At 37.3% G+C, this 71669-nt stretch overlaps 6 protein-coding genes, 1 long non-coding RNA gene and 2 pseudogenes across 12 annotated transcripts in view; 5 read left to right on the plus strand and 4 right to left on the minus strand.

The window, feature by feature from the left end:
* Positions 1-12638: 12638 nt before the first annotated feature.
* On the plus strand, positions 12639-16901 carry LOC121748771 (probable inactive receptor kinase At5g10020). The gene is made up of 4 exons (XM_042143281.1): positions 12639-14199; positions 14489-15397; positions 15473-16018; positions 16092-16901. The coding sequence occupies exons 1-4, from the start codon at positions 13290-13292 to the stop codon at positions 16664-16666; spliced, it is 2940 nt and encodes a 979-aa protein (XP_041999215.1). The 5' UTR covers positions 12639-13289; the 3' UTR covers positions 16667-16901.
* A 5700-nt stretch (positions 16902-22601) lies between these two features.
* LOC121748023 (NDR1/HIN1-like protein 13) lies at positions 22602-23777 on the plus strand. Its single transcript, XM_042142234.1, has one exon. It carries the CDS (start codon positions 22820-22822, stop codon positions 23633-23635), a length of 816 nt encoding a protein of 271 aa, XP_041998168.1. The 5' UTR covers positions 22602-22819; the 3' UTR covers positions 23636-23777.
* A 355-nt stretch (positions 23778-24132) lies between these two features.
* Positions 24133-30106, minus strand: LOC121748022 (nitrate regulatory gene2 protein-like). 3 transcript variants are annotated; one of them, XM_042142233.1, is made up of 6 exons: positions 29918-30106; positions 27177-28369; positions 26726-26797; positions 25977-26191; positions 25266-25480; positions 24133-25057 (listed from the first exon to the last, which is right to left on the minus strand). In XM_042142233.1, the coding sequence occupies exons 2-6, from the start codon at positions 28363-28365 to the stop codon at positions 24421-24423; spliced, it is 2328 nt and encodes a 775-aa protein (XP_041998167.1). In that variant the 5' UTR covers positions 28366-28369; positions 29918-30106; the 3' UTR covers positions 24133-24420. The 3 variants fall into 3 exon arrangements, with proteins under 3 accessions (XP_041998167.1, XP_041998166.1, XP_041998165.1); XM_042142232.1 differs by having other exon boundaries at positions 27177-28379; XM_042142231.1 differs by having other exon boundaries at positions 27177-28427.
* A 9297-nt stretch (positions 30107-39403) lies between these two features.
* On the plus strand, positions 39404-42838 carry LOC121749313 (annotated as a pseudogene).
* A 5813-nt stretch (positions 42839-48651) lies between these two features.
* Positions 48652-51736, plus strand: LOC121749855. 2 transcript variants are annotated; one of them, XR_006039669.1, is made up of 2 exons: positions 48652-49108; positions 50063-51736. It is a non-coding gene; the product is annotated as an uncharacterized LOC121749855 (long non-coding RNA). The 2 variants fall into 2 exon arrangements; XR_006039668.1 differs by having other exon boundaries at positions 50079-51736.
* An 8554-nt stretch (positions 51737-60290) lies between these two features.
* Positions 60291-62673, plus strand: LOC121747378 (non-specific lipid transfer protein GPI-anchored 12-like). Of its 2 annotated transcripts, none has more exons than XM_042141411.1 (3): positions 60291-60837; positions 62245-62306; positions 62369-62571. In XM_042141411.1, the coding sequence occupies exons 1-3, from the start codon at positions 60462-60464 to the stop codon at positions 62396-62398; spliced, it is 468 nt and encodes a 155-aa protein (XP_041997345.1). In that variant the 5' UTR covers positions 60291-60461; the 3' UTR covers positions 62399-62571. The 2 variants fall into 2 exon arrangements, with proteins under 2 accessions (XP_041997345.1, XP_041997344.1); XM_042141410.1 differs by having other exon boundaries at positions 60297-60837; positions 62245-62292; positions 62418-62673.
* Positions 62621-66000, minus strand: LOC121747376 (annotated as a pseudogene).
* Positions 66001-66166: 166 nt separating this feature from the next.
* Positions 66167-68531, minus strand: LOC121747377 (F-box/WD-40 repeat-containing protein At5g21040-like). Of its 2 annotated transcripts, none has more exons than XM_042141409.1 (2): positions 68343-68531; positions 66167-68129 (listed from the first exon to the last, which is right to left on the minus strand). In XM_042141409.1, exon 2 carries the CDS (start codon positions 67956-67958, stop codon positions 66303-66305), a length of 1656 nt encoding a protein of 551 aa, XP_041997343.1. In that variant the 5' UTR covers positions 67959-68129; positions 68343-68531; the 3' UTR covers positions 66167-66302. The 2 variants fall into 2 exon arrangements, with proteins under 2 accessions (XP_041997343.1, XP_041997342.1); XM_042141408.1 differs by having other exon boundaries at positions 66167-68177.
* A 636-nt stretch (positions 68532-69167) lies between these two features.
* LOC121749554 (pentatricopeptide repeat-containing protein At2g22410, mitochondrial-like) overlaps positions 69168-71669 on the minus strand; it is a 2713-nt gene continuing 211 nt past the window's right edge. The window contains exon 1 of the mRNA XM_042144121.1: positions 69168-71669. This exon is cut by the window's right edge and continues 211 nt beyond it. Coding sequence (XP_042000055.1) covers positions 69481-71514 — 2034 coding nt within the window. The 5' untranslated portion in view covers positions 71515-71669 and the 3' untranslated portion in view covers positions 69168-69480.

Below are 71669 nucleotides of genomic sequence, written 5' to 3' on the forward strand. Positions count from 1 at the left end.
TATTTTCTTCAAATTAAAACTCAAGTATGATAGTTAAGATTAGTTAGACATGTAAACTAATTAAATTAAATTAATTAATGATAATGGAATAATAATGCAAAGGGTAGGTGATATGGTGTCGTCAAGCTAAGCTAGTGATGTCGAGAGGGGCCCACTTCAACTTAATTATTAAGTAAATTAGGATAATGTTATGTTGATTTGGAGGCTTCTTATTTCAAGAATTCTTGTAGTTTTCATCTCTTTATCTTTTATTGCAGCCGCCCACACACAATGCCACCACTATTTCATCAATCCCATGTACAATCGAAAAGTCATGTATGTATATATATGAATATATAAGCATGGGGGGATGCACATAAAGGTAGCATAGTTTTTGTCGAGAAGCAAATGCTGTTCATTTAGTCATTTTCTAATTCATTTGGATTGTTTTTTACTCACTTCCATCAATTATTTATGAACAAATGACTTTCTCGCTCTACTTTATTTGCAGTTTCGCGCATTTCATGGAAGAGAATATCAATATCTAAACAATTAAATAGATTATTTATCATCGAATTGTATTTTACAATTTTGCACTTAAATCATGACCCTATTTCAAATTTTTGGATTTATTCCTACCAATAATGAAGTGAAGTAAAGAGTTTACAAAAAAATGGGACTCCGGTATGGGTCGCGGTTGTATGTCAATAAATATGATTTAGGACAATCTAATATAGTGATATGTCATCTTTAAGTATAATGTCGTTATTATTAATTGCAAATTTTTTTGGGTCCATTCATTCCTATTGATAAACAAGTTTTTGTCACACATGAAAGCACAATTCAAAACGCACTATTATAATGTGTTTTGAACAATAGCCGTAGTTATTCGGTTTTTTTTTTTTGAATTCATCTACTATTCGTACAATTATATAGTTCAGATAATTAGGACTCCAATTGAGAATCGAATTTGGTAAGCACAATCATTAAGAGCCCGAATTAAAATATAAAAGATTTAGCATAAAATTAAAGAAATTATTATAGTGAACTCTATTAATTTGATATAAAGTGATTTGCATAAATAGTAAAGTATATTTATCATAGACTTTAGAAGATAGAGTATATAGTTACTCAACTCGTATATCTTAAAATATAAACAAGTGATTTAAACTATCCCCCATCTATATAACTTCAATTGTTCATGGCTTCCAATAATGGCAGTTGACTTAGGGATTAAAATAGTTCTTTTAGGTCATAGTTCATTCAATCTAAGTAAACTCAAACTGAAAATGATAGCTAGATAACAAATATTTGACCTACAAATACTGGGCAACTCTTTGAACAAACCCTTATACAACTAATAAACTATAATTTAAAAAAAAAAACACCTACACCTACAATAATCCATCTAAAATTAAACTAAAAATAAAGTCACCTCCTATCCCCTTGGAACCTTACACGACATGCACAAAAACAAAATAAAAAAGGAAGTTATTTCCATAATTTAAAATAAAATATCATATTTTTTGAATACATGTGTGAATTTACACAAAACGTATAGTCATACTGTAAAAAGCAACATTGTTTTGTAATATCTACTAGAGCCGGGGAAAAAAGCCCGACCCGACCCGACCCGACCCGTCTGACTAGAAGGGGGCATTATAATCTTGAAATTGTAAGTGTGTAGCTACATCATGAGGCAACATTTTCTGGCAAAAGAACATGCATGGCTTCTACTTCACCACGTACAAGTTCATGCATCTACACAATTGATCTCCCACAAAACGATAAAAACACTAATTTTTTATTTATATTCATAAATCCTCTTAATCCCATTTAATTAACCATGGCATTATTTAATTAATCATACTTTCATGACAACATGACACTATCATTAATATTGCAAAACCTCAGATTAGCAGACATATGCTTGGTGTTATGTTGAAAGAGAGAACTGTCTAATTAATACGGATAGACTACTTTAAAATACATATAAAACTTAATCAACTTATTAAATTAATCAACTTTATCGGCACTCCTCACACACTTTTGGTAAATAGTTACTTTTATAATCTTGTGACCTGGCTAATGTGATTGTTAATCCTTGTCGTGGCGGTTATTGATTGGCTGGTGTTTGTTTAATTAAGGTTTTTTGTAATCATAGTTAGGGCACAATCAAAATTTCATGTGACTATTAGATTTATTCAATGGTTATTTGTTTATATAAAAAAATATAGCTAGCTAGTGTACCTTGTTCTGCTAATTTCTGTTGGGAGCAATTATTATGAAATTAAGAATACAATTATTGAGTAAGGAAATAGAAAGGGGACATGAGATCCACAAGAGTAGATACATATACGACTACAAATTTTAAAAAGTAAATTCTCATGATCCAATACTTTAGTGGACATGTAATTTAATTTCTAAGTACTAAATGTGCGAGCACGTAGCTAGGTGAGTTGTCCATTTGCTATTTTCTACTAATTAGGATGGAAAAACAAATTAAAAAAATATACTACTATTTGTTACTCATAAGTCATTATATTCGAATATTAATATAAATGAATTATAAAGATAACGATAGTTTTTTCTTTACTGGATATTATTTCGTAAAATGATACATATATTTTTTTGTTATTTCTTGCAGGCTGCAAGTCTCATTTTTTCTTGTTGTGAAATAGATTCATTAGAACTCCTAAAATAAAATTTTTATATTCATTTGAATATGTTATATATACAAGTCACATGGACAGTATAATTGTTGGAAATGAATATATTCGATGAATGCTACTCATAACTAATTAAATTAAATAAATTGAGTAAAATTCAAGTGAAATGAACGGATTCTAACATTTAATTTTGCTAAAAAGTGCAATAGTTGTACAACTTTTACACTTATTCCTTCCCGTTTTCTTGTAATTAATATTTTTAACTTTGTACCCTTTTGAGTTTCGAAAGGGCTATACATGGCAAGCACTTTTAACATTATTTAAGAAAACATAAATAATCACATTAATTATAATTATCAAGCATTTGTGACACGTGTCTTGCTGTCGAATGGTACAAGTCAACCCTTGTGTATATTAATGAGAAAGAGGCATGTTAAGTAATATTGTAATAGTGGCTACCAATTTCTTCCACTTAGAAATAATATTTTATTGCCTGGTTTTATTTAATTGCTCATTCTCTCCCTTCTGTCACCCTAGCTGTTGTTGTTTTATTTGAAACAAGGTACATCCAATGGGAAAAAATCCCCACACATTCACCAAAAAATTTAAAAGATTTATAATTTAGATTAATCGATCCACATTGTTTTAATAAATGTCACTCATTTTGGTTCACGTACTTCAGGAAATGAACAATAATAATGCCAAAAAAGCGAAACTAACCGAACTCAAACTCATTTTGAGTATGAGTCTCTTTAAGAAGTAATTTCACTGAAATTATTAATTCAATATAATTTAAATTCAAAAAATAACTTATATTCACTAAACATACTATAATAAAATTTAAACATAAATTGAAACACGTTTCAAACAAAATGAGTGAATAAACGAAGGTATTAAGAAAGCAAATGATCATATGGCTAAGTTTGTGAAACTCAAAAGGTGGCTCAAGAACACAAAACAACGAGTGAAGAAAATAAAATAATGACTATGAACTTGAGCTCTACAGACTTATTCTCATAGTCGTGCTTATTTTCAAGCTGATAGAAGACACATTTTGCATAATAGAGCTCAACAACAAGAACAATCAAATGACGATACAATTAGAACATATTCTTCGTACTTCAACAATATTGGATGATCTTGTTATGATTTACCGGATTATTAGATTACGTTTATTTTTTCATTTTGTTATCCATTAATTCTCGTACCATTCTAAATGTCCTTACTTTTTTTTTGAACAAAAGGAATATGTAATTGTTGAAAATATAATAACAAAAAGTATAAAAGTCACAACAAATTTCAATTAAAATACTCTATCAGTGAAAATTTAAATGAGTATTATCCCCTTCAAACAATGATATTTATGATGTGAGCAATCAACATTTTTTTAATGGGCCTGCCATCTCTCTCGGCCTAATCCTAAACCTGGGATAATAAAGTCCTAAGATTTCAACACAGGTAGTAAGAAATTTTAAGAATGAATTAAATACATTAATTAAAAACAGTGCCACCTTCATTTATCAGTATATATTTGCGGCCCAAACCATGTTTATAGGCTTGGGCCATGCAATGCAGTAATTAATTAAAAGATGGAGTATTCAATTTATTTAGAAATATTTCATTTTTTTGCTTCTCAACTGCTAATGATAACATTTTAAGTTATTGATACAACGTAGTTAGTTGCTCGAGAAATATGCACTTTTGAGGAGAATGGGTGTTTTTTATATCATTAAGTCTAAGAGGCAGCTTGGTGCAATTAATTTAAGTGGATTAGTAATTTGCCTTAAGGCTAAGGTGGCTTTATAATTCCTTCCTATTACTCCATAATTCAATTTTAGTGGTTATGGTTTTATCTTACTCAAATCCAAAAAATTTGGACGATGGAAATGGCGTAACAAGTTCTTGATATGATTGGTCAGAGAGGGAAATTTAGTCTGATCATTTGCGTTGCGCTAAGGGTATCTCCAACCATTTACATTTAACTTAAAATCCATTTTTAAGTTGTCATATTACAAATAATTTACTCTAACAATTCCAAACTTAAAATTTTACATTACTTTTGAGTGTACGTCTCACAAAATTTTTTGCAGTAGACCTATATAGATGTTGTTCAGTAGAAAAATGCAAAAATTAATTTTGGATTTGGAGTATGATTAATATTCTACACTAAAAATAAGATTTAGTGTATGATTGGAAATGGTCTATAGCTTCATAAACAAGCATGCCTAATGTAAATTTTATATTCTCTTCGTCCATTATCAATAATCTTCCATTATAAGTTGTTCACTGAATAATTTTACAGAACCAATAACTTGCATATATGCTCTTTTCATAATATAATACTATGTCTATAAAGTCGAGCACTTTCCTCACGAACTGTAGATATGAATTAAAGTCTAGGGATCGCAGAATATACTCCCTCCGTCCCATAAAAGATGTCACACTTGTGGGACGGTACGGGATTTTAGGAGGTTTTGTTTTGTGTGTTAAATGAAGAGAGAAAATATAATTTTTATATTAATGTGAGAGAAATTTTTTTTCAAAAATAGAAATGTGACATCTTTTGTGCGACAAACTAAAAAGGAAAGTGTGACATTTATTATGGGACGGAGGAATTATGAGAAAACAAGAGAACAGTGAATTTTTATAGCAGAAAAATATAGAAAACGAAATTTCACCAACCAATGATTTAGTGTATGGAAAATATTGAAGAACATTTATGCAATATTTATCTCTTATTCTCTGTCACATCTGATTCTATGTCTCACCTGTACAAGATGGAGTATTTGAATATGGACAATGAAAAAAACATACAAAACCGAATGTGGACTCTCGATGCTAAGATGCTAGAATATGAAGAATCATAAAATTAAACAATCATTAAGCTAATGGTGATTACAAGAAAATGGAAAACCAAAAGTTAAAAATTTAAAATAAAAAATGAATTACATCATAATATTTTGGTACCCAAAATCGCATCGACAAATTCTGTATTCGGCAACTATATAAGAACTTACTAGTCATTATGTGTCTCTTATTGTCTATTGATAATAGGTATGCATGGTTTGATTTAATAACATCTTTCCAACTCTTTCAATTTAAATCAACAATATATTACTGTTTTTATATTAAAACATTGTTATATATATGGAAAACTACATTGCATGAAAGAATAAATCAACATCCATGGCAAAACAAACGTATAATAAAATCAACATCCTTAGCAAAAGAATAAATCATTTGTCATGAAAAAAAGTAGATAAATTACATTGGTGACCAGAGCTCTATACTCACAAATCAAAACGAGCCTACATTCTACATTGCAAAAGTCTTGAGAGGAACAAATTAAAGCTGGGCGTTGTAATGCATAAACTATCAATACGTGAATAAAGCATATCAACTTCTTTAGTAGTACTGTATTAGTTTTAGTATTGTATAATACGGTGCACCCTTCCTCTCCCCATTCTAGCAAGATGGAACTATCTTCCAAAACTTTGATGATAATAAGGTGAATAACTAAAAAAATAAATAATATTGATTGTGAGGACAAATTTTTTTGTCCAAGATTTCTCATCACCATATTCCTTCATCAACAGATATTAATCTCATAATTAGATGCATAACCATAATTCGCACTCTAAAACAGATAATTGCCATAAATTGCACAAGGAGGAGCCGAAAAGGAGCTAAAAAGATCTGTTTCAAGATCAAGGCAACAAGCTCCCCAAGAGGATCCATTACTTTCCATCCAGTGCAGATTTCCATTTAGAAATAAGCCTCTTGAATCACGTGTCACCGACGATCTATCACAAGCAATACTTCTCCACGATTTAGTCCCTATAGTGTATACTTGGCACAGTGTTTTACAGAAAATCCTAACCACCTTATAATGGCCACTTATTTTGCTCACTCCAAATCCATACTTCCTGAATCGTAGCAGTGGCCATGTAGGTAGAGGATCAACCATTGTGATGATATGCTCACGAGTGACTGGATTGCATAAGTAAATGTAAGAGCAAACCATTAGCTGAACCAAGCAATGGCCCATGAAAAGGGTGGTCTAAGTTAATTACATCCCAGCAATACTCATCACTGAGATCATTTACAAATTCAATTAATTTACATGGCCTCAAATCCGGTCGGGCCAGAAATATAGCGAGACAAGGGACCGATTTAGAAAGATGAGACTTGACAAACTCATGAGTCCTGAGCAGATCGAGCCATGACTTACAAACCAACTTGCGGCAAGTGGCGGTTCGGGCCGGCAGTCTGGAAAGGATGTCTAATGTGATTTCTGATGGCATGCATTCGAAGAAAACTTGGTCCATTTGGGATAATCAATAGTTTTTGCAGTCTTCTTGATCTTATATCTAACAACAAAATACTTTCAGTCTTCAACTATTTTATATCTAAACAACCAAAATTCATAGTCTACTATTTTTCTCTCTCTCTCTTCTACTGTTCTATAGTAAACCCTATAATTTGTTGTGCGTGAGTTGGTCTCAGGTTCAGGTTCGAGTCCTCCGTGACACAGCCTTTAAATTTAAATATCATTTACCCATCCAAAAAAAATTAGTAAGTAGTACTAGTACTAAAATTTGTCTCCGCCATGGATAAAGGCAATATTTTTATAAGAAATTAAACGAAATAAAATAAGAGTAAGTGCAGAAATCTATCCAACACTAAACCCTAATCAATTCGGAGCTACTGCTAATGGAAAGATCCGAAAAGCAAAACACATACGCATATGCAAAAGCAAAACACATTTAGGGCATCCGCAGTGGTGCGGATATCCCTGGGGACATCCCCGCGGACATCCCAAAAACACCTCGTGCCACGACTTCCCACTGCACTGCCACGTCATAAGGATTTCCCATTGCACAGTGGCGGACATCCCGACGGACTTCCCACAATAATAAAAATTCACAAATTCATCAAATTAAACAATTTACGGAATTAAAATTTCGACACAAAAACGGAGAAATTGCAACCACTTTATTTAAAAAAAACATACATAATCATTAAAAGTATTTATCTTCGAAAGAAAAGTATTTAGAGAGATATACTGTTGGTTATTTTAGTGTAATTGGATTAACTTGATTGATCAATATTATCATAATGAGACACCATATAAGTTTGGAAGTGCAGAGTGCACACTTGTTTGAATTCATTGTGATTAGACGTGGGTTCGGGGGCAGCGCCTCCGAGTTGCAGGGTCCAAGGGGCAGAGCCCCTGGCTGGGGTTGAGCTATATAGAAAATTCATCCGAAAATATAATTTCTGATAGTCGAAGGACTAATTTCCAATTTTTGAAACTCTTTAAAAAGCTGTTAAATTCAGTTAAGAAATGGAAGAGGCGCAATGCTTCGTGAAGAGACGCGATGTTTCGTTTCATGCCGTATTTATAGAATTTTCGAAAAAAAAAATCAAATAATCGGGTCGTCCGTGGGGGTCAACGCAATGGCGGACGTCCGCAAGGACGTCGCGACAGACGTCCCGGGAACGCCGTGGAACTCCTGTGTCCGCAGCGGACGTCCGTATCCGCGTCACCCTTACACAATGGCTGACGTCCCGCGCGGACGTCCGGCACGCCGGTCGGACGTCCGCCAGGACGGGCGCCGTTGCGGATGCTCTTAGAGCATCTCCAATAACCGGCGTCACCACCGCGACGCCGATTTTTTGCCGACGCCGGTTTGACGCCGAACCATTGGAACCGGCGTCGGCGAAATCGGCGTCAAAATCGGCGTCGCCATGCCGATTCCCGCGCTGACGCCGGTTCCGACGCCGATCCTCACGGGCGCCATTGTGCGTCCCGGATCGGCGCCAAACCGGCGTCGGATTTAAATTTTTTTTTAATTCGAATTTTAAAAATTCGAATTTAAAAAAAAATTTTAAAAATACTATTTATTTATAAAAATTGTTTTTAATATTTAAAAACAATTTTTACAAATAAATTTATACAAGAAATTCGTAATAGCCCATATATATTTAATGGGCTTGCGAATTATGAAACCATTCTAGGTTGTCTCTCTTTTATAGAGATATCCTTGAATGTTTTATGTTCCACATTCGATGTGGGACAAAAACCACTCTAGGTAGTCTCTCTTTTATGGAGACATCCTTGAATGTTTTATGTTCCACATTCGATGTGGGACAAAAACCACTCTAGGTAGTCTCTCTTTTATAGAGACATCCTTGAATGTTTTATGTTTCACATTCGATGTGGGACAAAAATCATTCTAGGTTGTCTCTCTTTTATAGAGACATCCTTGAATGTTTTATGTTTCACATTCGATGTGGGACAAAAATCATTCTAGGCTGTCTCTCTTTAATAGAGACATCCTTGAATGTTTTATATTTCACATTTGATGTGGGACAAAAATCATTCTAGGTTGTCTCTCTTTTATAGAGATATCTTTGAATGTTTTATGTTTCACATTCGATGTGGGACAAAAATCATTCTAGGTTGTCTCTCTTTTATAGAGACATCCTTGAATGTTTTATGTTTCCATATAGAAATATTGTACTTTTTTAATTGTACTTTTTAATTTTTGTATTTTTTTTAAATTATTGTACTTTTTTTTAAATTAATGTACTTTCTAAATTTTAATAGTATTATTCGAATTTCCCGTATTTGTCTCGTAAATTAAATTCCGTATGTTGATACGAGTGTAAATTAAATTATATAATTGTTATTAGTGATGTGGATAGGTAGTGTGAAGGCTATGTGAGAGCTATTTGATGTCCAGTTGATGTGGCAAGCTGATGTGGCAGGAGAATTGTAGTGCTGATGATGTGGCAGTGTGAAGGCTATTTGATGGCTATTTGACGTCCAGTGCTATTGGAGATGCCCTTAGCTCTGCATTCACAAATAATGCGGTACAAAATTGAAAAAAGGTAAAACAAATTGACTTGATGGAAATAATTTACCTTGTCGGGGATTGTGGAAGAGACTGACGGGTCTAGAAGGCGGCGGCGCTGCAACTGGCGGAGATGGGTTGAATAAATGACAAGAGTAAAGTTAAATGTATCAATTTTCACTGAATTATAGTATTAAAAATTAATTAGTTATATCAGAATTAGTATATAGCAACACACAAGAAGTGATGAAAAATTTATAACAAATTTTTATATAATTTCATGCTTGATTCGAAATTATTAAATTAGGGTTAGGGTAAGTTTGAATATGAAAAATATGTAATTTATTTAATTTAAAATTTTAATATTTTCATATACTGTTATGGAAATATAATTTATTTTAAGTTAATTTATATTTATAAATTGATTCACAATGTAAAATATCGAAAAACAGTCATGTTTCTATACTCAACATAAATATGGAAATAAATAAACCATAATTATGGAGTAACAAATCCAATCCAAACGTGAAAATAAATAAATGATTGTTATGGAATAACAAATCCCGTATAATCATTGAAGCAAATATTACGATAGCTATGGAATTAAATCTTAATCCTAATTGAATCCATTCATGTCGGTAATTCGGCATCAGTGTGATTTCAGGAAATAATTATTTTTATTGAAGTTTAGGGCTTGATTATTTAAACTGAAGTCCATGCCCATTTACTTGGGCCTTTTTAATTTAGGTCTTCTTATTAGAAAATTTAGGCCTATATCAAAGTGTTGCATTCATAGTAGTATTATTTTACCAGTCTGAAGGTTGATTTAAATGAATAAGGGAAATGATTTTTTGATATTATGGTATTATCTTAAGTAGTAGTTTTACATTATATTTTATTTTTAATTTTGAATATTGTATATGTACATTGTTGCCCCTATATTATACTCCCAAGCGAGTCATATTTTTTTGGAATGTCCCATTATAAGTGAGTCATTTCTTTTTTTAGCAAAAAATTATCCATTTTACTTTATTCCCCACCTACTGTATTCTCTTTTTACTTCCTATTTTTCTCTCTTATGTTTTACTATCTACTTTAACTCTTTAAATATCAATTCCTTAAATTCCGTGCCCAAAAAGTGTTTCGCTTATCTTGGAATGGATGGAGTACTAATATAGGATCGAGTATTAATTAAGATCTTGATAAAATTGACTTGATTATGTAAAATATGTATATGGAAGTATTTGGGATCCACAAATTTTAGATTTGACAATACTTTTAAGTTGTAGTAATAATTTTTTTCGTATATCACTTAATCTTTTAGATTTGACAAATCTTAATCTTTTTGTATTAATAATTTATTCAAATTATTAATTAAATGCCCATTTCCAATACTTTAGAATTTGTTGATAATGTATTTTCTTGTGTCTCCTCAAATCAATTCCTAACTCTGCAGTCTGCCCCTAGTTGGAGCCTGGGGTAAAGTTTTCACTGGTAAAGAAGAAAAGAGTATAAAAATGAAAAATGAAAAATGAATAGTCTTATAAAACGATATTTTTTTAGACATACAAAATGACGTTGTGTAAGTGGTTTGATGTTTTGTTAAAATCATAATTTTTCAACTATCACATCAGACATTATTTCTCCCAAAACCGTTATGGGACAATTCAAAAAATTGTCAAAGTTATGCTGACTCTGAAATTTGTGGAATTGAGCATATTCAATCAAATTTCGTGATTTTTTCGATAATTTACTTTTTTTTAAAAGAATTAATTAGATTCAAAATGTATATTTGGGAAAAAAAGTAGAAAGAAGAATAAGAAAAAAAAAAGAAAACAAAAGAAAATAAAAAGTGAGAAATTGACTAAAATCAAAATCTAAACGAAACATACAGTGGATTTAGAGTCAATAGTTTGCTTTTAAAATTGAAAAAGTGAAAAGAACAAAAATATTTTCCAATAGTGAAAATGATTCTATACATGATTCCGCCGGCATAAACTTGAGTATATAAAAAAGTGGAATACACACAAAGATATAAACACCATGAAATCCCAATTTGTGTATAGCATAATCTAGACTTTTATGAGGGAACATCATTTTTGGTCCACGAACTTTGCCAAAGTATCATTTTAAGTCCGCGAACTTTGAAAATATCATTTTAGGTCCGTGAACTTTAAGTTAGTATCATTTGAGGTACTTTTTACTATTTCCAAATTTTTTTGGACGAAAATACCCTCGATACTTAAAGTGTATATATTTTTAATAAATTTATCATATACTCATAATTTTTTATAAATATCTTTACAATATATTTTTGACAAATTTTCTAAATATAATTTGACCTTAAATATTATCACTTAATTTTGTGACATGCAAGTAAAATTGCTTCTTCAATTTTTTATATTAATTTTTTTTAAATTGAATAAAGAACTTTTCTTTAATAATAAAAAATTGAATAAAGATCTTTTCTTGCATGTCACAAAATTAAATGATAATATTGAAGGTCAAATTATATATAGAAAATTTGTCAAAAATATATTATAAAGATATTTATAAAAAGATCTTTATTCAATTTTTATTATTAAAGAAAGTTCTTTATTCAATTTTTAAAAAAAATTAATATAAAAAATTGAAGAAGCAATTTTACTTGCATGTCACAAAATTAAGTGATAATATTTAAGGTCAAATTATATTTAGAAAATTTGTCAAAAATATATTGTAAAGATATTTATAAAAAATATGAATATATGATAAATTTATTAAAAATATATACATTTAAGGTATTGAGTGTATTTTCATCCAAAAAAACTTGGAAATAGTAAAAAGTATCTCAAATGATACTAACTCAAAGTTCACGGACCTAGAATGATATTTTCAAAGTTCACGGACCTAAAATGATACTTTGACAAAGTTCGTGGACCAAAAATGATGTTCCCTCGACTTTTATTAAGATCCCATCCCATCCCATCCCATCCCATCCCATCACTAAGACACTAACTAATGGGGCAGTTTAAAAAGTGAATTCCCAGTCTGCAAGAATTCTTAATTAGTTTAGTGGGGCAAATAGATTTTGTCTTATTGTAATGGAGATTGGTTAAAAATCACATTTTTACACTAGTGCGACAACACCCATTTGTATCTGACCCATCCATTTTTTGTTTTCTTGAATTGAATCTATCTACCATACCCCAACAACTATGCCAGAACAAACACACAGCGATGAGAGTGGGAGAGAGACAGAGACAAGTGTCGTGCAGCACTCAGTGAGAGTTTACTTAGCAAATTCCCACTTCTCTCCCCTCGCTTTCTCTCTCTAAATGTTGGTGCTATTGACCACTGCCCTTGAGAAGCTGGCCATTGCTGTACTCTTGTCACTTTCATTCTCTTAAATGCTCCACGCTACCCTCTTTCTGCAGTTATTCTCTATTATTGTGAAAGAAAAGGGCTTTCATTTCATTTCTTCCTCCCATTAATAAATTAAATCGAGGGTTTATTTTAATTCATCATGCTGCAATTAGTCTTGAATGATGGTAGTATCAGTCTCACTTCTCTTCTTGAGATGTAGGCCCCTTTCACTCTCATGACAATAAACACCTCTTTTAGTTGGAATTGTTGTCATGTGCTGGAGTGATTGCATTTTCTGCTATAATGTGCTTTTGCTTTTAGATTTCATTATCTGTTGCTCAGATTCTTGAATTTCTTTTGCCATTTTTTTGTGAAAGTTGTGATCTTGTGCATTCCCTTCTCTCAATTTTGTGTATTCATAGCTTCAACACCAATAATGCAGTTGATCTGGTTTGTTTTAGTATTCCTAGTAGAAGTAGCAATAGGAGAATCAGAGGTTGATGCGCTTTTAGAACTCAAAAAGGGAATTCAGACAGACACCTTAACAAAAGATTTTGTTTCATGGGATTCCAACTCATTAGAATCAGATGGTTGCCCCAAGAACTGGTTTGGCATCACCTGTAGCACTGGCCATGTCACTTCAATATCACTCAACCATTTAGGCCTAGCCGGAGAATTCAGTTTCCTTACAGTTTCCCGTCTCCGGATGCTCCAAAATCTATCGCTATCCAACAATCACTTCACCGGAACTCTCACAAGTGATGTCGGTCTGCTTGAATCCCTACAGAATTTGGATCTTTCCAGCAATCTGTTTACTGGCTCACTCCCTCATCAGTTGACAAGTTTAGAAAACCTGGCACTTGTTAACATCTCATTGAACAAAATGGAAGGGGAAATCTCCTCTGGTTTTGCTAATTTGAAGAAACTCAAGTACTTAGATCTCCATTCTAATGCCTTTGCGGGTGAAGTGATGAGCCTTTTGGGCCAGTTAGGAGGTAGTGTGGTGTACGTTGATCTCAGCTGCAATAGTTTCTCGGGGCCGTTGGATTTGGGAACTGCTGATCCCGATTTCATGTCATCGGTTAGCCACCTCAATGTTAGTTGTAATAACTTGACAGGGGAGCTGTTCTTCCCTCATGATGGGATACCATACTTGGACAGCCTAGAGTTTCTTGATGCCAGTGATAATCGTATAACTGGAAAAATACCTTCTTTCAGTCTTGTAGTCTCTCTCCGAGTTCTCAGACTTGGCGGCAACCAGTTGTCGGGATCATTGCCTGGGGGCCTCTTGCAAGGGAGCTCAATGGTCTTGTCTGAGTTGGACCTTAGCCATAACCAGCTTGAAGGTATGTAGATTTTTGGAATCATTCTTTCTGTTGAAGATGAACTTTTACCTTAATCTGATGAGGTCAAGAAATTAGATAGCTTTGTTTTCCTTTACTTTTTTCATAAAGTTGAGTTGGATTTTTGTCATGAAAGTCACATTTAGAAAAGTGTTTCCAAAGAAAAGATGCTTTTAGGAAAGTGCAGGAGCTTTTAGGGGCTTGTATTACTAATCAGCATGACTAAAGTTCTGTGCTTTAGTTCTCAATAATTTGATTCAAATCTAAACTGTTTAAATATGCTTTTCTGCAGGTCCTATTGAAAGTATAACCTCTCTGAATCTGAGATATCTAAACCTATCCTCTAATAGCCTTTCTGGGCCCTTGCCTTTGAGGATTGCACATTGTGCTGTCATAGATCTCAGTAACAATATGTTCTCAGGGAACTTCTCGAGAGCTCAGAGTTGGGGAAACTATGTCGAAGTTCTAGATTTAAGCTCCAATCACCTGACCGGATCCTTTCCAAATCAAACGTCTCAGTTCTTGAGGCTCACTTCATTCAGAATTTCCAACAACTCGTTGGAAGGCCTTCTTCCACCTGTGCTTGCCACATATCCTGAGCTACGAGTGGTTGATGTTAGCTTCAACACGCTGAGTGGTTCGCTTCCTAGCCTGTTTATCTCGACCAAACTGATTGACATCAACCTGTCCTGGAACAATTTTTCTGGGGCGGTACCTACGGATGGACTGACCCCACAGAATTACAGCCTGCTATCTCTCGATCTATCGCACAATTCCTTTACAGGACAACTGCCACCTGAGTTGGGCAGGTTCAGTACCATGGTGTATCTTGACCTGTCTAACAACCTTCTTGAAGGCGCCATCCCTGATGACCTCCCAAACACAATGACAGTATTCAACGTTTCTTACAATAATCTTTCTGGAGTTGTTCCTCAAAGCTTGCAGAGATTCCCATCTTCATCATTCCATCCTGGAAACATGTTGCTTGTTGTCCCAAATGAGGCTGCTTCGTCACCAAAAGGTGGCGACAGCCTAAGTATGAGGGGCCATGGTTCTCGCATGAGTTCTGCGATCAGAGCTGCCCTTATTGCAGGCCTTGTAGGTGGTGCGTTGGTGGTAGCCATACTAACTGTGATGATTTATTGGAGAGTCCACCGTGAAAGAAATAAGTCGGCCTCAACAGAAACTGGTGGGAAGAAAGGTATTCTCTAACCGTGATTCGTCATCATTCTCTTGAAACTGTATGTGGTTTATAACTTGTAAGTATTTTTTACAGTGTTATCCTCAACTTCAGTAGAATCGGGTACGCAGCAACAAGCCAACTTATCCGCTCTGCACCAAGGATTGAAGAATCTTGATAATCCAGAATCAACAAGGAAAACTGAATTGGTGGCTTCTCCTGCAACAATGGCATCATCTGGTGACTCGTCGCCTGGAAAACTCCAGCAACTATCTGAGCATCCAAGTGCACTGAGGGTCTGTTCACCGGAGAAACTGGCAGGAGACCTCCATCTTTTTGACAGCTCCTTAAAGTTCAGCTCCGAGGAGCTATCATCCGCGCCTGCAGAGCCTGTGGGAATGAGCTGCCACGGGACACTCTACAAGGCCGTGCTTTCTTCAGGCCATGTCCTGGCAGTGAAACTGCTAAAAGAAGGAATAGCGAAAAAAAGAAAAGAGTTTGCTCGAGAAGCGAAGAAGCTTGGCAGTATACGGCATCCAAATTTGGTTTCTCTGCAGGGTTTCTACTGGGGTCCAAAGGAGCATGAGAAGCTGATCATATCCAACTACGTCGATGCTCCTTGTTTGGCACTCTATCTTCACGGTAAAAAAAAATCTCCCTTTCATGAAAATGCAGCTAAACTCTTGAATCTATAATGCGTTGTTTAACATTTCAGGAACAGCTCCCCAAACACTCCCTCCTCTGTCTCTAGACGAAAGGCTGAAGATCTCGATCAATGTGGCATGCTGCCTCACTCACCTCCACACAGAGAGTGCCATACCTCATGGCAACCTGAAATCCACCAACATCCTGATCGAACTTCCCAATAAAAACGCGGTCTTGACTGACTACAGCCTGCACCGGCTGCTGACAGCAGCAGGCACAGCTGAGCAGGTGCTGAATGCAGGCGCTCTAGGATACCTGCCACCTGAATTCACTAGCACGAGCAAACCTTGCCCCTCGATGAAGAGTGATGTATATGCTTTTGGTGTTATTCTGCTGGAACTCTTGACCGGGAGAAGTGTCCCTGGAAACCCTGAAGTGGTTGATCTGGCGGAATGGGTGAGCTTCATGGCTGTGGAGAATCGGGCTGTTGAGTGCTTTGACTCGCATATTTTGGGAGCGGAGAACCATCTCCCGAAAACTCTTGACGACATGCTTCATGTTGCTCTGAAATGCACCCTTCCGGCTGCTGAACGGCCCGACATGAAGATGGTTTTCGAAGAGCTTTCTTCGATGGTGGTGGCCTAGAGATCAGAGACATGGTTGTGTTTTGAAGTTGGATTAATCACAATTTGTTAGTACTCGTGTAGCTGATATTCATTATTCAGTTGGGCTAAGGAGCATAAGTGAGATTAGCATTGAAGAGGGATCAAAATTTATTCTTGTATATTGTTTGTAGACCATTCATTTCATTTCTAAATGCATTGTATTGTACCCTTATATCAAAGCTCAATAATTCGAAAATTAAAATAGTAACTAACTAGATATCTATTTATTCTTTTAATTTTTGATATCGAAAATTGTACTCCCTCCGTTCCTTGTTAGGCCATCCACAATAGGCGCCCAGCGACCGCCCAGCCGAGCGCCGGCGCTGGGCGGTTCGCTGGGCGATCTAATGCAGCCGCCCAACGGGCGATTGGAGAGAGAAACCGCGCAGCGCTGGGCGGTCGCGTGGCGCTGGGCGGTGCGCTGAACGGTCCGTTCGGCGCTATTGCAGCGCCCGGATCGCCCAGCGCACCGCCTAGCGCGAAAAAATAAATTTTTTTTTCCAAAAGGATTTAATTGAAGAGTTATGGGCACGGAGGATTGACCGTCGTTAGTTTTTTTTAATTATGTAATTTTTTTTTAATTAATGTACTTTTTATATTTTATTAATATTAGTGAATTTTCTCGTTTTTGTGTCGTAAATTTAATTCCGTATATTGTGTGATTTTTAATTATTTCATTTTGTATATATTTGTTAATAATGATGTGGATAGTATGTGGCTGGGCTATGGCTGGGCTATTTGCTTGTTTTGATGATGTGGCAGGAGGATTTTTAGTGCTAATGATGTGGCAGTGGCTGGGCTATGGCTGGGCTATTGCTGGGCTATTCCTATTGTGGATGGCCTTAATAGAGGCATTTTTTTTGGCACGGAATTTAAGAATAGTGAGTTAAATGGATGGTGAAAAAAGTAAGAGAGAATAAAGTAAGAGAGGTGAAGAGAGAATAAAGTAAAAGAGAGAATTATTTTTTACCAAAAATATAAATGACTCAATTAACTTGAAACTTTCTCAGAGCATTAGCAATGGGACGCCCTAAGGCGCGCCCTATGCACCGCCACGTCATCATTTTTATCCTCCTACCCTCCCACCTGCAGTGGGGCGCCCTAAGGGACGCCCTAAAGCGCCCTATATGTTTTACTATTATTTAGTTAATTAATTTAAATGTTTTCAAATATATAATGCAAACTAATTAAAAAACACAAAGAGTAGCTAAAAACCGGCGAAGACTGCATTGATTAACAAAAGTTACACAATTCAAGTTGGCTAATCTACGCAATTCCCAACTCCCGGCGCAGCTCATCGATCAACCCCTGGAGGTATTCGGCTTTTGCGGGGTTCGTACACTTCTCGAGGGCCTTGTGTGTCTGCAACAACGTCCGCACCATCGAGGCTCTTGCCAACCCCACATACACGGCGGTCGTCAGGCTCGGGGTCGGGCTCGGGACCGGGAGCGGCGATTGGGTGGCGGCAGTCGAGGATGATGTCGCCGTCGCCTTCCCCTTGTTCTTCGCAGCCTTGACACCTATGGGACGCCGGGAGGACATCGGTGTGCCGGAACTCTCCTCCTCCGTGTACGTCCGGTTGAGGTCCACCGGACGAGTTCCGCTTTCACTGCTCGTGTAACCACCAGCGACGGTGGTCTTCTTCCTCTTTGTCGCATCGGTGTGCAGAATCCCGCCTTGGAACTACTGATTGTCCCTCAAGAGCGCTCAGATGCCCAAATGCTTGAAGTCGTCGTACAGGGACTGGTACGACAACAACGCTCTATCGCGCACGTCGCTCAAGCTCTCGCCGCTCCCCTGCTCCCTCGCGCACTTCTCGTACTCCGACGCGAACAGGTTGACTTGCTTCTTCACCTGATTCCAGTGCTTGCGGAGCTGCTCCCGTTGGCGCTTTTACGCGCTCGGCGGCTTCGCCTCATTGTAGCGCTCGGCGATGCGCTCTCAGTACGCGAGCTGCTTCTGGTTGTTGGCGAATATTAGGTCCTCCGATATATCCACCCAACACCTCGCCAAGACGAGGGTTTCATCCGGCTGGTAGTTCGTACGGCCGGGGGTGTACTCTTCATTCGTTGCCGGAGGTGGCAACTTGTACGCGCGGTGCGGATCCGTTTCTTTTTGGCGGGGGCGGCAGCGGCGGATAGGGTGGCGGCTGCGCAATGGGAGGGGGCGGCGAGTCGGTTTGGAGACGGCTCCATGTCAGACAAACCATACGATTCCGTACTGAATTCGGGATCGTACTGCGTGTTGACGTCGAACGGCCGATATTCGTCGGGTTCTGTACCCGGCCAACGCGCATCACCACTAAACATTGGACTATTGGGACTTGAATCCATTTCGTAGTAATGAAGATGTGAGTTTCGAGGGTGGAATCGTGAAATGAAATGTTACAAATGAAGCCGGGGTAGGGGGTATTTATACAAAATTTTCGAATGTAGCATTTTAAAAAAAATAAAAAACGCGTGCTATCGTCCGCGGCCATCGTCCGCAGAGCCCACAATGGTGCCTGATGGCGCGGACGATTGGCCATCGTCCGCACTTCTTCCGCGCCCGAAGCTTAGGGCGTGCCATCGGGCGGGCACTCACAATGGAGCCATCGGGCGCGCCCGAGGACGATGACATGCATCGGGCATGCCATCGGACGCCCCATTGTGGGTGCTCTCAAATAGAAAAATGACTCTATTAACATGGAATGTAGAGAGTACTAAATAGTACTAGTAAACCACCAAATAATTAAAATTGTTGGTAAACCAATAATTTCATTAACTTAGCAATAATTGAACTGGAATTATTGCCCACTTTTACAATTTTTGGAGGATTAAATTGGTCGTAGATGGGCTGTATAGCAATTAAAAGACTACCTCTGTTATTTATTTATTTAAAAACAAGACCCATATGTCTATACAATAATATAATGGCATGTCAATCCTTCCCAATATTTTATTATACTATGTGGAATGATGAAGCAAAATCCTAAATTTTCTTATAGCTGATTGTTATGAATTTCTAACATATACTACAATGCAACCAATTCAAAGCTAAATCTAGTGGCGTGGGAAAACGAAATTAAAGTAGTATGTCAAGTTGAAGAAAACTAATCTTTTGCTCAATCTAATACTACTATTGTAATTACGATGTCACAACCCAAGTAGTATCGGAATTAGTCTACAAGGCTGCAACAACCTCTACCAAAACTACAGAAAATTCAACTTGAGAAAATAAAATAAAATAAAAAATGTGAATTTCGTTTCATACTCTAATTAATTTCATAATTGTGAGGTTGTAATTGTATTAACAACTGGAAACCACTCCCCTCTCAGGCAATTATCGGTCCTTATATAAATGCATGTATAACTTTGTACTGATGACATAAGACATAAAATGTATCATAATAAAAATATTGCACGAGGCCGGTCTGAAAGAATCATTCATAAAAGGTGGATTAAATATTAGAAGAAAAAAAAATCAAAAAATTTATAATGATCTCGTAAGCCATGGTGCTTATGTTTGCATCTATAATTTTTCCCCATATAACCTATCCACCAAATCAACATTGGAGTAATTAAATATAGATTGTTTGACATTCATTCAATTTTATTTTATATTTCACGCCCAATCAAGGGAATGTTAATTTCATCTATTTTATGTCATTTGGCAGTCCCCTACACGAAATGACGAAAGCATCGTTTTCAATACTAGTAGTATTATTATTAATTTTGCTAGCTCATAACCAATCACACTTTTTTATATTCATCTCTTTATATATATTCACTATATACGAACACTAAAGATTATTATATACTCTTATCTTTTTGAGATATAACTAAGTATACTAACCAGTACCACCAATTTAATTCAATAATCTATAGTAGTGTAGCCCCAAATTAAAGTAAATACAATACGAAAAGTCAATATGACATTGTTACGCAATCGATCAAAAATTACCTTGATACAGATGAGAAATATTGTTATGAGTTGTGGTGTGCAATGTATTAATATGAGTGGTTCCGATTTGAATAAGAAATAGGTGTATGTGTGAAGAGGAAGAGAAAAACAAGTAAGAGAAATTTGACAAAATCCAAGGTGAGACTTGACTTACTCTTCACTTAATATTTGAAAATGTGACAGACTCCACTCCCCCTCACAACATAAATTAGTAAAACAAATTTTCTTGATAATATCATCATCATATACCTATCAATTCAATTGTGAATCAAAAACCTTTTAATTAGCTTGTCAATCAATTTGGACATTATCATCCATCCCAATTCCCAGTGAAACTCTCAGGAATTATTGCTAAGATTTAAACAGGTATGTATGAACTCCTACAAATTTGTTAATCCTATACTCCTATTTGACGATTGATGTGAACTCCTACAAATTAGTTAATCCTAAAGATGATTATGTTTTCAAGTTGCAAACTCTTTTCTTGATTTTTAAGTTGCAAATTAACCATCCTACATTATTTCATTTTCTTGTGAAAATTGTATATTGCTTCACTATAGCTCGATGTAATTCCAGCTGTGTTTTACTTTTATTTTGAACACTAAGATTTTGGCTTCTTTGACATGCAATTTTTATGTAACATAATTTGTGGTCCTTTCTACATGTATTTTCCTTTTTCGCGTCTTATTTTGTTTCCTCAAGAGACGTCTTTCAAGATGGAGGATCCACGAAACCATTACACACTGTTCCAATTATCGAATCATTGCCCCTCTAAAATATAGATTGCAAATTTTCAAAAACAAACAAATTCATATCATTTTTTAACAAAATAACTGAATTATTTAAAAATCAAATTTTATTTATTTATTTATTAGTTTTCTAAGGTATCCCTCGTGCTACAACTATAGGACTAATTTTCGTCCCAACGGCAAGTGCACTAAGTGGTAGCCACAACTCAATTTATTTTACTTCACTAATTTATTAATATATTTTGTTTCCTAAAAATAAAAATTGTTTTCTTTTTGGTTTGGTTATCTAAAAAAAGAAACTCTACATTTTAGGAAATGTACCCACAATCTACGAACACTAGTTCAACTATTTTTTTTACATCCTATTCCTATCTCTTACTTACTCTATTTTTTCTCTTCATCTTTCTTATTTTATTAATTTTTTTATTGAAATTCACGTCATTTTCAAAGTTTTTATTTTTGGGAAATCGAGGGAGTATAAATTTAGGAAAATAACTCAGATTTATAATCTTTAATATTTATTGATGCCCTACCCCAGTGTAGCTAGTCAAATTACCACCTTTATTTGATTTGCAATTTGTTTGATTAGCAATTTAAATAAAGTTCTTCTGTATATTTCTAACTAGAAGTAGTAGTAATTGATTTTAGTAATTGATTTGAGAATGTTTTTGAGGGAAGAAATGTAAAGTTATATACTTTCTCCCTCCCACAAATATTGTCTCACTTTGACCGGACACAAGTTTTAAAAAATTTAATGAAAAGTTAGTGGAATATAAGTCATACTTTTATATATTAGTTTTATAATAAAATGTGAGTAGAGATGAGTTAGTGGAATATGAGGTCCACTATAAAAAAATGGTAAAAAGTGAAATGAGACAAAAATTTGTGGGACGACGGAAATGAAAAAATAAGATAATTTTTATGGGACGGAGGGAGTATTACGATGCCAAAATAACTATAGACATTAAACGTATGCTAAGATCCTTTGATTCTTTAATAACAATAGCAAAATTTCATACAGTTGTAGTAATAAATATTTTTCAAAACGGTGATTCTCAAAAATCTACAACTCACATATTCACGTCTCAAATAAGTAATAATGCAAATAATCTGTTGCCAAACATTTAATACCAACATAAGTTTCAACTTCCTTTCTTTTCTAAATTGTATTCATATTTAAAAAATCTCCCCTATAATCAAGGCTTTTTCTTCAACATAGAAAAGAGAGAAATGAAGAAATTAAATCTGAAACGAAACAGCTGTTTAATTTAAAACAATACGCGCTTACGCGTTTCACATTACACACAAATCACCATCTTCTTCTTCAAAAACACACACAGCACACACTAGCTGAGCAAATTCTCCTTCATCTCTCTCTGTAAAGTGTAAAATTGCTTATAGTCTGATTGCAATTCGCAAAATCGCCAGTACATTGCTCGAGAATGACTGATGCACGGGTTCATCCGGCGGCCGCCGACGCTCTGTCTTCCTCATCCGCAGCGACCTCCGCCAAGGACTCCGGCGAGTATCCTGTACCTCCAAATCCACTTCCGACGAAACCGGTGCCACCGCCGGACACCTACGTCGTCCAGATCCCGAGAGAGCAGATCCTCCGCTATCCGCCGCCGGAGAACGCCAGGAAGTTCGAAGCCCTCACGCGCCGCGGAAAGAGCCGGAGGAGCTGCTGCCGCCGCTGCTGCTGCTTCACTCTCTCCGCAATCGCTCTCCTCGTAATCGCCGCCGCCATATCCGCCGGGGTGCTCTACCTCGTCTTCAGGTTCAAATCGCCGAAATACGCGGTCAGTAGCGTCGCGATCAAGGGGATGAATCTGACGACGGCGGCGCCGATCTCGCCGGAATTCGACGTCACCGTCAGGGCGGAGAACCCTAACGGCAAGGTCGGCATCTACTATTTGAAAGGCAGCGAAATTAACGTGTTCTACTTAGACGTTAAGCTGAGTAACGGCGTTTGGCCGGCGTTTTACCAGCCGAAGAAGAACGTAACGGAGTTGCGGCCGGCGGTTACGGGATCAGGGGTAATTCTAGGGGGCACCGTTACGGCGTCGTTAAGAAACCAGCAGAGCCAAGGGAATATTCCGTTTGTAGTGAGAGCAAAGGTGCCTGTTAAAATTAAAGTGGGGTCCGTTAAAACTTGGAAAATCACCGTTAAGGTGAAATGTGACGTGGTGGTGGATGCATTGAACGACAAGGCTAAAATTGTGTCAAATGACTGTGATTATAGTGTGAGTTTATGGTAGCCAAATTTTTGTTTAGGCTTTCATTATATTACACTGTCAGTATTAATAAGGGATCTATTTAATTTTGTTATAGTACAAACAATGGTGTGATGTATATACTATTTGATGCAGATTAAACATGTTTTGTTAAAGAATAACTTGTTTGGAAATAAACATAAATAAATCACACTCCCTCCTACTATAAAAAACAGTAGAAATTAGTAAAATATGAGAGAATGGAAGAAAAACTAGATCAAGTAGGACAAAGAAAGAGAAACAATAGGCAAAGTATGAGAAAGGAGAAAAGGTTGGTAAAATATGAGAAAATAAACTTTTATTTTTTGAAATAAAATTTTTTGTGGACATTTCAAAATGACAAAATGGGACTATTTTTCGTAATTGTAATAAACCTAGTCTCACGTTCGAGCCAGTTACGGTTTCAATTTTGGTGGACTCGGAACCAACTATCTTTGGCCCGGGGCAAAACTAATTCAAATGATAAAAATAACACAAGTAACTATCCAACACATTTGATCCACCCTTCTTGGAACCTTGTTTTATGTTATCAAGGTGACAAAAATAGCTTCCTCATTCAATACACCAAATCAGATATAATGAATAACAAATATTCCAAACTAACCAAATCCAGTTGAGCTTTGGTTGAAAAATCTCTATTCAAACTATGCAGTTTATTGGATAACCACATGTACAGATGTTCCCTGTGAACCTGTAGTTCTATATCTGTGTGTGAAATTCTTTATTTTTTCAATTTAAACATTCTCCTATTAATTGCAAAATCTCAATGACTATGACTGTTGTGACTTGAATAGTTCATAGTTATTCTTAGCTTCCTGGATTGCGTTTTGTAGGTCAGAGAACATCCGCTCTGATGACTCAGCAAAGTTGTTCAGCTGCCCGAGAAATCCAGTCAAGCTCGTCCTGAAACGATCCAGAGCAGGTGTCCGGTCTTGCAAGACTTCGTCTCCCAGTATTGTAGTACTTGCAGCCTTCCCCTGGCTCTTCTCTTGATGAGGGAGAAAGTGCGATACTTCCACCTCCAAGTCCTTGATAGAATCGACGACTCCTTTAGAAGGGAGTTTGTCGAACATCTCCAACCAAGCACCGCATATCATGTATATTGGCGGCCCCATGTTCTGTATGGGCGGAGGTCTCATCCTTTTGTTCCTCTTGGAGGTATTCTGCGGTAGCAAAACACACTTGAAGAGCCACTTGTTGATGGATTCCACGTAGTGTTTCTGCGCGTTGATCCATTTCGTGAAGATGGATGACAGATAGCTTAGTTCATTCTTGAGATGGATGGTGATCTGTTTCCGCGAATCCGACTGTATAATGATTTTCATGCTTCCAGGCATTTGAGATACCGAGATTGTATGAAGTTGAAGCTTGTGGCATTCCAACATCATCTCCCACATCTTCCTTAATCTGTGGTTTGCAACAAGAGACAATCATATAAATAACCATTGTATCATAGATTCAATGTTCTACACAAAAATGCATAATGTTGAAAACAAAAAGTACATAAAGTATTCAAGTGCATAAAATTATGTATACATATATGCACTTTCAAGTTAAGGCATTTTATGCACTTTTGAATTGTTTAACATTATGCAATTTCAAGTTAGGTGCATACCCCTCTATTAGTTCCTCGAGTTGCGGCTGAAGCTCTCTATCTCTAATTTCTTCGATCTTCTTTGAGATGGAATCGATTCTCTGAACAGCAACTCTAATTCTCGAGTGCAGTCCTTTGACTGCAGCTCGCGTCTTGTCGGCATTCTCTCCTTGTGATTCTTGTTGTCGAAGAAGTCTGCATTTCTGATCAAAATTACTCTTAAGAATCTGACCAGCCTGAAAGAGGAGGAGACCTTCAATCAGATGACGTAACAAAGGAAAATACCGAAAAATATGGATGCATGCAAAACAAATTTATTTGAACAAACAAACTACAAGCGAAAATACAAATAAAATCTACTGGATGACAGAAGAAAATGGATTAATTCGTGCTCAGCCAATGCCAACATAACTCTTACGCTATACTCATTCAAGAGAATGCTTTGATCGCACAAACTAAAGATGCGGCGTCATTATTATTTCCACGAGTCGAGTGATTGACAAATTAAATTTCAATGTGAAATTAGTTCACAGTTCACACAATAATTAAGTAAAACGACTTACGCATGTGTCAAAAAGATAAGATTTAGAGATATTGCTCATGAAAAAAGTTTCAAAAAAGAAAAAAAAAACTGATGTATAGGTGAGAGATTTAAGCTGAAGTAATCATCGTACTAGAATAATAACTCTAAAGATTGATAGTATCACTAATGAATATCCACTCAGTACTTACCTTAACTTCGTCATAAAGCTTCTTCTCCCATGCATAAAGCCTATCCAAGGTTGATGCATGGCTTCCAGAGACCATACAGAAGTTGTCAAAGAGATTCTTACTAAGATCTTCAACACCATCATTGGAATTCACACCAAGAAGATTCCGTGATGAGGCGGACCGAGATGATGTTGTGCGATGCCAAGTCAAGTACTTGACAGATTCTTGAAGCGGCTCTACATAGAAAACAGAAATAACTTAAGGAACCATTTCTCTTTGCAACAATAGCACAAATAAAAGGTTAAACCATTAGACATAGACAGACAGATAGCTTAGTTCATTCCTTGGCGGCACGGGTTTTAAGAAATATTAAGAAAAGTGGGTGAAAAAAAGTTAGTGGAATAGGGATCCCACTTGTAAATATTAGTTTTAAATGAAATGTGAGTGTAATGAGTTAGTTGAAGGTGGGAAACTATTACCATTTATGGTAAAAGTGAACCGGAACTCCTATTCGCGGACGGACTAAAATGGAAAAACGGGACTCCTATTCGCGGACGGGGGGAGTAATAGAAAGTGGGTTGAAAAAGTTAGTGGCATGTGGATCCTACTTTTATATATTAGTTTTAAAATAAAATGTGAGTAGGAATGAGTTAGTGGAATGTAGGGTCCACTACCAAAAATGGTAAAAGTGAAATGTGACAAATTTTTAGAGACAGACGAAAAAGGAAATAAGTGACAAATTTAATATAGAGTAAGGTGGAGAAACATACCTTGTGGAACCTGACTTGGATCATCCCCACAGGAAAAACAAGATTTCATTAATGATGAGGTAGCTGACCCACCTGCCACAAAAGAATTCACCCAAGTTCACGCTTTTACCATTACAAAGACGGAATAATGAAATGAACACAGTGTTTATGCTTTTTTATTAGATATATTCCACTTTGTCATCTCAAAAAACGGGAGCTACTTCTCTATCATTATGATACTGTGCAGCAGCTTAATAACTCAAACTTGCTTTTTTTATTTGGCGAAACTTGATAAAAATAATATTCTGCCACAGCCAATCAATATGATGTACCAGCACAAGAAACTAAAAGCTCTCCAACAAATATTAGTCGACATCCCACTAAATAAATTCCCAAGATAATTTTTCTAAAAGAAAATGTATTTGTAGCATGCATAAAAAAATACACAAGCGCACATGCACACAGAGCTTACCTTGTTTTCCATGAGTAACTTGTCGGAAATGGAATTTATTTGCTTCAAGCATCTTTGGAACTTCTTTTCCTGATTCAGATGCTTTAGCAAAAAGCTGATCAATAGTTTTCATGCTCGAAAGAAAGTCCTTTGGTACAACTTGATCTTCGACTTCGGTTTGTTTCACTGGTGTTATCTTGACATCATCCAAATGCACAAATCTGGAAGATGGAGCTCGTAGAGGGGACAAATCAGGTGAGTTGTTATTGTTCTTCCCATTCGTTAACTTGATTTCTGATATTTCTGATGGCTTAGGTGCTGAAACTCCATTGACAATAGCTTCTCTTGTTCCCTTTACATTTTCAGCACCCGAAAACATGGTTTCTGATACTCTATTTTCAGAAGGTATGGAAGACAAATCTTCATTGAGAAGATTCTCTATAGACCTGTTCACATTTTTGAAACTTCGAACAAGGGTAGCAGTGGAGGGCTCATCAAATTCATCATCTGATATCTGTGAATCTTCTATTCCATCAGATGATAATTTATCTTCTGTATTATCTAGTCCGCGAGCCCCTCCCTCTACCCTTTGATGCCTTATCTCATCAATATTCTCTGAACCCTGATCAAATCCATGGCTCTCTTGTGTAGATAAATGCTGATCAATTGGATGAAATAGACCAAAATAATCCCAAGGAGAATTTTCTGTTGCTTCAGCAGTTTCAAAAGGCGATGCTTCTGGTGTTTCCGTGGAGCGAGGGGTGGTAGTTGGAGGAGTTGTAGAAGAAACTGACACTGCAAAAGGCACGGGAGGCTTTTCTTCGACTTTTGTAGAAAACGAGCCTCTAAATTTCATATGATGAGATTGGAACTGAGTCGAAACAGGGGTGGAAGAAGGTGGCGAAAGATTTCCGATTGCATCAACATTTTGCGATAAAGACCGGGAGGAAAAAGATAATCGAGAAACAGACTTCAAAGAATGGGGCTCCGGAGTTGCACACGTTGAAGAATGTGCTAAAGTCTCGAATTGAGAATCTAATTCCACAAATCTCCTCAAAGCTGATCCTACGATTTTCAGTTCCTCGATATATCCTATATGAGCAGCTGCAAGAGAACATCTGCCGTTAAGTGCCTGTTTGATGAATTTCTTTCTCGACCGGCATAGCTGCAGACTCTTGTCTTCTTCCAATCTAGAATTTGAGGCTCCCATTAACCTAAAACAGTCTGTAGCCAAATCAGCATAAAAGCTTCTTCCTTTTTATATGAGCCGTCCTAAGAGTAAACATTTAAGTCTGTTAGATTAGCACTCACAACAAACACTATTCGAATTGTTACTATACGCATAACATAACTTCAATGAATAATCACAGACACTATAATCAAAGAAATCATCTACAATTACAGAAAATCCACACTACCACTTTGAATCAAAATAGTATTTCAGATCTAATTGACAATTAAAAATTGTTTCTTTTTAATCACTTTATGATTTTTAAAAAATTATTCTGTTTCATCAATTAACAACAATGGCTGATAATCCAAGAGTAGCATACTTAATATGACAAAGTAGCTTAGAGGCTTAATCTAGACTAAGAAAAACCCAACTTTGAATATAACAGGAAGTGATAAATTCAGTATCATGGGGAAAAAGGAAAAGGATGCAAGGTAAAAATAATGGTAACATGGGCTAAATCACACTAATTTTTCAGTAACATGTGTATTTAAACAAAATTACAGAAATCATGAGGCGATATATGAACTGAAAATCAACGTGATTCGAACAGCAGGTGCATTCATGACTTTGACTTCTTTGCTGTTTCTCTATGGCATATTGTTGAATTATAATCAGTACTGGTAGTAGTTTTATGAATAAAATTCGATCTACTTACCAACCAAAGTTATTACTTGCCTCTAAAAGTATCTGTTCCTATACCCGAATTATGTGATACCACAATACTGAATAATTTGGCTAATCACTGAACTTGAGTAAACAAAAGTTAGAAACAAAGTAATTTTTGTGTTATGATTGAGTGCTTAAACACTTTCTCACTTCACATAGGCAGCCCATCAACTGGACGCCATTACTTGACATTCGGTAGAACAGGAAACAAACACAAATATAATATTTTTGCACTTAGCATTATAGAGCCATCAATCCAGATAAAAGAAATACCACTATAAAACGACTAAAAACTAAAGGAACAACATCAAGAGCAACATGATCAGCATCTCCCACTTTGGCCTAAAGCATATGAAATCAGAGAAAGCACATACCATAAATCTAATCTATCCAAGTAATTTCAATTGTAATCTCCCCTAATATCCCTCTGATTCCAAACTTGTAACTAAAATCATACAAGACCAAAAGCCTCGACCAAAAAGGTCAGCTATCACATCCAACTGGAAAACACAAACAAAAGCATCTGACCCAAAAATGAAAACGTCACGCTTTAAACTGGCAAGTGATTCAATTCAAGCTACCAAAACCATCAACCACAAATCAGACAACACCAATTCATACCAGAAAATACAAAAGATCCCACCTCTAATCCGATTGGGATTGAAAATACAAAAGATCCCACCTTTAATAAAATAAACAGGCCGATTGGGATTGAAAATCCACCACAAAAAAACTACAATCAAGCAAATCCCACAAACAATCAAGCCTCACTAAGCAGAACCCACAACAGGAAAAACTAAGAATCTCACAGATCAAAGTAAAAAAAAAAAACTAAGCAATCACGCGTATCCCATTTCTTTACCTGAGAATTGTGAAGTGGGTGGCGATTGGGATTGCGAAAGAGAGGCCCTTTTAGCCTTTTAGGGATCGCGTGCAGGAGAGTGACAGCTGACAAGAGTCCAAATCAGGGGCTAAGTTTGCATGCAATGGCAATCAAAAGGGGGTTTGTGAAGAGAGGCGTGGACCCCCGCTGACTTAGCACAAGCAATGGAATGGAATAATATTATTCTCAGTTAAAGATTGATCTTGATGCCTTATTATTTCCTTTTTAATTGATTAATGGTGTGCGTGGAAAAAGTTGACATTGGGATTGGGAGAAGAAAATCGAATTGAATTCCTTCGCAACATAAATAGAGTCGGTTTATTTTAAATTCAAATTTAAATTTATAGTCGGTTAGTATATTCTATACTTTCAATTGTATTGAAATTTGGATTTGATTAGTGACCTACAAGTTTGAACTTCGCTAATTATTTAAACATAAGACTTCCTCATAGCAGCAATTACAAGACTCTTTTACATAAATTAACTACTTCTATCATTAATTAAAAAAAATGCAATATAATTGTATATCATTAATAAAAAAATGTAATATAATTGTATACAACTTACTATTAAAGTGATTAATATCTGAGATTTAAAAAAAATGCAATATAATTGTATACAGCTTACTATTAGAGTGATTAATATCTAAAATTAAAATATATATATAGAGAGAGTTGTGATCATATGATAACCATTAAATCACGTAATAACCCTATAACCAAATCTGAACCACACATATTTTTTAATCTTGGGGTTAAGATTCAAACTTAGATTTACTTCATAAAAAAAACGGGGGGTAAATATGTCATTTCCCTCATTTAATTTCTGAATTTCACCAAATATCACGTAAAATGATAAAATGATATATGTTAGGTTTATTGCATAGAATGATAGTTTTGCTGGATAGAATGATTACTCTGAGTTGATAAAATGATACTTTTGACTGACTGATAAAATGATAAAATGATATATGTTAGGTTTATTGCATAGAATGATAGTTTTGCCGGATAGAATGATACTCTGAGTTGATAAAATGATACTTTTGACTGACTGATAAAATGATAAAATGATATATGTTAGGTTTATTGCATAGAATGATAGTTTTGCCGGATAGAATGATACTCTGAGTTGATAAAATGATACTTTTGACTGACTTATAAAATGATAAAATGATATATGTTAGGTTTATTGCATAGAATGATAGTTTTACCGGATAGAATGATACTCTGAGTTGATAAAATGATACTTTTGACTGATTGATAAAATGATAAAATGATATATGTTAGGTTTATTGCATAGAATGATAGTTTTGCCGGATAGAATGATACTCTGAGTTGATAAAATGATAGTTTTGACTAACTGATAAAATGATAAAATGATATATGTTAGGTTTATTGCATAGAATGATAGTTTTGCCGGATAGAATGATACTCTGAGTTGATAAAATGATACTTTTGACTGACTGATAAAATGATATATGTTAGGTTTATTGCATAGAATGATAGTTTTGCCGGATAGAATGATACTCTGAGTTGATAAAATGATACTTTTGACTGACTTATAAAATGATAAAATGATATATGTTAGGTTTATTGCATAGAATGATAGTTTTACCGGATAGATGATACTCTGAGTTGATAAAATGATACTTTTGACTGACTGATAAAATGATAAAATGATAAAATGATATATGTTAGGTTTATTGCATAGAATGATAGTTATACCGGATAGAATGATACTCTGAGTTGATAAAATGATACTTTTGACTGACTGATAAAATGATAAAATGATATATGTTAGGTTTATTGCATAGAATGATAGTTTTGCCGGATAGAATGATACTCTGATTTGATAAAATGATACTTTTGACTGATAAAATGATACTTAAATAAGATTTTACGTATTTAAATGAGCGAAATTTGTATATCATGGGAAATAAGATTTTACGTATAACTGAACCTCATACATACGTGTAACTGAACCTCATAGATCTGTATATCATGGGAAATAAGATTTTACGTATTTAAATGAGCGAAATTTGGATACGTAAATTTTATCATGAGCGAAATTCAGAAATTAAATAAGCGAAATGACATATTTACCCTCTGCGCCTTTTTTATGAAGGAAAACTAGGTTTGAATCTAGACCACGTGATTTTAAAAATGTGTGGTCCAGATTTAGTTATAGGGTTATTACGAAAATTGTGGTTATCATTATAATGCACCCCTATATATATATGTATATATATATATATATATATATATATATATATAAGTCCATCGTTATATGATCTGTAAATTTATGTTCATTTATCTATAAAAAATGCATAATATATATAGAGTAGATATAACAATTGTCCCGATAAGTGATCAGTTTACGATATTAGGTCGGTCAGATTGATATGTTTGAAAATTGTTCAAGATCCGTTTTTTTCAACCCAACACTACTCAGACCATTGAATATAGCCAAAATTGGAAGGTAAAAACATACTCCCTCCATCCGCCATTAGGAGTCTCGTTGACTTTTTCTGCACTCATTTTATAAAAATGATAATAAATACTCCCTCCGGTCCCCATTAAATGTCTCATATTTGATCGGTGCGGGTTTTAAGAAATTGTTTGACTTTGTGTGGAAAACTTGGTAGAAAAAGTTAGTGGAATGTGGGTTCTACTTTTATATAATACTCCCTCTATCCCACTTTAGGAGTCTCATTTGAGTTCGACACGAGTTCTAAGAAATGTAAAGGAAAATTGGTGAAAAAAAATAGTGGAACGTGGCTTCTACTTTTATATATTAATTTATAATAAAATGTGAGTGGAAAAAGTTAGTGGAATGTGGGGCCTATTACCATTTATGGTATATTTCAACCGGGACTCCTAAAGTGGAACACCCAAAAACGGTAAGCCGGGACTCCTAAAATGGAACGAATGGAGTAATTTTATAATAAAATGTGAGTGAGAATGAGTTAGTGGAATGTGGAGTCCACTACTAAAAATAGTAAAAGTGAAACGAGACATTTATTGGGGACAGTCCAAATAAGGAAATATGGGACATTTAATAGGGATCGAGGGAAATAGTTAAAGTGGAGAAATGACAAAGTAAGAGAGAATAATGTAGAGAAGACTCTTCTCATCCAGACCTTTCATTGATCATGTCATTATTCTCTTCAATTCATGTATAAGACCATGGGAGAGTCCCACAGTCATATACAGTCTCATCATCCATCTAGTCATACATCTACGTTAGGGCATCCACAATAAGAATAGCCCAGCCATAACCCAGCCACAAACAGCACTAAAAATCCTCCTGCCACATCATCAGGACAAGCAAATAGCCCAGCAATAGCCTAGCCACATCACTCAAAATTATATAAAACAAATAATTGACAATCACACAAAATAAGGAATTAAATTTACGACACAGATACGGGAAAATCCAATAATTTTATTTAAATTAAAAAAAAGTACATTTAAAAAAATTACATAATTAAAAAAAAAACTAACGCCGTGCAGTCCTCCGCGCCCACAACTCTTCAATTAAATCCTTTTGGAGTCGAATATGAGCATCCGTTTGGCGCATGTCGGCATGTGCTTGGAGGAGGACGGCTTCATCGTGCGGTACCCCCTTCGTACGTTGGGGGCGGCCATGCCGTGGCTTGGACCGGATTCATTATCGTCGTTGGCCCAACTAGTCATTTGTACACCTTCATCTTCGACAATCTTGTTGTGCATGATAATACAGGCGTACATTATATCAGCAATGCAGTCGATATGCCACAAACGCGTTGGACCCCTAATTGCCACCCATCGAGACTGGACCACACCAAATGCGCGCTCCACGTCCTTGCTCGCCGACTCCTGTCGTTCCGCAAAGTGTGTCTTCCTCTCATTTGATGCGCATCTGATCGTCTTCACAAAGACGGGCCACCTAGGGTATATCCCATCCGCCAAGTAGTAGCTCATATCATGCCGGTTGCCGTTGGCGACAAAACTAATGGCCGGACCGACGCCCTGGCACTACTCGTTGAAAAGGGGCGACGAGTTGAGGTCGCTGTTCGACCCGGCTATCCCAAAATACGCATGCCAAATCCACAGCCGGTAGTCAGCTACGGCCTCGAGGATCATCGTGGGATTCTTTCCCTTGTAGCCGGTCGTGTAGAACCCCTTCCAGGCAGCGGGACGGTTCTTCCATTCCCAATGCATACAATCTATGCTGCCTAACATACCAAGGAGCCCATGCTTCTCCCCTTGCATCTGCATCAGATCCTGGCAGTCTTCGAGGGTAGGGCTTCGAAGGTACTGATCACGAAAAATTTCAATCACGCCCTGACAGAAATACTTCATACATTCAAGGGCAGTCGTCTCACCGATGTGGAGGTACTCGTCCCACATGTCTGCCGCGCCTCCGTAGGCCAACTGTTTGATTGCCGCAGTGCACTTTTGAATAGCTGTGTGGCCGGGTCTGCCAGCCGCATCGTGCCTGAAGCGGAAATGCAGATATCGATGCTCCAAGGCGTTAACAATACGCATAAACAGGGCTCTGCTCATCCTAAAACGGCGCCTGAAAAGGTTGGCGTTGAACCGCGGCTCCTGTGCGAAGTAGTCTTCGTATAGGCGCTGATGTGCAGCTACGTGATCATGATCAATCACTGTTCGGCGGTGGACAACTGGTCGTGGTCGAGGTCGAGGTACCGCCGACTGCAAGTCTCTCTGCATCAGCCGATCAATCTCACGGTTCGTATAGGACTCTAACGCTTCATTCATTCGACGTTCGTACTCCTCAGCATCCCACCACTACTACCACCAGCGTTGTTCATTTCCCGATGTTGATCTTGTACAGAAATTAAGATAGAGAGAATACTCGTTAAAACAAGTGGTGCGAATGAAAATGACGTGCAAATCGCGTATATATAGTGTTTCGAAAAAAAAATCCGCTTTCCGGTCGCTCATCGGTCGGGAGGTTGCAATAGCGCCGAACCGATCGGCGAGCGCCCGGGAATCGGCGTGCCCTCGCCGAAATTCTCGCCGATTTGGCACCGCCGGTTGCAATAGTTCAGCGAGCGGACCGGCGAGCGCCAAAAATCGGCGAGCTAGTGCGCTCGCCGCTATTGTGGATGCTCTTACTAGGTACTACTACTATTCATTATTTTAGCTTCAAATAATTGTAAAATAAAATTCATAACAATATAAATAACAAAATTATTTTATTAAAAATTTATAAAAAGTTAAAGTCCTATAAATTAAAATTTTAAAAAGTAGTACTCTCTCTGTCCCATAATAGATGATACACTTGGGGATTGGCACGAGATTTTAGGTGAAGTTGTTTTGTGTGTTAGGTGGAGAGAGAAAATAATATATTTATATTAATGTAAGAGAGAATTTTTTTCAAAATATGAAATATAACATCTTTTGTGGGATAAACTAAAAAGAAAAGTGTGACATCTATTATAAGACGGGGGGAGTACTACACTTCAGTGCTAGTGCTAGAATACGTTGGCGTGTGTATTTTCGTAACACAACATCCATGTACGTTTCAATAAAGCATCGAAGAATACATTGTCACTGAGAACCAGATCTGTTTTTATAAAAATAAACTCTTTTTATGAGAGAATAGATAAAATGTGATTATATTTAGAGACGCATCCCCCGACCACCAACGTCCGATGAGGATGCTCTGGTGGACCACTAAAATCTAGCTCTAAAATAATGGTGACATCCAATAAGTTTCAAAACTAACACAATACTTTTTTAGTTTGTGATATTAACATTGTGATAAATACCACACCAATTATGATAATTCTCTAGAACTGTATATTAACTAAAATACAAAACATATCAGGCTTATCTGATCAAAGTTATTTTTAGCTTTTTAGTTCCTATTGGTTGGCTCAGTGGGACTGGGTTGGATGTTTAGGTTAGGTTTGATATCTTTATCAATTTTGAAGCTTTACGTACTCGAATCGAAACCATATTTGGTGATAAATACACGTAAACTTTTAAATAAGATCATCTAATAAGGATTGAAAATGTAGTGACAATTTTGTGAATAGAATAGTCCATTTGAATTTAAGGACACCAAAAAGTAGGGGCATAGTGGTCAAAATAGTTATGTCATGATTTATTCGACAATTAACACTATTTTACCTTGTGAAAATTTACTCATCCTTATGGTTGAATTTATCAAGATCTCAACATAATCTAGCAAGTTAAAAAAAATAAGAATAAAGGAATCTTACACATTTCAAGATTCTTCTTAATTTACTTAACCTACTGACATGTGACAACGATAAAATTTCATGTTCATATAATAAATTATTTATTCATGTTACAGTAAATCAACATATGCTACAGCACATGCATTGCTCAAAACTTAGGCTGTGACTGATCAATATTCTCTTGTTTTTAAAATATTACTGCTTCTGTTTCAGTTCTCTGGTCCATAATTAGATAGATGTATAAATGCAGTATAATTTATGTTTTTTTAATTTTCTTTATAGCATAGTGGTCAGTGGAGATTCATAACTTTTCTTATATGTACATTTTTGTAGTAAAAAGGAAAGGATGATGATATCTTATTTGAAAAAACTTTAGGCACATGATCATACATACCATTAGTTGGAAATATATGTGTAAAAGTGTTTATACTTGATTCATGACTTTGAGCTTTAACAGAATGATGATGCATGATTCACGTGACATAACTTTTTGGTCATGTTTATGGGATGGAAATATTTTACTATCACTCGAGTAGTTCATTCATTATTTTTCGTTAAGCATTCCACTAATTCATAATTCAACTTACCGTTTAATCCATGTGACTCAAGATTCTCTTGTCTTTGAAATTATGTGCTAATAAAAAAATTATTTATTCATGTTCAATCTACATTATATAAGTAAGTGAATCATATGATCCATAGATAATTACTCAAGAGGTTGCCGAACTCATCCAACTTTTAAGTGAGTTGTTTCGCTTAGTTATAACGTTACTAGACACGTCTAATTCACTCCATATTAACTACCATCTTATAGTATTTCTTATTTAGATGATCTCTATTAAATATCTTATTTTACTTTTATTAATTTTAATAAATAAACTTTAAATTCAACTAACTTTATCTACTCATAATTATTTATAAAACTAATATTTAAAAGTATTACTCACATTCTATTTACTTTTTTCACCCACTTTAATTTTTTATATAAAGTTAAACATTTTTTAAACTCACACTGATAAAATATAGAATACCAGTTTAATATAACCAATTCAATGTAGAAGCCATTAATTTTGTATGATTTGTTGTACCTGAAATATTTATTCTTGCCTAATATGATTGTAGTAGAGTGGACGAAACAAATGTAATAACTCTGACATCCTTTATAAGTGTTAAAACACAGACTAAGTAATGGTGAGGATTGGTATACTAAAAAGTACTTACTAGGTTTTAAGCTGATAATTGCATGATTTAATCTTATAACTCTTGTGTAGTATATATAATAAGGTATTAGGAAAAGCATGTCTTAAAAAAAACTAAAAATCAATTGAACCGTAGGTTGGTCCATAATCAAACTGCCTAATTTTTCCTCGTTCATAATGACTAGAAAAATTGATTTTATAATCAAATTTCAGTTTTCATTATTGATGAACTTGTTCATCTTGCCACTCATTTTCAACCAAGAACTTATGATTTTTGTCTTAACAATTTAAATTTTTTTAAGTGAAGCAAGACTGGATATATGTTGTTCGATGCAAGTTGCGATTCTCAAGCCTTGTAATTTATGTGTTTTGTTTGTTTGTTTTTATAATTTTTAGTTTATTATTTATTGTGCTTTTATAAATTTTATGGTGAAATGACAAGATATTTCATGTAAAATATTAGTATTATAGAAAAATAACATGGTATGGTTCGATGGTAATCACACTAGCTCAATATTGCGTTAATCGGTACTTACAAAATTAGTCAATTGCGTTAATCGGTACTTACAAAATTTAATACTCTCCCGTCTCAATCAATATCACATCTCACAGCACTACTAGCTCTTATGTTGTTTAATCTTTGAAAAATAAAATATCATGCCAAAAATGGAATGGGGTGAGTAATTATTTTAGTGGAAGGCCTAAAATGAAAAAAATATGACTATTTTTCATGGATGGATATAGTAAAAGTCTATTTTTTTGTCTTACTTTGTCAATTTACATTAAAATCGATACGACCTACTATAAACAGAGTATGCAATGCAAGGAGAGAGTAGTGATTTCAACCTCAATTATTAAATGTGCATAATTTTCTGAATTTGTTTATAAAAAATTGAATGTGAGTTTTAAATTTTATGAGTGTTATATTTATCCGAGCTAAAAAAAAGTGTATGTGATACTCCCGTTTGATAAATGTAATGTGATACACGCTAATACTCTCTCTATCATATAATAGATGTCACACTTTTTTTTTAATTTGTCTCATAAAAGAATTTTCTTTTTTGGAAAAAGTTGTCTCTTACATCAATACATAAAAATATACTTTCTCTTACCATTTAACACGCTTAATAACATCTTCTAAAATCATGGTGTGACGTCTATTATAGAGGGAGTAATTTTTTAAAGAAAACACGGCATTCTCATATCTGAAAACGACACTAAGAGCATGCACAACGGTGGCGCTGCTCCCCGCTTCCGTCGGCGCCGCTGGCAAGGACGGGTCTCGCCGCTGGCACTGCGCTGCTCGATGCATCGAGCAGCGCCGTGCCAGCGAGCAGGACACGTGGCGCGCGGCGATTGGGCAACGGTATAGCAGTTGCCTTTGAATTTTATTTTTTTTAATTAAAAATCAGTTTTTAATTAAAAAAACTGATTAAAAATAAAAAAAAATTCACTTCCCAAAAAAAATATATCCGTTTATTACCGTTTTTACCACTTTTTAAATTTTTATTTATTTTTTCCCCCCAAAAATACACACTTTCATCTATAAATACTCCCACTTTCACACCCAAAAATTCACTTCAAACTACAAAATTCTCATCTTCATTCTCCCATATCCATTTTCATCTTCATTCTCTCATACCCTACAACATAAAAATGTCCGGCCAAGGCGATGACCACCCGCCCTCTCACGGTTGGAACCCCGAATGGTTCGGTTCACAACCGTTTCCTAGTCCGGAAACGGAATATTCAGCCCCTCCTCAAACCCAAAGTTCGGGCGTTCCAGGTGGCTACCGACCATACCCAATCGACGACCAAGGTGCCTCCGAAGGGTGATACGGGTGGACACCGGAGCCTAGGCCGACCGCCCCCTCCCAAACTCCGACTCCTCCTACTCGCGGTGTCCGCACACCGTACACTCCCGCAGAGATGGATAAATTATTCAAGGCGTACTTGGAAATCTCCGAAGATGTGGTGGTTGGCACGAACCAATCCGACAAGCACTTTTGGTGGCGCGTCGCTCGCCGGTACAATGAAAACTGGCCGCTGGGAATGATCGAGCGCAACGAGAGTATGGTGCGCAACGCCATCGGCCGAGCCAACGAAGAAATTGGCAAGTTTAATTGGCTATTTCCTCCAGGAAGATCGGAATGCGGGGAGCGGCCGGAGCGAGGTCGACATCATCACTGCCGCGTTGAGCACCTCCCAATCCATGAACGGCAAGTCGTTCAAGTACCTCAACGTTTGGCAGGACACGCGGACGCACCCGAAGTATATGGGAGGCGTAACATCCTCCTCTAGCGGCTCCTCCAAACGGTCAAGGTCGGTATCCCTATCCGACGCCGGCTCCGAAGAAGTGGCTAGCCAACTCGCCGGAGCTAAATTGGGTAGCCCCGACGCCGGACCGAGCGGTTCCCAACGTCGACCGCAAGGAAGGAAGAAGGCGGCGGCTAACCGCCGTCGCACCGCGACTCCATCTGCCCCCGCTCCCGAACCCGCTCCCTATGCGCCACCTCCACCCCGAACAACTCGCTGTGGATGCTCTTAGGCCAACTCAATATGGCCGACAGGTCAACTATGACCCACACGCAACTTCAAATGCACGAGACCATAATACTGGGTCTCCAAAAACAATTGGGGTTAGTGCCGCCAGATCAGTAGTTTTTTACGGGTAATATTAGCTAATACTTATGTAATTTTTAATTTTTAGGAGTTTAATTATGTAATTTTTAATTTTTAGGAGTTTAATTATGTAATTTTTAATTTTTAGTATTTTAATTATGTAATTTTTAATTTTTAGGATTTTAATTATGTCTTTTTTATTTTATTTGTAATTTGTAATATTTATTGTGGTTTTTTAATGAATTTTAATATTATGGAAATGTTTTTGTTTAATTGAATTTTAAATTGAATTGTGCTCGTCCTTGCGGAAGAGCACAATTGTGGGTGTTGTGCTCTTGCCAGAGAGCAGGCAGGAATAGTGGCGCCGGATCCACAACCGTGCTCGCTGGCAAGAGCACGGTTGTGGATGCTCTAATGGCATAGTGTTGTGTCCTTTATCTTGTCAACAAAGATAAATATATGTTGATGTGGATGTTTTCTTATAAAATGCGATTTTTTATTTATTGATATTGTTATTCTTACATTTACCATTAATATATTTCCTAGCATAGTTTGAATCAGATTCTAATTGAATCATATTCGTGTTTAGTTTTGTTGTGATAACGACACAACACAAACAAGTACTCCATATCAACAACACGAACAAGTGGGAGTTTTGTTGGGTTTAGAAAGACCAAAGAAGTAGCTAGAGACAGCTTTTTGAGTATCAGTCCCTTTAAGCCAATTATCTGTATTGCTAAAATTTGAGGGCAAAGAAGACTGATTTATACTCCTTTGTCCCAATAAATATGAAATACTCCTATTTGCTTTTCAGCACATGATTTTATGTAATGTTGTTTTGTGAGTTAATGAAGAGAGAATAATTGAGTAAGTAAGAGAGGGAAAAAAATAGAGATGATAGTTTTCTATTTAGGAAACGTTTCATTTTTAATAGGACAGAGGGAGTACTGTTTTTGACAGGTTAACAATGTTGGAGCTACTGGGGTAGAAGTTGATGAAGATGGCTAAAAATGTCGACCCCGAAATATGGGTAAGCCATCATATCGCAGCAGCTCTTGACGAACCCCTGTTACATAATTGTTGTTTCTTTCATTTTTCCGGCAATGCAGCTTGCAGGAAAGGCGGTGGACATGATAGAAGACGTTATGAAAACAACCTATGATGCAGCAAAAGAATGCATACATACCAATTACTACTACGGTGCCAAGAACATAACCTTCTTCCTCTGCTGCAGCGCTCCACCTCAGGAGCTCGGGTCGTCAATGTTACTTCCCTGAGGGGAGAATTATGCGTGAGTTGGGACACTGGTGACGATAGTTTGCATAATTTAGTGGATTGCTTTGTTTAATTTGTTGGGAGTTGAGATTCGGAGTGTGTTGTGATGATCCCTGATGAGCGGAGAAGGAAAGAACTCGGAGATATAGACACTCTAACAGAGGATAAAATTGAGAGGATTGTGCAACAGTTTCTGCAGGATGTGCAACGGGAAGCGATTGAAGCCAACGGATGGCAGAAGATGCTACCGGCTTACAGTAACTCGAAGGTAAATGCCTACACCAGACTATTTGGTGTGTGAACTGTATGCACCGTGGTCTGGACACCGATCTCAACTGGCACACGGCACCATTGACGGTCAGTGGCGGACACAGTAAGGAGGGGTGAGGGGCTTAAGCCTTTCCCAAAAGTTTTTTTTTTATGTTTTTCTTCTTCTAAAATTTTAAAAAAAATTCAAAACTTATCAATAGCCCTTCCTAAAATTTTACCACAGAAGAGTAAATTGTCGAATGTTAAATAACAGAAGGGGCTGAAAAAATTGGAAAATCGAAAGTTGCAGAAGATAAAAATGGCCGTCGTAACTTTCCTGAAGAAGACGACTAAAAAGTTAAGTAAGAATATAATATTAATATTATTATAAATAGTTGTAGGCTCATAAATGCTCATTTAGCTTCTATAAAATACTCCTTTAAAATATGACGTGTATGAACACTTTAAAGTTAACCATTATATTTAAAATTTATACAACTATGTACTAATTTTGTGTTAATGTGACAATATTTTTGTTAGAAATACTACTAGTATTTTAATTTATTAGTTTAAGAAATTGGAAACGAACGTGCTAACAAAAACCATTTCTTCATTATTTTAACACAACAAATTTTTGACGATTCACTTTAATTGTATATTTTTCTTTCAGCTCTATTATATAAAAAAATGGTTTTTAACAATTCTTTATATTTATTTTATTATAAAAAATTCATAATAAAAATTAGAGTTCATCGTTTAAATTTATACTCATCATCACATTATTAAATGGTAACATCATTATTTCTATATTATTTTTTCTCTACTTAATTCATATAGTATATAAAATCTTGTACCAAATAAAAATATTCCACTTTAAATAGGATGGAAAGAGTATAAAATTAGTGATTTATTAAAATTGATGATTGCCTATTTGATTTTTATCTTGTAGGTTCAATGCAACTTTATTTAGATAAAATACTCACGCCGCTCGAGAAATATATCACATTTTGTCTTTTTAATACGTCCGCAACTTAAGGCCTGATTCACTTTTTTTTGGATAAGTGAACCCATCACTTTTCTAAATCACTAGATTCATATTTAATTATAAACTTAATATATATAAGTAAGACACATACTACATTTACTTTTTCCACTTAAAGGGCGAGACTTAAAATCTGAATGAATGAAGTTTACCGTGGAGCCGCTGCCAAAATAAATTCTTGCGTCCGCCACTGTTAGACGGTGGAAGAGGGGGCTCGAGGCTACGTCGTGCTGGCTCTACTACCCAATGGAGGTCCCACCGGTTGCTACTTCGACCCAACAAATGTCGCTTGCTTCTAATTTGGGACATATTATTGGTACGGGAGCTCAGTCTAACTTGCAATGCTTTTTGTAACTGGTTTGAGTTCTAATTTTTGGTAACAATATAATTGTAGTCTTTGAACAATAGAGATTATTTTTTTTACTAAAATGTCATTTTTGCCTCACGACTTAATTTTACACATTTTCCGGTCACTTCTTCTCTGGTGCGGCCATCGGCTGGAAACCACAACCATTGGTATTAATTTTGTGGTAGCTATGGAATAATCATACAATGTTGTAGATGCAATTTTTAATGAAGTCATTCATTATTAAAGTTCAGAAGATTTTTCAAATCTTTACCTTCCCATATGATTTTATATTTTATAATCGTACCAAAAGTAATTTTACGAGGACTCAAATGAAATCTCAATTACATATAGGTTCCCACAAATAAAGTATGAAAGAAAAAATGTACTCCACTAATTTATACTCCCCCGTCCCATTTTAGGAGTGCTAGTTGAGTTCGACACGAGTTTTAAGAAATGTAAAATAAAATTGGTGAAAAATGATAATGGAATGTGGGTCATACTTTTTTATATTAATTTTATAATAAAATGTGAGTATAAAAAGGTTAGTGGAATGTGAGGCCTAATACCATTTATGGAATATTCCAACACGAACTCTTAGAGCATTAGCAGTGGGGCGCCCCAAGGGACGCCCTAAAGCCAGCCCTATGCACCATCACATCAACATTTTATCCTCCTAGCCTTCCACCTGCAGTGGGGCGCCCTATAAGCCGCCGTAAAGGCCGCCCTATAGGTTTCCACCTGCAGTGCGGCGCGGCGGGACGAGTTAGAGACGGCTCCATGTCAGACAGACCATACGAATCCGTACTGAATTCGGGATCGTACTGCGTGTTGGAGTCGAATGGCCGATATTCGTCAGGGTCTGTACCCGGCCAACGTGCACCACCCCCAAACATCGGACTATTCGGACTTGGGTATTCACCGGAATCCATTTTATAGTGTAATTTGAGTGTGAAAAAGTGAATGGAAAGGTTACAAATGAAGGTGGGCTATGAAGTATTTATATACATAAATTTTTCGGAATTAAAAAATAAAAAAAAAACAAAAACGCGTTGCATCGTCCGCGCCATCGTCCGTGTCGCCCATAGTGGGCGGACGATGGCGCGGACGATCTATAGGGCGCGGACGATGCATCAGGCATCGTCCGCGAACCCACAGTGGGTGGACGATGGCATGCCCGAGGCATCGGGCGGCCTATCGTCCGCTCCATTGCGGATGCTCTTAAAGTGGTACACCAAAAAATGGTAAACCAGGACTTCTAAAGTAGGACGGAGAGAGTACTAGAATGTACAGTGACATGTTGTTTATTGTTGCGTTATGATGACCCAACCTCCGTCCCATAAAAGATGTCACATTTCCTTTTTTGGAAAAAGTTCTCTCTCACATCATTATACAAAAATATATTTTCTTTATCCACTCAATACAAAAAAAAACAAAAAACCTCATAAAATCTCATATCGTCCCATAAGTATGACATCTTTTGTTGGACGGATGGAGTACAATATATGTAAATTTAATATATATAATCCGAAGAAAGTATAATATGTAAGTGTGGTTTTGAAACTGAAATGATGAAAATGACGGTTGTCATATTCCATCAATTTGCATATAATGAAGTAGATGAAGCTTCGATGTTCCACGATGTGCGGTGTCATTCCGTGGCTCAACGACCTAAGGTTTTTCCGTTCTTTCTTTTTCTTTGTTTCTTCTCCCATTATATAATATTGAATTTACAAAGAAAAATGGAACGTAGTCCATCGCGGTCAACCCTCGTGAGATCACAAACATTCATTTAAAAAAAACAATAGAAAAATAAATTGCATTTGGCAACATCCACAAAACTGATGATAGTGATTTAATTGCCACAATTTTGAAAATCAGAACCTATGATCGGGCTCTGATTCCAATTATTGGAGATATATCAAATATCATCTCATAGGATGATTTTTGAAAATACTTTAATTAATTCCACAAAATAATAGTTAATCTAGAACGTAAGTACAAGCAATAGATCAACAAAAGGATTCTACGCATGCTCCTACAGATTATGAATTGCATATTATTGTCGATCGTCTTTATGTTGAAAAGGCTTACTATTCCCATCATTCCACCAATTAGATTCGACCTTCACATCTAGTCAATCAATTACTGTTAGGCCACCCGCAACACGTTACGTGGGTGGCTCGAATCCCGCCCCTCCGTGATGAGACGGGCGCGGGACGCGTTGAGCGTCCCGTCTCGTCCCCAGCCCGCCGAGACAGTCCGAGCTGTCTCGCCACGCGCGCGGGCGACGTGGCGCCCTCCGGCACGATGCGTGACGCTCACTCGCCGGCTACATTGGCAGCTAGGGAAGAGTTCTTCCAAGAAAGGTTCGACGCCGTCGGCCGTCCCAACCACACGGCGCTGCAGAAATGTACTGCAGCAATCCGTCAGCTTGCGACTGGACAAACGACGGATGTGTACGACGAATACCTCCACATTGGAGAAAGCACTGGGAGAATGTGTTTGATCCAATTCTGCAAAGGCGTCCGGACAGCCTTCACCGATGAATTTCTCCGGAAGGCAAACACGACAGATTGCTAGTTCCTGCTCCACCTTCACGAAGAAGTGTACGGATTCCCCGGGATGCTCGGCAGCGTCGATTGCATGCACTAGCAATGGAAGAATTGCCTTGTGGCGTGGAGGGGGTCATACACGAGCGGCCACAAAGGCACCCACCCCACCGTTATACTCGAGGCCGTTGCAGACTACCAGCTCTGGATCTGGCATGCGTACTTCGGGGTCCCTGGATCGAACAACGACGTAAACGTGCTCCACCAATCCGACCTCTTCGCCTAAGTTTTGAATGGTAAAGCACCGGCCATCAACTTCATCGCTAACAACCGGCGGTATAAAATGAGGTACTATCTTGCCGACGGCATCTACCCGAAGTGGCCAACCTTCGTGAAGACGTGCAGCAGGCCTGTGAACGCAAAGCAGGCTCTTTTTGCTCAGAAGCAGGAGGCTGCTCGCAAGGATGTGGAGAGGGCGTTCGGGGTTCTCCAAGCGCGCTTCAACATTATCAAAGCCCCAGCTCGTACGTGGTTTATGGAGAGTATGGTCGACATCATGTATACGTGCATAATCTTGCACAACATGATTGTCCAAGACGAAGGGCCTGAGGTGGGAAACTGGTTTGATCATGAAGCCCCCGAAAGCTCTACCGCAAGTAGTCCGCCTCCCAGTGGAGTGCATCCGTCTATACATGAACAGTTGTCTATTCGAGCAAGGACACGTGACTCTACCGCCCACGCCCAACTCCAAGATGATCTAATTGAGCAAATTTGGGCAAAATTTGGCAACCGATAGACGTGCATCATCGCCGTTCTTCTGCTTCTTTGAGCTTTAAAGATTTTGAATTTAGTGAGAGCTAGCGGAAGAAATTAAATTATGTATTTTTCATTTTTTAGGATTTTTAATTATGTTTTTTTTTATTTTTTAAAGAATTTTATGTTGTAAATTTATTTTATTTAATGAAATGTGTTTTTATTAATTGAATTTGTTGGAAATAAAAATAAAAAATGAAAATGAATGAATAGTAATTTAAGAGATGATTAAGAGACGAATAAGAGATGGAGGGTTGCAGGTTTTGTCCCTTAGTTAAGAGATGGAGTAAAAAGTACAGTGAGGCCCAAGAATAGTAATTTAAGAGACGGTTAAGGGACGGATAAGAGACAACGTTGCAGATGGTCTTACTCGTGAGTTTGAATATTGTATGGACAATAAACTATTAAACTCTAAATCTAGATGAGTAAAAATATAACAACTTGAAAAGTTTGGAGAACTATGTGGGTTGCTATGTGGAATTCAATCCCAACCCCAGTTATATATTGGTGGGATTGAAAATCCCATTTCCATATAAGAGATGGATCTATCTCATTATATATAGAGAGAGATTTAATCTGCTAAGCGACAGATTTTGAGCGACTTGTGAGCGCCTCCTTTTCTCTTTCATTTTTACATCACTTGCTTGCCGATTTTTTTTACCTTTTTTCCCTATTCTCACATCCATGGCTCCTTCCAAGAACACCAATATCCACTTCCTTCTGATATTTTTTTAAAATTCAGAAATTCATCTTCATACTCTACATCATTCTTTCTCTCAATTGCACAACTGCTCTGAAATTTTCTTTGTAACGACCCAAATTTTTTTAAAATAAAATTTAAAAATAGTTTAAATGCTTTAAATTTATAAATCGATTAATTTATAGATCTTAATTAAAATAAGTTTGTGTGTGGTTTGGTATGGAAATTAGAGAGAATAAAAGAACAGAATAAGAAAAAGTATTGGGAAGGGAGAATGAGATTTTTATCTGTGCAGTCCTAGAATTCACGTGAGAATTCTCCTCCACCGCCCTACTTCATTTTTTTTGTGAAAATCGGGTTTCTAGGCTAGTTTACGTTAAAAATAATGAAAATGTACCCATTTTCTTATCTATTCCATATATGGGAAAAACGCCACCCATATTAGCGTTTTTGTAAGTGAAGACGCCACCCACATTGGCGTTTTTTAAGTGAAGACGCCACCTACATTGGCGTTTTACAAGTTCGAACCGTATGACGCTGTATTGTATTAGAATACAGTATTTGTTAAAAACGCCTTCACCACTGGCGTGTTTCAAGTTAAAAACGCTTCCACATTGGCGTTTTTAAAGAAGAGATGCCAACACCAGTGGCGTGTTTTATTAAAAAACGTCAACCCCAGTGGCATCTTTATCCTCCATAGCTGAAGTATATATTCCTTCATTAATTTGTGTAACATCATTAATCAGAGGAGGCGGCGCATTTAATTTCTCGTAAATTGCCGAGATTCCCTTCACATTAGCCGTTTGCACATCCTCCAATTCAACATGCTGCTGCACAATTTCCATAAAAGAGGGAGGGTAGGTAGCTTTATTCTCGGTACTTAGAGGGAATGAAGAGGATGTAGCCTTTGCATGAAATGCATTCCCATTCCACATGGCAGTAGGCATGGCATTTTTGATAGAGTTGGTGGGAGAATCCTCATGAGTGCAGCCTTGATTTTCGGAACTCTTCACAATTGAAGAGGTAATGCATGCCTTTGCATTTAATGCATGCATACTCCCCATGGAAGCATGCAAGTTGGACTCTACGACGATGCAATTTTAAAAAAAAGCCGTATCCATCTTCTCTGAAAAGGCGACGTCTTCTCCATGAAGCAATGATGCCTCGCCATCTTTCCCTGAATTCACGTAAATCAAATCCTTCCTCAAACGATGAGCTGCTTTGTCAGCCAGAGACCCATTTTAAAAACGCCAATGGCATTGGCGTTTTATACTTTGATATTTCCGTCCCCATTGTTAAAAACACCCATTCTTTATTGACTCGCCACTCACGTTGGCGTGTTTATAATAGACGCCAATCTCATTGGCGTGTTTAATTAAAAACGCCAACCGAGTTGGCGTTTTATACTTGCACTCTTTCCTTCAAAAACGCCAACGCCATAGGCGTTTTTTACCGTAACACGCCAACTTGGTTGGCGTGTTTTAACTTAGCTGTATTTGGAGAAAATAAAGCTAAAATACGACGAAATTATAAAACGCCCACTATGTTGGCATCTTCACTTATAGACACGCCAATGCGGTTGACGTTTTTCCCATATATGGAAGAGATAACAAAATGAGTACATTTACGTTATTTTTAATATAAAGTACCCTATAAACCCGATTTTCCCATTTTTTTTTATCAATTCCCAACTCACAAAATCTCCAAAAATCCATTTTCAAATCCCTAACTCCCAATTCACTTCTTCTTCCCAAATTATTAATTCTCAAATCAAAACTCAACGGCACCTCTTCTCTCTCACGCCGATTTCTTCCATCGCGACTGTCAACCGCCGGCTCTGGAACGACGACGAGCTGGTGTCGTCGCTGCCACTCGGCCAGCTCCGCCGCCTTTACTCCCTGCTACCGGAGCAACATCTGCTTCGAGGGTGGTTCATGGTGTCTGGTCGACGCCGGCCCGTCCCTCTGTCCATCGGCTCGCCGTTGCTTCTCAGTCAGTGCCTCCCTCCGTTCCCTCTCTCGGCTACTACACAGCGGTGCAGTACTGTTGCCCTTCCCGCCATTGCCGCGCTGCTGAGACCTCGCCGGCAGCCTCCGCCGGCGTGTTTGCTGCCGCCACCGCTCGTGAGCCACGCCGCTTCACCGGGCAGTAGCTAATGGTATATCTATTGTGATGTTGAGGGAGCTTTAAGTTTAATTCTAAAAAGACCATGCTTAGGCAAATTGTAGTTTAAGTTTTATTCTTCTACTAATGAAACATGAAAGGTGAGGAAGGAGTGATTACTGATCTCATTTAGTACTTAACATGCTGTTACTTAGAGTTTCCTTTTGTGAAAACTTCTTATGATTTTGAACTCCTAATATGTTGTGCCTACTTATTCTCAAAGTGTTCATGCTTTCATGTTTCTATCATATGAAGGAAAGTGTTACCTCTTGAAGGTAGCTACTGTTCTTGAGTTTTCTGCTCCTAAACTCAAAGTTCACCCACCTACTTTGAAGTTCCTAGTTGCAGTAAAAGGGGAATGGGTGAGATTGTGTTTTTAGCATGAAGGAAATTGTAAATTCCACAAGAAAAATTTCTTTTTTGAGTCGTTGGTTATGGTGGGGATTTTAGGAAGGAAGAGATGAAGTTGTGGGCTTCAGTTTGCTGTTCATTAAAACAATTACTGTGCTCTGTTCTGACAGCATGTTATGAGTCCCGTTTAACCAAGTAAACGACCTCATTTTCTTACCAAATATCAACTGAACATAGTTTTATGTGTGTTCTGCCATGGTACCAAAATTCAGCTTCATCCAAGTTCATATAGATTTATAGTGATTTTTCCAATACAATCTGCCTTGTTCAAGCTGGTTAGGGGAAAAACGATTATAAACTCTAAATGACTAGGAATTTCCAGCTCGAAATTCATCCCTACAAACTACACATGCATGAACTTATTTTGCCACTGATTTTGTAGAGTTTCGACTTCCGAGTCTGTCTGAATGATTTTTCGAAGTTGGTCCATTTTCTGTAAAATCTTGGCACATGATAAAAGTTGAAATGCTTATGCTTTAACCTTATTTTTGGACAAGTGTATGAAGATATGTTTCATAATGTGAAATATATATTGAAGGGTAATCCTATCCTAGGAAATAACAAGGGCAAGGAAAAGGAGCATGAATAAAGTGATTCGTGTGTCAAGGGCGTTTTGGATTTCGAGGTAGTATATTCTACACTAGGTCTTAATTCCTGAATTAAGTCTACGCTATTGCATATAGAATTTTATGTGCTTTTATGTGATTTTTATATGTTATTTATGACGTGAAATACATGAATTTTGAATATGCGATGGCATTGTGAGAATTGAAATTTAATCTGTTTATCTGATATGGTACGGTATGAAAAGAAGATAATGATGTGTTATGTTAGTAATTATTGAAAATAAATATTGATATGAAAATGAGTATATTTGACTGTGTTTATGCCCCGTGCTTGAGTGTGTTCTGTGGGTACAATTGGCATGCCATAGGACAGCAACGCTTCATTTTCTGTGATCACTCGTCTTCTGGATAACCAAAGCGAGGATCGTCTGTTATCTGATGGGCCCATATCTGATCTGTCTGATATGCACCCTAATGGGTGGTCTGATTTTCTGTCTGCACCCCAATGGGTGGTCTGTACGGTGTCCTCTCGAGGACCATGATCGCGTCTGTATCTGATTCTGTTTCTGATCTGGTCCGCGTACCCTAGTTTGTCACTAAGCAATTAATGGGGCTATATGTGTTCTGATATTTGAGAATAATGGTGATTGTTATATGTGTTATGATATGTGATTGTGTGAAACCTCTGTTATAACTCTAATATATCTGGTACATGTTATATGTGTTTGGATATGTGAAAGCTATATTCTTATGTGAAAAACGATATTATGTGATGCTAAATGATTTATTCTGATGCTAATGATCCTCTGATGCAAAAAGAGTGCATCTGACTTTGTTTGATATGATTTGACGTTGTATGAAGTTATGATGTTGCTCGACACTAGCAATTGATAATTGATCATGTTTATTGGTATATTATGAGATTATATGATTATGCCTTCAGTAAGTCCCAAGAAATCAAAGGAGGAAGGTCAGGCTTCAAAAGAGGAAAGGTCAGACTTTTATTGTTGGTTATTTTGATATGTATATGGTTATGAGAATGTTGGCGATCTGTATACGCGTGGTGTATAAATAATATTGTGACATATTCTGTGGTTAACTCGATAATTGGTGATGTGAACTTTACTTTGTGTTCTATCTTATTAGTTAAGAATTTATATGTGATTATGAATCTGGTAAATTCCATGAGATCAAGGAATGATGACCTAAACTTATGATTATGATGTTGGGGGTTTATGATAATTAGATATATGTAAATGGATATGATGAGGTAGGCTTTGGAGTGTTTTCTGGATTAATAATAATGAAAACACATAGGTTGCATACCGTTTACTTAACTCCGGAAATTAGGCTCTAATATTGATTATACTACTGGGCTTGTTGAAGCTCATCCTTTTCTTTTTCCCCTCTGCAGATTAGAGGATCAGACCTAGCTCTTTTATTGTTCAGCTGCATCCAGGTCACTAGCCTAGCCAGTCTTTTGAGTTCGAGTAATTCTTGGATATGTTAGTTGTGGCATGTATAGAAAGTGTAATGTGGTTTGGACGTTTCATTTACTTCGTTATCCAGGTTGTATAAATATATATATAGACTTTTGGGAAACAGGTTTATGGTCCAATTTCAGATGATATATAGCAGTTTTTTTCCGTTTGCCAAGCAAAGGAAAATAATATATCTCTGTATGAAAAAAAGAATCAAAGATTTTTTGTTAAGTAGGGATTCGTACTGAAAGGTGACATCACTTATTCGATTATTAAATTAATCGGGTAAGGGGTGTTACATTCTTTCACTAAGCACTCACAACATAATTGACCACCACTCTAATTTTTCTTCACAACGAGTCAACGACGCCTTCACAAATCCAATTCACCCAAAATTTGGAATTCTCCGGCGACCACCAGTCCTATACCCAATTTTTTTTCTCTTCAAATTTCGAATCTACTATCATTGGGTTTGAATTCGATATCCCAACAATTTCCCCCGATGCAACCTTTTAGCGAATTAGTCAGTAAAAAATCTCAGATTTCATATGGTGAATTAATTACAAAGAAATTAATTACTGTACTAAAAATTGAGAAGACGCCCTTTGGAAAAAGAATGTGAATGGTGATGTATTGTGGAATTTCACTTCGAAAAATAAACGCTGGAGAGAAGTTGTGCGAGTGGTTTTGGAGCGTGATAAAAAATTTAAAGAATTGGGCAAAAATTAGCAGATAAGAAATTTACATCTTTAGGTGAAATATCTAGATAAAGTAAATGGCAATTTCTTCAGTTGCTGTGAAGAATGAGAAATTCAGCGGCTGGAACATTGAAAATACGAAGTCAAAAGTTTTCTAAGAAGAAGGGAGAGAGGCAATTTCTTTAGTTGCTGTGACCTGTGAAGAATGAGAAATTCACTGGAATCATTAAATTGGCTGCCAAAATTGGGAACGTGTGAAGGAGCAAGAAATCGACTAATGTTGAAAAGATACTAAAAGCATGTAAATATGAAAGGGAAAAAGAAGAAAGAGGAAAGGCGCCCATGGCGCTCAAAATCTGTCGTTCAGCTGATCAAATCTCTCTCTCTATATATAGTAGTGATCTATGGCAAGTGCCCATTAACTACATAACTAAAGAATAAATCACAACCACAAAATCAAGGAAATCAAGGCCTAGTATTAATACATGTGATTTTTGAATTTAAGGAGAAATTAGTTCTCTCACTCACAAATTTACTCCACAATAACAAGGCGGGGGTATAATGGTCATTGCATCCAAAATTACGTTATTCAATGACGGGAGCTCAGGTACGTTTCATCTCAGCTTTCCGATTTCTCATTTCAATAGGCTTTATTGACGGTCCAAAAAGTAACGAAGCACCTTACCACAGGTTCTTCTGTCTCGAGTCTCCTTATTCGGATCAAAGGACGTCTCCAATTCCAACGTCCTCGACAAGCATAGAGAGTCGGCAGAAGCAGTCATGTGTGGTTTATTACTGATACGAACCTCTATTATTATTATTTAGTTTAGATATTATAGGGATTTAGCATATCTTTTTCTATATCTTTGTTTTCTTGTTCGTTAAGTTAGTAGCATTATAAATATGATGGATTGTTATCATTTTAGGAATTAATGAATGAAATAGTATTTTGCCATCAATTCAACGTGAGTTATTCTATAAACCCTAGCACGCCGCTGCCCGACGGAGGAGCTCCGCGCACAGCCGCGACTAGATCGCTGCCGATCCTCAAGTAGGACGCCGGAATTGCTTTCGATCGCCGAGCGAGTAAGCCGCCAATCGACCTTAAGGAACCAAGACCTTACCAACTGGTGCTTTCATTGAGAGGTGACCCTCCCACCATCTCGAATCCCGTCGAACAACCTTACTTCGCCAACGCCTGACGGGAAGGATTCCCGCGCGCCGCGTCGAAGTGATTTCATCCTCCGACTTCTATTATCATGTCCTACAACTATCATCGCCAATTCGACCAGAACCATGTGTCACGCAGCTACGCCGGAGTTGGGCGTAGTGCACAATACACCCTGGATCGGCAGCAGCTATTCCGACCACGACGTGCAACCCGCTGGGACCCTCCGGGCAGCCGCGATCCACCGGGTTTTCCGCCCTATGATCAGCCACCACCCAGGTACAGGCGTGAACCCTATGGTCCGCCGCAACCTCACCGAATAGGGTCTGTCCAGACGCGCCACCCCACTTGTTGGGATCCGCCCCGACAACGAACCGATAACTGTTATCCACCACCGTATCGTGATCCAGATATGGCCCCGGATTCATACGTCGAGCCGCGAAACTCCTACGCCCAATATCAGCCGTGGCAGCCTCAATATCACCCTCGTCCAGCCACCAAAGCGGAGGACCCGATTAACGCAAAGTTAGACCGCTTAATGGAAGCATGTGACAAGATAGAAACTTGGTTCGAAGCCACAAATCGCCGGTTTAGCAAATTACGATCGTTACCGCAGCCCGAGCCCGATCTTGATCAGCCCCATGTTTCTGCACCACTCCGAAAGATGGCATATCCTCCATCAAGAAATAATGAGGCTTCTTGTGGGCCTTCACGTTTAGTCCCCAATGAATCAACGGCTCCACCACGCCACCGCACCATATCCGATCAAACCTCAGCGCGTCAGCCTTCGTGTTGCAATCTCGGTTTTTACCCATTTCTGAAAATAATGGCCGAAACGGAGGTTTCAAATGTGGCGTCTAAAGTGATTGCAATTGAGGAGATATGTGGGTTGGACATGAGCTCTAACCAGGATCTACTGAAGCCCGACAGCAACGGTAACAACCACCATAACCAAGCCCATGATCTGGATCACTCATATATTTTTGTTACCGGGGCTGATGGCCTCCCTGATGATACTCTCGATGACAAGGGTGTGGCTATTGGGGATGCAAGTGTTCCGCAGGATTCCCAATATAAAAAAGTTGGTGAATTTTGTGAGGAAGCTCCACACCTGATTGAGGGGGAGAGTGGGGAAGTTAAGCCGAGCAAGGGGCACTCTCACCTAGTAAATTATATTACCTGCAATCATGAGAGTTCCTATGAGAATGGACAGGGGGTCCAAGTTTCTGTTACTGACTCTGGGGAGTTGAATGCTAATAAAATTGAAAGTTCGTTGGAAGCTGAAGTTGAACTTGTGGATTCAGGTGGAATAAGTGAGAGCGTGGCAAAAGTTGAGGGGTTCCACGTTTCTGTTGCTGATCCTCAGGAGGTGCATACTGGGAAACCTGGACGTGTGGCAGAGCTTTCCATTTTAGCATTGAATTTGGGTGACCACATCAGTCTGCCTTCGTTGCTTTTTTATGGAGGTGATGAAGGGACACGCGCAACTGCTCGGTGTGTGTTTGATCCAGGAGGCGACGCCTCGCCAAGGCTTTTGCTGTTAACTCTCTTCGTTGATTCGTGGTTTCCACCTTGAGGACAATGTGGATTTTAACCGTGGGGGAGTTGATACGAACCTCTATTATTATTATTTAGTTTAGATATTATAGGGATTTAGCATATCTTTTTCTATATCTTTGTTTTCTTGTTCGTTAAGTCAGTAGCATTATAAATATGATGGATTGTTATCATTTTAGGAATCAATGAATGAAATAGTATTTTGCCATCAATTCAACATGAGTTATTCTATAAACCCTAGCACGCCGCTGCCTGACGGAAGAGCTCCGCGCACAGCCGCGACTAGATCGCCGCCGATCCTCGAGTAGGACGCCGGAATTGCTTTCGATCGCCGAGCAAGTAAGCCGCCGATCGACGTTAAGGAACCAAGACCTTAACAATTACCCAAATCGCCAACTGCTACCACTAGCAGAACACACAGTAATCTTCCTTCTGATCATATGCTTGTTTTGTTCTTGAACTCGTTTCATTGATGAGTCTCGAGCAAATACAAACTTGTGTGAGCTTATAATGTTAAATTCAATCTTATCTATGCAGGTGGATTAGTATGGATAAGTCAATGGATTAGTATGGATAAGTTCAAACTTGTGCAACTCCAGCACGATTATCTGAATTGAGGGATATTAGTGATGTATTTTGTTATAGTGATTTATTTTGTTAACAACAGTAAAGTAAAATCATGCTAATAGTGATATGTTTTGTTAACAACAGTACAGTAAAATCATTCTAATAGTGATGTGTTTTGTTAACAACAGTGCAGTAAAATCATTCTAATAGTGATGTGGTTTGTTAACAAAAGTGAAGTAAAATCATGCTAATAGTGATGTGTTTTGTTAACAACAGTGAAGTAAAATCATGCTAATAGTGATGTGTTTTGTTAACAATAGTGAAGTAAAACCATGCTAATAGTGATGTGTTTTATTAACAAAAGTGAAGTAAAATCATGCTAATGGTGATGTGTTTTGTTATAGTGATGTATTTTGTTAACAACAGTGAAGTAAAAAATGCTAAGAGTGATGTGTTTTGTAAACAACAGTGAAGTAAGGTCATGCTAAGAGTGCTGTGTTTTGTAAACAACAGTGAAGTAAAATAATGCTAACAGTGATGTGTTTTGTAAACAACAGTGAAGTAAGATCATGCTAGTAGTGATGTGTTTTGTAAACAACAGTGAAGTAAAATCATGCTAATAGAAGTTGGGCTTTGGCTTCTAATCCATGACCGAAGATGTATAAGTCTTTTCTTTTCGAGTTCCCAATTAAATATTAATTTGATTGTACATATTAACATTATGAATCGTTAAAACGTAACCACTAAATATATGGCCCTCATCTGATATAATACATCACTATAGCTGAATTGACAGTTAATTTTATATTTTAAATTACACAACATCCAAACAAACAAACAAACAAACACCGGTGCCTTTCACTTTCACAAATACTATAAACATTATTTGCCAAAGAAACCGCCGGCAGCCTTCAACAAACCTTCCGCCCCGCTCTTCTCACCGGTTCCGCCGAGCAGCTCCTTCGCCTTCTTCGCGCAGTCCCCAACCTCGCCGCTCTCCTCCGGCTTCTTCACGTCGCCGCCCGAAGGAATTTCGGTCTCAGCCGCGGGTTTGTCTTCGGCGGTGGCGGCGGCGGGGTGGATTTGGGGGCGCCGTACTGGCGGAGGTAGCCCTCGGCTTGGTCGACGTACTTTCCGACGCCCTGGGTGAAGTCGAGCTTGCCGTACTTGGAGGCGGCGCCGAGGAGCTGGCGGCCTTGGCCTTGTCGCACTTCCCCGGCTCGTTGTTGAACTGGGCTGCGTAATTTGATTTAAATTTCATAATATAATTTCCAAAAATACCCTTAGCTTATTTTTATATTGTTAAAATAAATCATATTTGTTCCATTTATTTGTGTGGTTGAGATTTGTTATCTAGTTATACACTTAAAATTAATTATATCTTGATCACTAATCTATATATATATATATATATATATATCCAATATTCATCTTATACCCTTTATTGTTCATGTATTGCATATAATTTGATTCTCCTTAACACTTAAAGAACATCCAATGAGCTTGGTTAGAGATCTATGGAGAATCGGATGGATCTTATCATAATTTATTTTTGTTTCATTAAATCAGCCTTGATTTAATGAAAGTTTATAGAGAATATTAATTATTATCATTATCACAATTAATATTGATTTACCACCCAAATGCAGATTACATAATCCGAGCATCTTTTCAATTTTTTTCGTTTTTTGTTGTTTAAGATATATACTACTACATCCGTCTCATACAAATAGGTCATATTTCCTTTTTCGTTTGTCCCATAGAAATGATCCATATCCATTTGAGTGATGATAAACAACCAAATTTTGTACAATCAAAAAAGAATATACTATTAGTAATTTGATGTATTAATTATATATTAAAATAATAAATGTAGTTAGTGGACAAGTTAAAAAGACTTGATTAGTCTTCAGCCTCATTTTCAATTTTTTTTATATTTGAATTGCCTCTATATTACTTTTTCAAATTTGAATTAAAGTATGCATTAATTATATTTTATGGTTTCGAAAAAATAAAAAATGTATACACTAATCATTAATATATGACAACAATATTTTGCACGTTCCATGTACTATATATGCACCCATATATTTTAATTAAATGCATAAATAAATCATTTTTTTTCAAATAAATCATTTTTTGGTTATACAAAATTTGGTTACATAGATTTATTGTATCCGTTTATGGAACCCTTTTTTTTCCTTCTTTTTCCTTTATCATTTATGGGCCCCACAATCTACTATACAATTTCAACTATTTTTTTCTTTTTCTCTCCTACTTTACTAATTACATATTAAAACTCGTGCTGATCCCAAATGACCTATTTCTATGAGACAGGGGGAGTATGTCCATTTTCATTGTCAGTTTTGTGTTTTTCCCTTGGCTTGTTTCCATATTTTTCCACAATGGATGAAACTGTTTATTTTAGTTAATGGAAATAAACTCTATTTTGTTAAAGAAAGATCAGACATTTTATTTTATAAACTGAAACTAAAATACCACAATCCTGAACTTAATTATTGTAAAGAGTTACTCATCCGTCTCTAAAACTAAAAATTATGAATAATTTCATTATTAGTCAGACCCTGAAAAAGTATGAACTTTCTAATTTTGAAATAGTTAAACTAACACATTACTCCTACATATCATTTTATTTACAACTTATATCATTACACTACACTCTTAATGACATGGAACTCACTCTCCGTCAACACTACTTACACTACTCTTTATATTCATCTCTCTTACTTTACCAATTATACATTAAAATTTGTACCGAACGAGATGTTCATACTTTTTAGAGTCGCAAGGAGTACTATGTAAAATATAAATTTATTAAAATTGAATTAATTCATGATGTTCTAATATTATAAAGAAAGACTAAATACGAATATATACTAATTTTATCACAATTATTTTCCTAATTCGAAGTTGTGAATTGAAGACAACAGTTGGCACCACTTTTCCATCTGCCAACAATAAATGCAACCCATTTTATTAGAGTGATCCATCCATAAATTCCCATCTAATTCCAAAAACCTAATTTTGCATCATGCTTTTTGTTCAAACTTGTGGACTAGAATATTGTGGGGCATTGTCACATACGACAACGTTTTTACTTTGCATATGTCGAATTAAAAATGTGATGTTGTAAATGTAAAGCAAATTGAGAAAGTTATTCCAAAGCCTTTCCCCTTGTGTCTACCTTCCAACTGCTTCCATATTTAATTTCCTTACGATTTTATTTAGGTATACAAAAATTACAATGTGAATTGTCAATGCTAGTTAATGCAGAAGATTAAATTGCTTTTCAATTCTGCCAACTTAATATTTTATTTAGGTATACAAAAATTACAATGTGAATTGTCAATTCTAGTTAATGCAGAAGATTAAATTGCTTTTCAATTCTGCCTACTTAATTCATTTTCATTCTGCTTTCAGAAGTTGGTACCTAAATGACTGAACTTTGGCCTAAATCTAATATGTTTTACAAACTTTAAAAGTAATTTGAAATATCACAATTTTTACATTCCATGTGTTATTTCCCAGCCCCGAATAAGATGTTTGCTGCGAAAACTCATTCTACGTAGGCAATCCGCAATCATGAAACATTTGCGATATTTTATACTGCCACTTTAAAAGTTTGTGGCAAGTAGGACAAAAAGATATATACACGTTGATTTAGTTGTACCAAGTAGGATAAAAAAAATTCACATATATGACAAGTGACCCACTGCAAAAAATATCACACTAAATGTGAAGTTTGTGTATTTTACACTCCCACGTCTCAGTTAAGATGACCCCTTTATTTTTCGCACGTGTTTTGGAAAAATGATACTTCCTCCGTCCCAACTAAGTTGAGTTGTATTCCTCTTTGGGATGTCCCAACTAAGTTGAGTCATTTCATTTTTTAACAAAAAACAAAACATCCAATCACTCTTATTTATTCCACTGTCTACTTTATCATCTCTTTACCTTTCCCACTTTATTGTTCTCTCCTACTCCCTCCGTTTCTTTATAGTTGAGTCATTTTTTCATTTCGGGAAGTTCCTTCATAGTTGAGTCATTTCCATATATGGTAACTTTATTCTCTTTCATACTTTACTCCCTCTTACTTTATTCTCTCTACTTTATTCATTTTATACTTTATTCTCTCTACCTTTTCTTTTCTCTTACTTTTTTATCTATTTATTTAACACATCCAACATTCATTTCTAAAACTCCGTGCCGAAAAGTTTCGCTTCAACTATGAAGAAACAGAGGGAGTACTTTTCAACCCAATTTCTTAATCCATGTGCCCAAAAGTTATGTCTCAACTTAGTTGAGACGTAGAGAGTAATAAATAGTGGTTAAAGTGTGGAGAAAGTAAAGTAAGAGAGAGAATAATGTAGAAGAGACTCTTCTCTATGTATTCTCTCTCTTACTCTACTTTCTCCTCTTTGATTATTTATTACTATCATTTTTTCAAAACACGTGCTAAAAAAAGATGAATCAATTTAATTGGGACAAAAGGAATACCACTTTTAAAATTAATAGAAAATATTGTTATTAAGTCAAGATTCGTGATTTTAAGGACTAATATTAAAAAACAATTCTGGTGAGGTAATTTTGAAAATATTTAAAATATTCAAACATTCAAAAGCATTGTTAGTATAAGACATGTGGATGACCTTGTAAATAAGATAAAACAGATAAAACTTTATTTAAAAATAAATGTAGCAGAGTTTGAAATGTGAAAGAAATAAATTTGGCGGTTGGGCCATTCCAATTTCTTCATCTGTTTTACACACAGAATTTCCTCAATTGCTAGCTGTTATATTGTTTGCACCTATATATTAATAAACCGAAGCAAGCTCACCACAAATCCACCCAATTTCGACCTAATTTCACCTCCACAGCCATGTCCTCCCCCACCACCACTACCATTGCCTATTCACTGATGATCGCCGTCATTATCGCGGCGACGGCGACAGCGCAGTCACCCGCGCCGGCGCCGACATTTCCGGAAGCGTCTGGGCCTGCGCCAGAGCTGGATTGCTTCCCTTATTTACTAAACCTGTCGGATTGCCTGACATTTGTAGAGGAGGGAAGTAATCTGACCCAACCCGCCGGGGGGTGCTGCCCGGAGCTGGGGAACTTGGTGGATACGCAGCCAATCTGCTTGTGCCAGCTGTTGGGGGACCCCTCGAAGGTTGGGATCGCCGTCGATCTCAACAGAGCTCTTAAGCTGCCTTCTCTCTGCAATGTCTCCACACCTCCGGTTAGCTTGTGTGCAGGTATTTGCAATTCCTTCTTAATTCTATACGCTTTTTAATGCAAGCTAATTTGGTAGGATTTTGGAGCTTGTGATATGATTATTGTTGGATAAATTAGTGGTTTTAATTAGCTATAGAAAATCTTGAGTTCTCTTTTAAATAATGGTGTATGATTTTGAAATTACGGCCATTTCATAAGCAAGATTGACAACACTACTTTTTTAAGAATTAAATGATATTAATTCAAAACATCCAGTGTGATTTTTGGGGCCACTTGAAATCTAGTAATGATTTGTTTAATCAAACATGATTTATGGGTCGATTCAGTTATTTGTATTTCCCATTTTATTATATAAAATCTTTAAATACAATTGGTTTATGCAAATTTTAACCATGAATCCTTCCCATATCCAACTAAGAAAGATAAGTTTATGCAAATTATATGATAATAAAATAAGCATTAGAAGGTGCGATAATATTCGTAGTAAAAGTTGAGTCATATTTCTTTTTAGTCCGTCCCAACAAAGTTAAGTCATTTCCTTTTTTAACAAAAGACAAAACATCTAATCACTCTTACTTTATTCCATCATTTACTTTACTCTCTTTTATCTTTCCTACTTTTCTCATCTCTCCTATTTATTTAATATAAATTCTTAATCTCCGTGCCCAAAAGTTTTGTCTCAACTTTTTTCGGACGGAGGAGTATTTAATATCTACCGAAGGACCAACTATATATCTTTGCTCGTTAATGATAATTATTGCCCATCCAACTACCTGTCACTGTCAAAACTATTAATATAGGTAGTCCCTTTGTTTTAACTATCTATTCAATTCTTACAACACTATAAATAAGTAAATAATATTCCATTCGTTCACCAAAAATAGTCTTATTTGTGGATATAGCGGGTTTTAGTGACAAATTGGTAATGTAAGTAAGAAGAAGAAAAAATAGGTAAAGTTTGAGAGAAAAAAATTCATAAACTGAGACTATTTTTTGTGAACGTCCCAAAATGGTAAAATGAGGCTATTTTTCATGGACGAAAGAAATAGTAAGTTTCTTTACTATTATTGTGTAGTATTTACGTTTACTTGAAGTATTTTAAACATCTGTAATAGAGGTCTATATTACACAGAACTTAATCAAGTTGTGGGTGGCAAATTTGTTTTTCAATGTTTGTCATTAACTGAAATGAATATAAACCAATACAAGTCAAGTGTTGATGAATACACAAACTAATTAGCTAGTAGTAATATATGGCACTAGGTAGGTCTTTCCTTTCCGAGATTATTTAGCAACGAACTAGACCTTAATTAATTTGTAGCAAGGTTGACTGATGTTGTAAACTAGGCTAGGCTTTTATTATAGGAATAGCAGTATAACTTTTAATCACCATCATCATGAATTTGACTAATTTATTGAGCATGCAGCCATTGGTATTCCAGTATCTCTCACACCAAGTGAAGCCCCTTCACCAGGTATGTATGTTCCTTTCCTTTTCACACACTAAAACCTAAGTTTTGTTCCTTTTCACACACTAAAACCTAAGTTTTGTTCGAATTTTTTGTCCCAACCTGTGTTTGATGAATTTCTGTATCAGCAGCATTCACACCAACTGGAGGCCCTTCCTCAGGTGGAGAAGAAACAACACAGCCATCATCTGATGCTGGAAGCACAACCAATTTAGTGTCCATCCACCATTTCCTCATTGGATTTGTTTTTTTCACATATTTCTTCTCATTCTAAGCTCTATGTAATTCACATTCATATCTTCATTTCATCATTTATATATGGACTTATGTATCGTTGTAGCTAATTGAATTCATTACATGCTTAATCATTTTGTCATTATTCATTAACACCTGCCTTCGGATTTTGCTAATTGAATTCAATGCTTCCTTTATTCCTCATTCTTGAGTATAGAGATAGTACTATTATATCACAGACCATCCTCACCGATTCGCTTTCTACAACTCAGAAGAGCTGTTTCAAAGAAAAGGGGAGGAGAAGACCACGCGGACTGAGCCAAGAGTGAGTTCACAGCCGGGGTGGGGTTTTGCAAGTCCCACCACACGTGAGTCGAAGCTTCTTGGCAGGCCATCTCCGTTGACACGCAGCCACTCACCTTTCCGTCCCTCACCACTCCACAGCACGCATTCCTCACACCCTCTATGCCTGCACCTCAATAATACTATTTACAACGCCACGCCAAGAACCAAACAAACTCGCACTGTATTTGTCTGGGTGATCGATGATCTCCATCACGGCCGCAGAAGACAACGCGTGCATCCCCCAGCTGTCGATCCATGCCGGCTATGTTCCCGTCCAGTCGCCTGTTATAGTACGATACCACTTTGTTGACGTCGTCCAAGCACGCTTTCCTCACGCCATTCCCACCCGACTGGAGCAGGAGCAGCGCTTGCGGTGCACACCCCAAGGGCACAACACCAGCACATACTATCTTCCTCACATTAATTTGTCATCTGCTCAACCAAAATGTGGGCAAAGTCAAAGCCACTGTTACCTAATGAGTTGTTGTGGAAGAAATCGGTGAAGTCGTCTTTCCCAAAGGAGAGGTAGAAGACAGAAGAGTTGATGAATGCGTTGGCAATTGATTCACCTGCAATAACTGAATAGTCCCGAATGCCTGGCGGAGCTGCTGGTTGAGGGACTGGTAGTTTCGACTACGAGGGGAGAGGATGCTAGCTTCTGCTGACCCGAAGTTTAGACCGCCTAAAATCCGAACTATTGAACCATTTTGACTGTAGAATGGTGTGGTATACGGCAACTTCATCTGCTTCGCTGCATCACGGAATTTAACTTACTAAACAAGAATGCATCTAAATCAGAAATGCAGCCAAAATCTTGCTCCTAGGATTAGATGCTCTAAAGGTCAATAACTAATCAAAAACACGGAAGGTCATTATTAATTATTTTTAGGTCATTTTATAAAATTTGGGTTTGATGTTATTTTTAGATCATTTTAGGTCATCTTTTATTAAAATAACCTAAAAATATACCTAAAAATGCCCTATGTATGATTTTGTTCTACGTTTTTGTATTAAGATATAGTTTTGCATAGATCAAAACCCTTTATCCAGATAAATAATTTATACAGATTAAACTAATCCTATAAAACTTTATGAGCGATGGAGAGAGGGTACCAAGAAGCTGTGGAAGAAGAGTTGTATCAGAGCCATTGCAAGGGAATCGTGACAGATTTCTGTGGAAGAGAGCGTTGAACGGATTGTTGTCTCCACAATCGACCGATGAATCCCCCAATACAAACATAGCCGGGCCTATTTTCACGGAAGCAACACAAGCAGAGGTCATCACAAATATCAGATAAAGAAAACACTTACCGCTCGCCATTTTCAAGTAGCAGCATATGAGTATCAAAACAACAGCAAAATATGAGATAAAGAGTCATTTTATGAATTGTGACTTTGCCTACTTATTCCAGTTTGGTTGACTCATAAGTTCTGTGCTTCACAATCTCAACACATTCTACATTTACCTTGTTCTATTATACTTATTGGGTTCCAAAAAAAAAAAAAAGCAAAAGCACATAAAGACCCTGATCCAAGTAAACACATGCCTTCTTAATATTGCATATACTATTACAGGCAAATATGTAATGAGCTAGATCATGCTAAACATGCTGGATTCTCCTATACAGTCACTCGAAAATCAATTTGATAATAACTATTCTTTGAATCCATGACTAGCACATTCCGGCAAGCATATGCAGAGCAACATTGTTCCACTTGGTTCAGCCCCTCCTTCAGGCAAAAACACACACACTTGAGGCGTTGGAGTTAAGTCGATATATCGGCTTACCCCAACCAAAATCAGCGGCCTCGTATATAGAAAACCGAGTCCATTGAGTTATCGTCAGTTTGTCACCAAATTCTAGCCTCTTAGGCCTATAGTGATCAATGTAGTCGATTGTTGATCTCAGATACTCCTCCGAGACCCCTAGCCGAGCCTCGCGGACCAACTGGGATGTGTCAGCTAGGCATCCCTTCACAAGGCTCTCTATGGTGCTCGTAGCACACGCCACGCACAAGGCATTACCATAAAAACCTTCTTTCAGAGGAGTATCTCTCATCTTCTCACGAGCATTGACGGAGAAAGTGAGGCGAAGCTCGCAGTCGGGAGGCTTCACATTCAGTGCTTTTACCCAACATCTCCACACATGAGCTGCTGTTGCATCAAAGGTTGTGCATTAAAACTCTCCTGCTTGTGCTAGTATCTTCAAACGGGCTTGGAATTCGCGACTCATCCGGTAGCATTTCTGGACAGGCTTGCCTTGCCACAGTGTCTTTGCCAAGGTGGAACCGTTGACAGTTCTCTTGAATTCAGTATGTGAGAACTGAATCTTGGGGGGGTCGCGGGGCAGAAATACCTCTCGATCCCAACAAGGCTTCGGATTCACCACCAAAGAGCCAGCTTTCGCTGTTTCAGCCCAGGCACTGAGAAACTGCATTGCTCCGAGGCCATCACAGAGACAATGGCACATTCTCAAACCAAGGCTGAAGCCACCACAGGTGAACTTGGTTACTTGAGCTATCACCAGTGGCATGTCCACAACTTTGGACTGTTCTTCATTGGGAAATCGGTAGATCAAGTTCATCCAGGCAGGATTTGGCACTGATAAATCTCCGAGATCTGCAAAGGGGACGTCCGAATGGGCCTCAACAAGCAGAGCACCTTGATTGGGGCCAAAGAAAATCTCCAGCTTCCCATTCTGTGTCTCTCTTAGCCTGCCTGTGAAAGGATAGTAAGGCACTAGAACTTCCGTCAGTGCGTCCCTGAGTATCTGAACAACAGGTTCATCGCCCTGTGGCTGGTAGAAGTAGACCGTCGGAGTGAAGAGGCGCACTCCAATCATGTCATCAAGATTGGAGAGGTAAAGAGTAGTATCCTGGTGTGCTGTAGCAAGGTCAAAATCCGACAATACATGACCTATTCCATCAATGGTTACTGGGATTTCTAGTCTAGGAAAATCAAGTTCTTCAACCCAACACGCCATGGCACCAGATTTTACAGAGAGACTTAAGTTTATACAAGATCGATCTAGCACCAAATCAGCTTCAGATAATCATAGATGTCAGCTATCCATTTGGTAGAAAGTTGCTGGCAAAACAGATTGAATCTTTCTGCCTTAGTAGGTGAAGATCAGTTCTAGTTCAGATACAAAAATCACACATATAGTATGACTCTGTTAGCTATTCTACGAAATAACTAGCAATTATGCAATCTTTAACACATTGAAATTAACATTAAAAGGGAAACAATAGAAATTAGAAATATGCATAGACATAAAGGTGTATATAGTTGCAAGAGGCATAATGGAAAGAGAATTTATAAAGGCTAAACATTCAGTAAACAACTTGAAAACTACAAAGCTACTAATCGAACTATTCCTTAGTACATACCTAGCCAATCAGAACTAAGATGATAAGGAAATAATAATAGTCAGAAACTACACTTTCACCTTCCCGCCTACTCTACGCCTGTTATGCCACCCATTCTTATCACTATTCATCTGGTTTTTCTTTGCAGCTGCAGAACACTGCTCACCTGGATTCCCTTTACCACTACTCATCTCAATTTGGAGCTTACGGCGCCTCATTCGATTCTCGAGCTTCATACCTCTCAAACTCTGGATTCTTTGTTCAATTTCAAGAGCTTGAGAAAAATTCCAGATCCTGATAACACCATCTTCACCACCACAAGCAATTCGATCAGAACCAACACCCACAGAGAACAAATTGCATCCGAACCCATGTAGCATTCTCTGTGGGGGTTCCACATTCTTTTGGTCCGCATTGCTACCCTTAGAAATCTTTCCAGTATGTGAAATTTTGCTGGTCTTCAGCAACTTTCTCACATCAATAAGTGATATCTTCCCATCACTGGAAGCTGAAACTAACCAAGGGAACTCAAATGCAAGAGAATAAACAGATCCAGTGTGAGGAATCCAAGTTGCAATCCTTCGCATATTGCACTTAACATTTCTAGTGACCTCAAACATGTGTATGGAGCCATCCTCCCCTCCAGTAAACAGAAGCTTCCCTGAGTGGCATTGTGCCAAGGCATATGCATTACCAGCATGGGCACTGTAAATGACGGAAAGCAGGGATCCAGAAGCAGTGTCCCAAATGTAAACACTTGAACCTGCAGTGCTCCCAATTGTAGTATCATGAGGAATGAGGCTCCAAACCCAGTCATTATGCACCAAGATATTCAAACATTTCAGAGAAGAACGATCCCAAACACGAACAGTCATGTCCCATGAACCACTGTACATTTTCCCGAATTCCAAAGCAAGACAAGTTATAGGCCCATCGTGTCCCCATATTCGGAACTCCATATTCTGATTCTGCGGTGCCCTAAGGTCAAACAAGTGAGGGTTCCCATCCTCAACCTTCCAACCATGTATAAAACCATCAGTACCCCCAGCAACCAAAAGTTTTGTATCAGCTGCAACAGCTCGAATGGTGCAACCAAGAGGTCGAGATGACGTTATAGACAAACCTTCTTCCAGATCCCACATTCTCACCACCTGATCATATCCCGATGTGAAGACCAGCTTTTTGGAAGCTAGCACAAAGACGGTCCTCACAGCTTCTTTGTGGCCATACAGAGTATCGATGCTGTAACGTCCCATAAATGTCTTGCTCCGGAATTCTCTCTCCCCAAACAATTTCTTCCACGAGTTCTCATCCGAACCTCCTGGCCCCAAATTGGCAGCGGTTGCTGGCTGCCCCCACCTCTCATAGTAGAAGTCCTTCCAAACACAGTGATCAGATGCAAGCCTATACAAATATGTATTGACGCAAGACACAATACCAAGTCCCTTTGGATCTAGGTAATTAAAAATTTCAGATATCAATGCTGGAGGTAGATCAGAAAAGGACCAATGCTGGTTGGGCAAAGCTTCAGAGAAACTTAACCCGATTTCAGAATTTGATTTCGATATAGACAGCTGTTTCTCAGTCCCCAAAGATTCAGTTTTTCCGTTCTTCACAAAAACAATTTGATTGGAGAGGAGTTCTGACTTTCCAAGTTCATCCACACATTTTCCTGAGCAGTTCTTTAAGCCGATTTCTGTATCTTGTCGGCATTCAAATGCCATAAAACTATTTGCCTGAATATTGTTCAGATGCTTGTACCCAAAGTCTGACCTTGATATTTTGACTTTCCGAATTATCACAAAAATCTCAAATATCACAAAAATGATAAATCGAAAAACAGGGATGCCCAAAAACCTTGCGAAAGCCCAACTCAATCACACCCGCAAACAGACCTAAAAAAAAATTAGGCTAATCACTCAAGCTCTAAATCGATTTGGAGTCTGCAGAAACAGAATAAGAACGAATCGGAAATTTGATTGCGATAGAAATTGGCTTTACAAAAGGAATCGGTTCTAAAAACTTCAATCAAACGGAAGAGGAAAAGAAGAATTGAAATCAGATTTGAAAAACAAAAAAGGGTGTGACTAAGATTGGACGGAAAATACCTCGAATATGACGAAGGCGACGACTTTTCACGCTTCGCAAAAACACAAACTGAATGAAAAATTAGTGGATTCGAAAAATGAGAAGTAAATTGGTGAGTTTGTTAAAGCAATTTGCGGAGAAGCTGAGGGAGAAAACTGGGATAATCTATGCCCTAGGAATTTGGAAGAGGTGTAGGCGTAGCGTTCATTATTCATAATTTACATTATTACATTTACTCCCCTCCACTTCTCATTATTTACATAACGAATTTATGTTAGGTTAGAAAATTAGAATGATTTACTAAAACAAATTATTTAGTTTAGTTTTTATATTATTTATATATTACTCGATTGTTTTTTATATTTAAAAAATGATTAACAATAAATTGAAGTACCAAACCAAAGCATGGGGATAGAATAAGAGGTGGGAAATGTTTTTGGAACTCACGACTCCATTCCTTGAAGATCATAACAAAATTACTTTAAGTTGTCTATTTGTTAATTTGTCGATATCTCTATGCGTTGTGGGACTATATGTTTTTGGTTTAAAGAAAAGGAAGTGAAAAAAATTCATACGTAAAAGAACTGGTTCATTGGTAATAAATTTTTAATGCAAATTACAACATTACAAATACTTGATTATAACTTAGATGTTTATTGATAAAATTGTAAGGAATACTGTATGAAGATGATAGTGTAAGAGTATATATAAGTGATGCATCAATAAAGTTCATACTTTTAAACTAATCTTTGACAAGAGAGTGAAGTCAGGTTCATAAGTAAAAAATGCATTATCATTTATACATTTTCAAAGCATCATCAACCATTTAATTGTAACACCTCAATTCAGGTTCTCACTCACAGAATTATGTCAAATAACTACATCTGATATTACAAAACATAGGGGAAAATACTAAGTTTGACAAACTGTTGTGTGCCAATGAAAAAATTATAGAAGTGCACACAAATGAGAACTATATAGGATTCACTTTAAAAAATCAACCTAAGAAATATTTGAAATGTTAACCATATGTGAGCTGAACTGTGTTTAAAATGACTATATTAATGGACCCAAAAAAAAAAGAGATCCTGACTGACCTACAAGTTACAACTCCCAGATGCGTTAGCTGCGAATATCCGATCCAAATATAATCTCCCCCTACAAGTGAGGCAGCGTGGCCGCGCATTCTACAAGCCTCATTTGTTTAGTTAACTGAGCCAAGCATTCGTTTAACTTGTCAGATTGAGAATGTGATTTGTCTCTAACTATGAACTCGTACAGATTTCCATTAACCTCGATGGAGCTGCAACCAGGGGTCTTATCCACTCCTCTTGCCCTCATCAACTTTCTCACCTCCTCGGCCTCATGACACATGTTTCTTTCAACGTACATGCTTGCAAGCAACACGTAAATCCCACTATCATAAGGATCCAACCGGAGAAGTTGCATTGCAGCTCTCTCCCCAAACTCGATATTTTTGTGCTTTTGACAAGCAAAAAACATGGATCCCCAAACCACAGCGTCTGCTTCCATAGGCATGCCTTCGAGAAGTTGCATTGCTTCCTTAAGAAGACCAGCCCTACCAAGAAGGTCGATCATGCACGAATAGTGCTTAACTTTGGGGGGGATGTTGAACCTGGAGTTCATGAGTGAAAATATCTTCCGTCCCTCTTCCACCAAACCTCCATGACAGCAAGCTGCTAAAACCCCCAGAAAAGTTACTTCATCCGGCACTAGGCCAGCACGAATCATCTCATGAAAGAGAGACAACGCATCTTGTGCATCACCATGAAGTGCTAAGCCACCAATTATAGCTGTATAAGTTAGAGCATTTCTTCCTGGAACCTCACAGAAAACCTGTAGTGCCTTTGTGATATTACCGCACTTGGCATACATGTCCACCAGAGCTGTCCCAAGAACGACATTCAAGGAGAGGTTATACTTTTCAATGTAATGGTGAATCCAAATTCCAACATCGAGTGCTCCCAGCTGTGCGCAAGCAGATAAGCAGCTAACCATGGTCACCTCATCTGGTTTAACTTTCATCTCTTGCATCTCATTAAACAATGCCAATGCTTCTTTGCAATGCTGGGTTTGGACATAAGCACTCAGCATTGCATTCCATGGGACAACATCCTTCTCCGGCATTTCATCAAAGAGCCTCCGTGCAACGTCTAAATAGCCATGTTTTGCATGCGCCACCATCATGGTAGTCCAAGTCACCATCGTTTTCTCCTCCATGCTCTCAAACAATTCCTTCGCTTTCTCAAGATCCCCACACTTGACATACATATCCAGAAGTGCATTACCAAGCCGGACGCCCGCATTCAACCCTCGTTCTCTTATATCTCGGTGAAACTTGCACCCAAGCTCCAAATCCTCCAACTGAGCACATGCCATAACAACCCCAATCATGGTGATCTCATCCGGATCAACACTCCTCTCCATCTCCATTCCACTGTATACCCTCAAAGCCTCCTCCCCTCTCCCACTCTTCACATACCCATTGATCAACGAATTCCAAGAAACCAAGTCCCTCACACAACTATCCTGAAACACTTGGTGGGCAGCCTCCAACTCCCCACAAGCAGCCAAAAAATGGATCAAAGCATTACGCACATATATATCTCCATCATAATCCAGCTTGGCAACATGGCCGAGGATCCCATGTCCCAAACGAGAAAGCAAGAATTTAGCACAAACTTTGAACAATAAAGGAAAGGTATAGTTATCGGGCCTCAAACCAACACCACCGAAACTCGAGAAAACCAACATTTTCTTGTACAAAACCAAAGCTTCAAACGGAGACTGGCTCTCACCAGTCGCCCTAATCACGACATTCCACGAAAAAGCATTTGGATTGGGCATCGAAAACAGTAGCCTTTTGGAATAATCAAGATCCCCCGTTTGAGAAAGTGCACAAAAAGTTACCAAGCGGCTGTAAGCCAGGCCATCTAGAGCGAGGCCAGTGACAACCATTTGAGACTGGATTTGCTTGAGGTGGAAAATGGATTTGCATTTGGTCTCTAGAAGAGAGAGAGTGGGATTTGAGAGTACAAATTTGTGGGTGGTGTTCCAGTTAGTAGTAGTGGTTTTTCGGGGGGGTTTGTTACTTTGGGGTAGGAGAGAGAGTGTGTGAAGAGGGGAAAGGGAGAAGCTGAGGGTACACCATTGGATGAAGCGGAGCAACATTACACAAACACACCCCAAAATTCACCTATTTCTGCCATATCAAAATAGGTTTATACTTGTGGTGTACATGCCTAAATCATCATAAGTAATGGTAGAAATTAAGAATCATATAAGCCAAATAATCAGACAACAATATAAAAGAAAGAGGGAGAGAG

The sequence above is a fragment of the Salvia splendens genome, chromosome 9 (genome assembly GCF_004379255.2).
Source record: "Salvia splendens isolate huo1 chromosome 9, SspV2, whole genome shotgun sequence".
Lineage (NCBI taxonomy): Eukaryota > Viridiplantae > Streptophyta > Magnoliopsida > Lamiales > Lamiaceae > Salvia > Salvia splendens.

What these genes read in the sequence shown, in the direction of transcription:
- LOC121748023 (XM_042142234.1), top strand. Translation starts at nt 22,820, where the DNA reads ATGACTGATGCACGGGTTCATCCGGCGGCCGCCGACGCTCTGTCTTCC.
- LOC121748022 (XM_042142233.1), bottom strand. Translation starts at nt 28,365, where the DNA reads ATGGGAGCCTCAAATTCTAGATTGGAAGAAGACAAGAGTCTGCAGCTA. An exon ending in TCCAAGTCAGGTTCCACAAG is followed by an intron (nt 26,192 to 26,725) that starts GTATGTTTCTCC and finishes TTTTCTATGTAG; the next exon opens with AGCCGCTTCAAGAATCTGTC. An exon ending in CTCGAGGAACTAATAGAGGG is followed by an intron (nt 25,058 to 25,265) that starts GTATGCACCTAA and finishes TGCAAACCACAG; the next exon opens with ATTAAGGAAGATGTGGGAGA.
- LOC121748771 (XM_042143281.1), top strand. Translation starts at nt 13,290, where the DNA reads ATGCAGTTGATCTGGTTTGTTTTAGTATTCCTAGTAGAAGTAGCAATA. An exon ending in TAGCCATAACCAGCTTGAAG is followed by an intron (nt 14,200 to 14,488) that starts GTATGTAGATTT and finishes GCTTTTCTGCAG; the next exon opens with GTCCTATTGAAAGTATAACC. An exon ending in TTTGGCACTCTATCTTCACG is followed by an intron (nt 16,019 to 16,091) that starts GTAAAAAAAAAT and finishes TTAACATTTCAG; the next exon opens with GAACAGCTCCCCAAACACTC.
- LOC121747378 (XM_042141410.1), top strand. Translation starts at nt 60,462, where the DNA reads ATGTCCTCCCCCACCACCACTACCATTGCCTATTCACTGATGATCGCC. An exon ending in TCCGGTTAGCTTGTGTGCAG is followed by an intron (nt 60,838 to 62,244) that starts GTATTTGCAATT and finishes TTGAGCATGCAG; the next exon opens with CCATTGGTATTCCAGTATCT. An exon ending in AAGTGAAGCCCCTTCACCAG is followed by an intron (nt 62,293 to 62,417) that starts GTATGTATGTTC and finishes CTGTATCAGCAG; the next exon opens with CATTCACACCAACTGGAGGC.
- LOC121747377 (XM_042141409.1), bottom strand. Translation starts at nt 67,958, where the DNA reads ATGGCATTTGAATGCCGACAAGATACAGAAATCGGCTTAAAGAACTGC.